At 45.4% G+C, this 69,292-nt stretch overlaps 1 protein-coding gene across 1 annotated transcript; it reads left to right on the forward strand.

Annotated features, from left to right (window-relative positions):
• Nucleotides 1-11,474: 11,474 nt before the first annotated feature.
• On the forward strand, nt 11,475-58,332 carry LOC144682604 (interleukin-5 receptor subunit alpha-like). Its single transcript, XM_078545092.1, has 11 exons — nt 11,475-11,651; nt 26,377-26,514; nt 27,932-28,074; nt 28,470-28,608; nt 31,834-31,954; nt 33,239-33,420; nt 36,076-36,215; nt 40,000-40,138; nt 42,118-42,214; nt 49,015-49,105; nt 57,648-58,332. Exons 2-11 carry the CDS (start codon nt 26,427-26,429, stop codon nt 57,720-57,722), a joined length of 1,215 nt encoding a protein of 404 aa, XP_078401218.1. The 5' UTR covers nt 11,475-11,651; nt 26,377-26,426; the 3' UTR covers nt 57,723-58,332.
• Nucleotides 58,333-69,292: the final 10,960 nt, after the last annotated feature.

Consider the following 69,292-nt stretch of genomic DNA (forward strand, 5'->3'; position numbering starts at 1 on the left):
CATGAGTGCAGTCAATTGCACCCTGCACCTGTGGGAATCCCAGGATCAGGGCGAACCCAATGGCCTTTGCATCCTGGCTGTCCCGGTCCCGGGCGAAATGCACAAAGTTGTGTGCCATGGAGAAGATGGCATCCATGACCTCATGGATGTATTTGTGGGTGGCAGATTGTGAAATCCCATAGAGGTCACCAGTGGAACCCTGAAAGGAGCCAAAGGCGTAGAAATTGAGCACCGCAGTTACTTTCACAGCCATTGGCAGTGGATGCCCTCCATGTCCCCTTGGTGCCAAGTCCTGGTGTGAGGTGTGAGCCACCAGGTCCCTAGACATATGCAGTCATCGGTGACATTGGTTCTCAGTCATCTGCAGGAATGGCAGGCAGCGTCTATAGACCCTGGGTGTCGCTAGGCACCGACCAGCCACGGCTCACTGTCACTCCTGGGTAGTGTGTGCGGGAGCCCCTGCTGCCCCTTCTTCCTGAGGTTGCTGCTCCTGCCTTTGTGCAGCCAGGTGCCTCAGTCGCTCTCTCCTCCGTCTTCTATGGTCTCTGTAGGCCATCAGGCATACAGCTGGGTCACCAGGATCCATGATCCTGACATGGTCCTCCTGCAGCATGAAAGAGAGAGAGATGTGGTTATCATGGCTGTACTTAGCACCTTTCCTGGCCCTGTGTGATCGCCCCTTAACACTTCCTGAAGAGTGCTGGTCACCCCTCAGATGGTCAGAGATGAGTGCGCTGCATGGCTATCCTGTCAACCTTGACACAGGGGCCACTGGTCCAAACCAGGATGCTGAGATTGCAAGGGGCTTTGAGCACCTCCAGCAGTGACTGCTACATGGCCAGTGTTGGTGAGGAGATTGTACAACATGTGCAGTCCAACTGCCCTGTGGTCCAATAAAGTGGTGGCAGACTTGAAGTCTGTGCCGGGATGGGTGGTGGTCCTTTGGTGCCTCCACGTTGTTTGCATGGGCAGGCAGGCTAGGAGCCCGACCCCAATCATATCCCTGTGGCTGTGCCTGATCTGTCTCAGTTGCAGAGGGATGGTCAGTTTATACAGGTGTCCCTACTGCGTGGCCACTGCCCTCACTTACCCTGACCCCCACCTCGATTGCCTGTGCGCAGGATGCAGCGCCAGGGCAGCACTTGACTCCCCACTCCGAACGACAACGGTCACCTCCGAGGCTGGCCAGCACTTGCCCCCTGACACCCCCCTCCTCAGCACTCGCCTCCGGGTCCAGGCATCAGTTGCCTCCATCCCCCTGGCACCCCTGAGGCCTGTAAACAATGGGCGAGCTGTGGAGAACGCTGCTGATCACTCACCTCGGTTCCCCCAAAGTGAAGGCCGCCAAGTGCACGTGGCCTGCGTGAAACACATTGGCGTGCTTTCCCGCTGACGTGGATGAATGATAAGGCAGGGTTCCAAGAGCCTAGCGGGATGGCCTTTTAATTATATACTGATGTATTACAATTAGCTCCCCGCCGACTGATGGCGGGAAACGCGGCCCTCCGTTAGCGGGCTGGGCGGACGATCACAACCTGCCTTGAAGCAGGTCGGGCCATATTTTTGGCTCACGCCACTTATCATGCGCACCACCAGCAGAAAATTCAGCCCAACAATTCAGGTCACTGACCTGTCATTAGACGTCATCAGAGGGTCACAGGCCCGAAAGGTCCCGAACCCACCATAGGGATGACATGCAGCTTGGGAACCCACAGCACGACCCCAGTGAGATTTTGGAGGAGGCATATAATTAAGTGGCAGCGTCTGGAAGCCTTGTCCAATAAAGGATGGCAAGCAGTCTCCCAGAGACAGGAGGACCAATAGGAGGCCCTCCAGCATTGAAAGATGGGCAGCCTGTCAGAGGTGAGAGCTATCAATGTAGACGGGAGAACAAGAGGATGCCTCAGACTGGCGGTCTTTCTCTGTATAAAAACGGCCACAGTTGCCAGACCACTAATCCCAGGATTGTGTCAAGTGAACCTTCTCTGAACTACTTCTAATGCAATTACAGTAAAATTTGTGTTACCAGCTGGAATTCTTTAGTAAATGGGGTTTCTGGACAGTTCAATTTATTTTAGGTCAACTGTTAAACTCATGAGTCAACTCACCCGCAAGTTAAAAGCCAGCATGCAGGAATTTGAATTACTTTTATATTCATTCATGGGCCAGCGTTTATTAGGAGGAATTTCCAGAATTCTGACCCAGCGACAGTGAAGGAACGGTGATATACTTCCAAGCCAGGACGGTGTGTGGCTTGGAGGGGAACTTCCAGATGGTAACGTTCCCAACAAAATTAGGATAAAATTTTATGTCAGCTCTCTGTAATGCCTGAAGGAAGAGAAAAGCAGTCCTGGCACTCCGATTCCAGAATCAGTATCCAGGGATATGTTCCGTGGGCACGTCCTGGAGTTTGAGATGCTCCAATTTCAACAGAAGAGCTGTTTCCCCACTCGGCCTGCAAGGATGGGGTTTCACGCGGTATCGCATGTTGTGAGCTCAACCAGGATTGGTTGAAAAGTGAATTCTTAGGTAGCCGGCATTTTCAGTTAACCAGCACCCAGGGCCAAGGGGAGAAATCATGGGCCCTGGTGTTTCTCCTATTTTCTAGGCCCCTTAATCCCACCCTCCCTTTAATACTCCACCTCACCTCTTTCGGGTGCCTAGCGGGATCGAACTGCTTATATAGGTTCAGCAAAACCTCTTGGCTTGTGTACTTTATACCTCTATTTATAAAGTCCATCAAAAGCTCAGGTTTCAATGTGATACACTTTACAACCATGTAAATTGTCAGACAATTACACAAAACTTAGTGGTTCATATTATGCATCCAGCTCTGCTTTTTTGAACCTAATGCTGTGCAATATCTGGACAGCAACAGGGTTTTGGGGAGTGAGGGGGGCGTTAGGGGTTGGGTGGTTGGAAGGTGCTTGTCCCTGCACCAAGCAGCTTATGGGTGTGTTTGTGCGTATGCATATGTGTGTGTGTGTGTGTGTTTGGCTCACTCCCAGTATCAGGTTCCCTCTCTCTCACACACTCACTCACTCATTGTCGCACTCACCCACTCTCACACTCACTCACTCTCACACAGCTGAAGCCACGGCCGGAATCAGACTATCGTCGAGGGACTAAGGAGATGTCGGGCAGGGCCGGGGGGGGGCCACAGATACCATCAACTCCAGGGAGGACTTGGAGGAGAGGTCAGGAAGCCAAGGACCTTGTGGGAGGGTAAACTAAACACAGAGGCACTAGGTACTTTACCTGACCTTGCGCTCCAGCAACCTCAGGCCAAGTCTGATGAAGAGTGGAGAAAGCATCTGACAATGCCCAAATAAAACAGTCCACGAGGTAAGGAAGGATTGGGGAATCCGGTGAAGACTACTCAGACAATGATTTCTATTGTTCAGAGCAACAACACCCATTGGCCGACTAGCCTGTGAAGTGGGATGGTCTATGTGCCAGATTAGCAATGTAGACCAATTTGGTACGTAGACCATCCTGACTGACCAGCTACTCGGCCAAGGAGCCCAAGCCTCCGTAGAGCACAGGCCCTGGTATTTTGTACCTTATGCACCACACGTTCCCCGCGGATGCTGGATACTAAAGATTTTACGGTATATCCTTTTTCAACAAGGAGGCCAAAAACTGTACACTGTATTCCAGATGTCGTCTCACCAATGCCCTGTACAGCTGCAATAAAATTTCCCCACTTTTATATTCCCTTCCCCTTGCAACAAACAACAACATTCCATTTACCTTCCTAATCACTTGCTGTACCTACATACTAACTTCTTGTGATTCCTGTACCAGGACACCCAGATCCCTCTGTACCTCAGAGTTCTGCAATCTCGCTCCATTTAAATAGTATACTGCTTTTCTATCCTCCCTGCCAAAGTGGACAAGTTCACATTTTCCCAGATTATAGTCCATCTGCTAAATTTTCCCAGATTATAGTCCATCTGCTAAATTTTCCCAGATTATAGTCCATCTGCTAAATTTTTGCCCACTCAGTTACTCTATCTTTCTCCTTTTGCAGACTCTCTACCTTCTTTTGATAACTTGCCTTCCTAACTATCTTGGTGGCATTGGCAAATTTAGCTACCATACTTCAGTCCCTTCATCCAAGTCATTGACATAAATTGTAAATAGTTGAGGTCCCAGCAGGGATTTGCATTGCATTCTACTCATTGCATCTTGCCAACCCGAGAAAGACCCATTTATTGCTACTCTCTGCTTCTGGTTAGTTAATCAATCCTTTATTTATCTACAGAGGGATATAGACAGGTTCAGTGAGTGGACAAAAACTTGGTAGATGGAAGACAATGTGGGAAAATGTGAAGTTATGCACTTTGGCAGGAAGAATAGAGGAGCTGAATATTACTTACATGGAAAAAAGACTGCAGAAAGCTGCAGCACAGAGGGATTTGGGAGTCCTTGTGCATGAATCAGAAAAAGATACCATACAAGTTCAACAGGTAATAGGTAAGGCAAATGGAAAGCCGGCCTTTTTTTCAAAGGGAATGGAGTGTAAAAATAGGGAGGTCTTGCTAAAACTATACAAGGCGCTAGTTAGACCACACCTAGAATACTGTGAACAGTTTTGGTCTCCTTATCTAAGGAAACATGTACTGGCATTGGAGGGAGTCCGGAAATGGTTCACTAGGTTGATTCCAGGTATGAGGGGAATTTTCTTATGAGGAGAGGTTGAGTAGGTTGGGCCTGTGCTCATTGGATTTTAGAGGAATGAGAGGCGACCTTATTGAAACATATAAGATTCTTAGGGGGCTTGACAGGGTAGATGCTGGGACGAAAACAAAAAATGCTGGGAAAACTCAGCAGGTCTGACAGCATCTGTGGAGAGAGAGACAGAGGTAACATTTTGAGTCTATATGACTCTTCTTCAGATCTTGGGTGCTGGGAGGCTGTTTCCCCTTATGGGAGAGTCTCAGACCAGAGGGCATAATCTCAGAGTAAGGGAGTGCCCATTTAAAACAGAGATGAGGAGGAATTTATTTTCTCAGAGGGTAGTCAATCTGTGGAATTCTTTACTGCAGAGGGCTATAGAGGTTGGGTCATTAAGTATATTCAAGGCTGAGATAGACAGATTTTTAATCAGTAAGGGAATCAAGGGTTATGGGGAAAAGGCACGGAAGTGGAGTTGAGGATTATGAGATCAGCCATGATCTCATTGAATGGTGAGGCAGACTTGATGGGCTGAATGGCCTACTTCTGCTCCTACGTCTTATGGTCTTATGGTTTATCTATGCGAACATGTTACTCCCTACACAAGGGGCACTTTTATATTAACCTTTGATGTGGCACCTTATCAAAAGCCTTTTGGTAATCCAAGTACACCACATCTATAGATTCCTCTTTATCCACCTTACTTGTTACTCCCCAAAAAACTCTAATAAATTAGTTAAACACAATTTCCCTTTCACAAAATCATGTTGACGCTACATGATTCCATTATGATTTTCTAAATATCCTGCTATAACCTCCTTAGTGATGGAATCTAGCAATGTCCCTATCATTAGACCGGGTATGGTCTAACTAGCGCCTTGTATTGTTTTAGCAAGACCTCCCTATACTCCAATTCCTTTGAAAAAAAGGCCAACATCCCATTTGCCTCACCTATGTTAGGCTAACTGACCTATAGTAAATTCCCCAGACTCACTCTCTAGAGGAGCAAACACTAGCTTTAGTTACTCTTTCCCTATTTCCTTGTAATATATGTTTTTATATTACTAGCTAGCTTTCTCTCAAACTCTATCTTTTGATGTTTGACAAATCTACTGGAGTTTTTTGAGGATGCAACTAGCAGAATAGATAAGGGAGAACCAGTGGATGTGGTGTATTTGGATTTTCAGAAAGCTTTTGATAAAGTCCCACATAAGAGGTTAGTGTGTAAAATTAAAGCACATGGGATTGGGGGTAACATATTGGCATGGATTGAGAAGTAGTTAGCAGACAGGAAACAGAGAGTAAGAACAAATGGGTCTTTTTCGGAGTGGCAGGCAGTGACTAGTGGGGTACCGCAGGGGTCAATGCTTGGGTCCAAGCTATTCACAATATATATCAATGATTTGTATGAGGGAACCAAATATAATATTTTTCAGGTTTGCTGATAACACAAAACTTGGTGGGAATGTGAGCAGTGAGGAGGTTGTTAAGAGGCTTCAAGGCAACTTAGACAAGTTGAGTGAGCGGGCAAATACATGGTAGATGCAGTATAACGTGGACAAGTGTGAAGTTATCCACTTTGGTAGGAAAACAGAATGGCAGAGTATTATTTAGATGCTGATAGATTGGAAAATGTTGAGGTACAAAGGGACCTGGGTGTCCTTGTACACCAATCACTGAAATTTAGCTCAAAGGGCTGAATGACTTGCTCCTATTTTCTATGTGTTTTTATATTATTAGCTAGCTTTCTCTTATTCATTCATTGGATGTGGGGATTGCTGGCTAGGCCAGTATTTATAGCCCATCCTTAATTGCCCTTTAGAGGGCATTTAAGAGTCAAATACATTGCTGTGGGTCTGGAGTCACATGTAGGCCAGGCAAGGACAGCATATTTCCTTGCATTAGTGAACCAAATGGGTTTTTACAACAATTGACTGTGGTTTCATGATCATCACTAGACTTTTAATTCCAAATTTTTATTGAATTCAGATGGTTTCTATCCTGCCATTCACAGCTCATCCAGTCACTTTTATTATTTCTTTGCTTGTCTCATTACCACTCTCTTTGGCCTTGCACCATGAAACCTTTTGTCATTTAATCTCTCCTGCCCTCCACCCCATCACAGGCATTCCCTTTTGTTCTTTGTCCACTCTACCCTACTTGAAACCTATTACATTTCTAACTTTTCTCAGTTCTGGTGAAAGGTCATTTGCCTGAAACGTTAACTCTGTTTCTCTCTCCAAAGATGCTGCCTGACCTGCTGACTATTTCCATTATTTTCTGTTTTCTTCATAGATTTCTCAAACCTTTCTGCTTCTGCTTTGGTTGTGTCAGTATCACAGGCTAACATCTGTATTTCACCAGCATCAATGGTTAGCGTTAGCTAAAACAGACATGACCCGCTGAAATATTCACTCTGATAATGAAAAATTTATAAAATGGCAATAACCTGAAGATGGGTCTTGAGGATTTCAAGTAATGGAGTTGTGATTATTGCTATGATCTCCAGCTGAGATTACCCCTGGACAAGCCTGATCCCAGAGTGGGACCTAGCTTGATTGATTCTAACTTTTATTTGTTTGTTTAGATATGTGGAGAGTAGCTACTGAACAGAGTCACAGGAGTCAGCTGATGAGCTTTTAATAAAATAATAAAACATTTCTTCAACAAGAAAAGATGAACTAGATTACACTACTCCTTCACCCACAACTTTACAGATATATACAGATTTGTAAGGATAACACAGGTAACAAAAACTACCTTATACTCTAATGTGCACAGTAAGTACACAGTCCATGAACCAATAAGTCCCTTGTGGTCAGGCACCACACTCTGAAACTAAGTGACAGATATCACCTGAACCAGATGCTATGGATCTCTCCTCACCTATCCCCAGATGCTTGTCACACAGTGAACCAACCGATCTCACTGCACTCTGCCTTTCACATGAGAGATTCCAATCTCCACTCTCCAAGACCTCACTTTGGAATCTTCTCCCAAACCGATGCTTTCTCTCAGATGTCTTCTTCAAGGGATCACCTCCAGGGTTTCAAAATCTCCTTCTGATGTTCTTCTCCCCTAGGTCACTACGTGCATTCAAGCTGTCTTCCATGCACTCTCTCTCACTGACTCAGCCATCAACAGTACTGTTGCTTCATATACCCATAGCAAAGAATTACAGGCCTTCAGTTGTCTCTTTGGACCTTCTTGCCTCTTGAAAGCTGTTCTCGCTTTAAATCTGCTTTTTGCAGCTTTTGTTTCTTTACATCTGATGCTTGGAGCCTTCCTCTCTGCCCCTCACTCTTAACTTCACTTAACAGGACTTTTTCCAGGTTCCTGTACTTCCTTTGACAAGAAGGTCTGCCTGGTACTTTCCCCTGTTTCCATCTCACTCCTTTGGCCTTGGGACCTTTTAGTTCTTTTGGGAAATCTGCAGCTCCCTCTCCCAGCACCCAGTCTCTCTGGGGTCCTGGCTTCAAACTGAAACTTGGAAAACTGCTGTTTTTTTATTTTTTTTCTGTGTGTTTGTGAGAGGGACCTGCCTCTCTGGCCCCTTGTTGCTAGGCAACAGCCCAGTTCTTCTACTCTTGTTTGTTTAATTTCTCTTTAGGAGTCGTAAAGCTCATTAGAAGTGCAGGCACCTTTTTAAAATGAAACTAAAACTCAATTTGTCCTTTCTTAACACACAGATACAGAAATACAAATCAAACTTAAACTTTAAAGCTAAAACTCATTCCTAACACCCACATATACAAATATAGCTTACTTAAACCATTTCTATTTCCCAACACTATTTACTTTGGCAGCTTGTTCCATTGCAGGATTTTCTTTGGGAAGAAAGATTGCTGATACAACTGGTCTTTGTAGTTTGTGTAGATGGCCACCTTGTTCATTGCCAGAGGGCAGCAAGTATTTGTTTCTATCCATTCCCCAGTCTATTCCATATTTCATAGAACATGATCAGTCTATTTTCCTCCCTCCTTTGCTGGGGTGGTTCCCATTCTAAATCTTTGATCAAGGATATGACACTGGTGTATTTCCCACACTGATTCATGCACTATCACCTGCAAGTTCCCCTCCAAGCCACTCACCATTCTGACTTGGAAATATATTTGTTCCTTCACCGTTTCTGGGTCAAAATCCTGGAACTCCCTCCCTAACAGCACCGTAGGTGTACCTACACCACATGGACTGCAGTAGTTCAAAAAGGCAGCTCACCACCACCTTCTCAAGGGCAACGAGGGATGGGCAATAAATGCTGGCCCAGCCAGCGATTCCCATGTCCCATGAACGAATAAAAAAAACCTTGGGCTGAACTATTGTTTTGTGTAGATTTAGCATAACCTCCTATTTTTTTGCATGTTATGCCTCTATTTACAAATCCCAAGATCCTGCCAGCTTTATTAAATGCACTGTTAAGCTGTCCTGCCACTGTCAAAGATTTGCTACCTCCCTGGTGCCAAGCTGCAGGACAGTTTGAGGAGGGAAGGGACACACCAGGAATCATGGTGCATGATCATCATTGATCCCAAAATATATCGCTGTTCCTTCACTGGGTCAAAATCTTGGAACTCCCCTCCTAACAGCACTGTGGGTGTACCTACACCACATGGACTACAGCAGTTCAAGAAGGCAGCTCACCACCACCACAAGGGCAATTAGGGATGGGCAATAAATGCTGGCCTAGCCAGTGACATCCATATCCTGTAAATGAATTAAAAATTAAAATTTTGCAGCATGTCTTTGGAGCACTTCAATCTTATTTGTGTTTCTCATTATATAAGGATTCCACATGCTCCAGGACTGGGCGAACAAATGATTGGTAAGCTATAACTCTGATATTTTTTTTCTGCAACACCAAAGATTCCTCCTCAGAAATCCCAGAACCCTATTTGCTTTTGATGTTATCCATTGATAACATCCATATGGATGATACATTTGCTATATTTAAATCCACATCTGCATGCAACAATGTCCTTGCATGTCTTAATAGACTCCATCCTGCACTCAAATTCACCTTTGAAATGGAGAAGTCATATGAACTCCCCTTCCCTGATGCACTAGCTGAGAAATCTGTCGGGGTTTTCTCCACCACAAGCCTACCTTCACTGGACCCCACACACGTTGGGGTTCTTACAGTTCCACACGCTATAACATTGGTCTTATTGGCAACCTTGTAAATAGGGCCTGAGCCATTTGCTCACCACGCAAGCTTGATGCCAAAATGGGATGCATCAAAGGTACCCCTGCAAGATAATGGCCACCCTGATCAGATCATTTCACGCTGTATATCACGCAAGCCCATGAACGGGCCTAAGGCCGTCACTTTTGGCCCTGAAAAGGGCCCAGTCTACCTCAGATTACCCTGGAAGGGCAAGGTATCGCAAAAATTTGAGCAACAAATTTGTTTCACGCTGCAACACGAGTGGCATTCGCCACTAACAGGATGCTGCCGTCAAGCCAAAAAGACGTTCTGCCTATCACACAAATGAGTAATGTGGTATATGAATTTCAGTGCCAGTGTGATTCTAGGTGTGTAGGCTGTACGTCCCAAAGACTGTCGGATCGTATCAAACAGCATGTCCCAGCCTCAGTTCATTGCGGGCAAGGTACAGATCGTACCCAACAAGCCCGAGCTAGATGTTATTTCGCGATTGGACGGTGTTTGCTAAATAATCCTCAGTGTGCTAAGAATTACGCTGATGACCAATTTAAGATTGTCATTCGGGCTCGCAGTGTGGTGCATTTGCATTTGCATGTACTGGAAGCTCCATATTTTAACACACAGGGCCCAGTTCTTTGCAGGCAGAAAGGACACGTACACACATTGTGCCTGTTTCAGCTGAACAAAATAAGTGACAGCCATTCGCTGACTTATTCTTCAGGGCAATGCTTTGACCAATAGGAGCCAAGCAGCCTGGTTAAAATTACAAACAATGCTTGACAGTTAACTGTCAGTCACCAACACTGTGCATTCTCCATCGCAATGCCACTACCAATCAGAGTCCACTTGCCAACCAATCAGCACTATCTTCACACACAGTATAAATTGTTGTTTTCCCCTTATATTGGTATTCTTGTGACGTGTCCTGATGAGTGCAAGACAAAAAGCTTCAACATGTCTCTTTTTTCAGCAATAATCTGGAATCTCCTCGGGACTCCTAACTATGTTAGCGGTGGAGTTTCTGCATGTGTTCACCACCCTCCTGAGACCACACCTTCAAAATTCCCAATTTTCCAAACTTATTCCAGAGATAATTGCTAACAGCGGCTTTACAGAATGTATAGCTTCCCCCCTCTTGCCCCCAGAGTGGGATTCCCTCCAAGCATCTGCCGCTACCTTGGTGGAAAAGTTGCCAAAAGCCAGCAAAAAGGGTTCCAAGGGTGCACACCCCTGTTGAGGTAGGGTCACAAGTAGCATTCCGGTAACATCCACCCGCGAGCCTTGAAGTTTGGTGCTGGCTGGCAATTCGACTATGGAAGCCATCACACCGTGCACTCTCACCCTTCATCCACAGCAGAAGGGGTGCCCTGTTTCCCCTCTCAGTCAGCCTAGGATACCCATCCCATTTACCCCAGGTGAGGGCCAGGTATGATCAGCACCCAAGCAGAAAGTGCACCCAGGGACGGGGAAGTACATTGCTGAGCTACACCATAGATTTGATTTGTTTTTTTGGAGCTGGGCGTGCGGCTAGGTGTGTTTGCCGTAACAGCAGCTGGAGTCTGTGGGACAAGCTTTACTGCTACCGTTTGCCTTGACAAGCAGTTGAGCTGATAACTTGGAAGGAGGGTTTAGACAGCGTCTGACTGAGTCACTGAAAAGGGAAATAGTTTTTGAGAGCGGGGTGGAGTCAAGAGATCCTAAAATGCCCCTTAAATAGGCTAACTCCCGCGGGGAGCAGGAGATTGGTTCAGGTCTGCGATCGGGGTAACCGGGAAGAGTTTACACATCTGTGCCTGAGATCTGCAGGGTGAGTACAGACACACCGCACTGGCAACTCTATCTGTGTCTTTCAATGATACCTTCCTTATCCCGTCTCCAATTCATACTGGAGGGTTTGCAAGTGGACTCGCTGTTCTGTTTGTTTCTGTGCTCCCGTATTTTCAATATGCTCATTTGTCATTCGGTCCTCCCTTGTTGACATTGTCACCTTTGAGTCAGAAGGGTTTCAGTTTCAGCCCCAGCTCCGGAGACTCAGGCACGCAAACCGAGGCTGGCACCACAGTGCAGGACCGAGGTGGGGGGTGCAGCGCTGTCGAAGGCGCTGTCTCTCATTAAAACCAGCCCCTCTCTGTACAACCTCTCTCCGATGGATGTAAAAGATGGGAGTGCAAGGCTCCTGGTACGTGTCCCTCAGCCCACTCCGGTTCAAAGGGACAATCCAGACATTAGTTAGGGGCGAGGGGCAAGCAAATGAATGGCCGCTTTGCTGGGAAGACGGGTATTCCCAGAGAAAGAGCCAGAGGAACTCGCATGGAAACAGCCTGAGGTCCGCTGGGTGAGTACAGACAGCATTGGTGGCCGGAGCAACTCTATCTCGCTGTGCCTTTGAATGATACCTTCCTTATCCCGTCTCCAATTCATAATAGAGCCAATGACCAGAGTAGCCCTTTTTAGCCAGAGCGGGTTGAGAGATGTAGACAAAAAGGAGCCTGCGCTTCCACAGCGAGTGCGCTCTCAATCGCCCCTGACCCCCCATCCCCAACCCGGCGGGGAGTGAAGGGTCCCGTGAAAGTGCTGCTCAACATTGAGTTCTCGGATTTTAACCCAGCCACGACGAAGAAACGGATCTCCAAGTCAGGATTTTTTTTTTTAATATTCATTCATGGGATGTGGGCTTCGTTGGCTGGGTCGGCATTTATTGCCCATCCTTAGTTGCCCCTTGAGAAGGTGGTGGTGAGCTGCCTTCTTGAACCACTGCAGTCTGTGTGGTATAGGTACACCCGCAGTGCTGTTAGGGAGGGAGTTCCAGGATTTTGACCCAGCAACAGTGAAGGAATGGTGATATATTTCCAAGCCAGAATGGTGAGTGACTTGGAGGGGAACTTCCAGGTGGTGGTGTTCCCATTTATCTGCTGCCCTTGTCCTTCTAGATGGTAGTAGTCGTGGGTTTGGAAGGTGCTGTCTAAGCAGCCTTGGTGAATTCCTGCAGTGCATCTTGTAGATGGTACACACTGCTGCTACTGTGCGTTGGTGGTGGAGGGAGTTAATGTTTGTGGATGTGGTGCCAATCAAGTGGGCTGCTTTGTCCTGGACAGTGTCCAGCTTATTCAGTGTTGTTGTAGCTGCACTCATCTCGGCAAGTGGGGAATATTCCATCACATTCCTGACTTGTGCCTTGTAGATGGTGGACAGGCTTTGAGGAGTCAGGAGGTGAGTTACTCATTGCACGATTCCTAGCCCCTGACCTACTCTTGTGGCCACAGTATTTATATGGCTAGTCCAGTTCAGTTTCTGGTCAACGGTGACCCTCAGGATGTTAATAATGGGAGGTTCAGTGATGGTAATGCTATTGAACATCAAGAGGCAATGGTTGGATTCTCTCTTGTTGGAGATGGTCATTGCCTAACACTTGTTTGGTGTGAATGTTACTTGCCACTTCTCAGCCCAAGCCTGGATATTGTCCAGGTCTTGCTGGATTTGGACATGGACTGCATCAGTATCTGAGGAGTCGCGAATGGTGCTGAACATTGTGCAATCATCAGCGAACATCCACACTTCTGACCTTATGATGGAAGGAAGGTCATTGATGAAGCAGCTGAAGATGGTTGGGCTGAGGACACTGCCCTGAGGAACTCCACCATTGATGTCCTGGAGCTGAGGTGACTGACCTCCAACAGCCACAACCATCTTCCTTTGTGTTAGGTATGACTCCAACCAGCGGAGAGTTTTCCCCCTGATTCCCATTGACTCCAGTTTTGCTCGGGCTCCTTGATGCCACACTGGGTCAAATACTGCCTTGATGTCAAGGGCAGTCACTCCCACCTCAGCTCTTTTGTCCATGTTTGAACCAAGGCTGTAATGAGGTCAGGAGCTGAGTGGCTCTGGTGGAACCCAAACTGGGCATCAGTGAGCAGGCTATTGCTAAGCAAGTGCTGCTTGATAGCACTGTTGATAACCCCTTCGATTACTTAACTGATGATGGAGAGCCGACTGATGGGGCGATAATTGGCCGGGTTGGATTTGTCCTGCTTTTTGTGTACAGGACATACCTGAGCAATATTCCATATAGCCGGGTAGATGCCAGTGTTGTGGCTGCACTGGAACCGCTTGGCTAGGGGTGTGGCAAATTTTGGAGCACAAGTCTTCAGTGCTATTGCCAGAATATTGTCAGGGCCCATAGCTTTTGCAGTATTCAGTGTCTTCAGCCGTTTCTTGATATCATGTGGAGTGAATCAAATTGGCTGAAGACTGGCATCTGTGATGCTGGGGACCTCCGGAGGAGGCTGAGATGGATCATCCACTCGGCACTTCTGGCTGAAGATTGTTGCGAATGCTTCAGCCTTACCTTTTGTAGTGCTGTGCTGGGCTCCTCCATCATTTTAGGATGGGGTTATTTGTGGAGCCTCCTCCTCCAGTCAGTTGTTTAATTGTTCACCACCGTTGACGACTGGATGTGGCAGGACTGCAGAGCTTAGATCTGATCCGTTGGTTGTGGGATCATTTAGCTCTGTCTATCACTTGCTGCTTATGCTGTTTGGCATGCAATTAATCTGGTTTCATAGCTTCACCAGGTTGACAACTCATATTTTTAGGTATGCCTGGTGCTGCTCCTGGCATGCCCTCCTGCACTCTTCATTGAATCTCGGTTGACCCCCCTGGCTTGATGGTAATGGTAGACTAGGGGATATGCCAGGCCATGAGGTTACAGATTGTGTTCGAGTACAATTCTGCTGATGGCCCACAGCACCTCATGGACGCCCAGTCTTGAGTTGCTAGATCTGTTCGAAATCCATCCCATTTAGCATGGTGGTAGTACCACACAACACGATGGAAGGTATTCTCAGTGTGAAGGCGGGACTTTGTCTCCATAATGGCTGTGCGATCGTCACTCTTACCGATATGTCATGGACAGATGCATCTGCGGCAGGCAGGTTGGTGAGGATGAGGCCAAGTATGTTTTTCCCTCTTGTTGGTTTCCTCACCACCTGCCGCAGACACAGTCTAGCAGCTAAGTCCTTTAGGACTCTGCCAGCTCGGTCAGTAGTGGTGCTACTGAGCCACTCTTGGTGATGGACATTGAAGTCCCCCACTTAGAGTACATTCTGCACCCTTGCCACCCTCAGTGCTTCCTCCACGTGATGTCCAACATGGAGGAACATTGATTCATCAGCTGAGGGAGGGCGGTATGTGGTAATCAGCAGGAGGTTTCCTTGCCCATGTTTGACCTGATAGCATGAGACTTCATGGGGTCCGGAGTCGATTTTGAGGACTCCCAGGGAAACTCCCTCCCAACCGTATACCACTATGCCGTCACCTCTGCTGGGTCTGTCTTGCTGGTGGGACAGGACATACCAGGGATGGCGATGGTGGTGTCCGGGACATTATCTGTAAGATATGATTCTGTAAGGATGACTATGTCAGGCTGTTACTTGACTAATCTGTGAGACAGCTCTCAAAATTTTGGCACTAGCCCCCAGATGTTAGTAAGCGGGACTTTGCAGGGTCGACAGGGCTGCGATTGTCGTTGTCATTGTTTCCGGTGCCTAGGTCGATGCCGGGTGGTCCGTCCAGTTTCATTCCTTTTTTGGTGTCTTTGTAGCAGTTTGTTACAACTGAGTAGCTTGCTAGGCCATTTACAGAGTCAACCACATTGCTGTGGGTCTGGAGTCACATGTAGGTCAGACCAGGTAAGGACATGTTTCCTTCCTGAAAGGACATTAGTGAACCAGATGGGTTTTTACAACAATCATCAATGGTTTCATAGTCATTGTTGGACTTTTAATTCCAGATTTTTATTGAATTCAGATTCCACCATCTGCCGTGGTGGGATTCAAACTCGTGTCCCCCAGAACATTACCCTGGGTCTCTGGATTACTAGTCCAGCGACAATACCACTATGCCAACGTCTCCCCGTGTGACTTTGGGGGTTTGGGGTGGTGGGGGTGGGGGGCGATATTGCTCAGCCGCAAGCTATGATTTTCCATCCACTAAAATAGATTTCATCTTCGGTGTTATTCATTAGGTTTAAAAAAAACCACATCCCTGACCCATGATAAGGCTGCTTTTGCTACCTGTACCGCCCCTTTATGGATCCTTAACATGCTTGGTGTCACTCCAGACATTAATTCAGTCAGCTAAATGCGTGCGCAAAAAGATTTAGCATTAGGTCATTAAGTGTCTACATGGGAACAGTGCTGGCTGGTACCCAGCTGTTACACTGTCACGTCTTTTGTGATGCATCAGCACAAAAATTAGCAGGAACTGTGAAGCATTTTAAAGTCATGAGGTACATCGTGTCCGTGCCATCAAGCTCCTATCTATTCTCATTCCATTTTCCAGCACTTGGCCCATAGCCCTGTATGCATTTCAAGTGCTCATCTAAATACTTCTGTCATCGTCATTCCTTCACTGTTGCTGGGTCGAAATCCTAGAACTCCCTCCCTGACAGCATCACCTTCTGAAGAGCGAATAGGGATGGGCAATAAATGCTGGCCTAGCCAGCGATGCCCATAAGCCCATGAATGAATTAAAAAAAAACTTAGAATGCAGCTGCATGTTCAGTATGCAAATTTGCACAGTTTTGTTTTAATCCCCTGAGGTGATTGAGTTATCTGTTGCAGAAGGCAGCTTTTTGCTTTGCTTGATGCTCAGAACTCACTCCTAATCCCATTCGCTGAGTCTGTTCTTATTGCTGTTGCTGGCAGCAGTTCATATCCAATGCTGCAGCTTCACACTGGGAGAAAGATCTGCTGTGGGCGGCTGATGGAGTTTTCCTTTCCCTTTAATGGTGGCCAGGACACCAAGAGTACAAGCCTGCTAGACTCCTCAGACCACCTGCGGAATCCTCTCACACACACCGCTCTCACCGCATTCACCCTAGAAGGCAGACGTGAGACTCAGGCTCAGCATCTCTATCTAAAAAAGCAGCACCTTTGGCAGTGTGACACCTCACCCAGCTCTGTGCCCAAGTGTTATTCCCAAGTGCGTGGAATGTGGCCTGTGGGCACAATCTTTACGAAGTGTGAGTGCCACCAGCGAGACACCACCCAGGGCATAAAGCGGAGCCTTTGGCGTTGTGACAAATCGGGGATTCCCACCCTCTGCATATAGGGCAACCTCGGGTTGTAACTCTACCTAGGATTGGCAGTGAGAAGGCCCATTCCCAGAATCTTGCCCACACTTACCCCCTACGCCAATGCTTCCCAAACTTTGCCCTGCTGTGACCCCATTTTAAAGTCTCAGACTTCGTGTGACCCCAGGGTGAAAATTCGGCAGGAGGGATTAGAGAGCTGTTGGGCTGGTGGGGAGGATTGAGAACTGTTCAAGCGGGGGAAGTGGGGCGTAGTGAAACTGCTGAGAAAAGCAGTCTTTACAGGCTGTGGCTGTAGCAGCAATCGGGCCTCAGGGAACGCATGATGAGGCTACACGGAAAACAAACAACACGTTTAAAAGGGGGCCTCGCAGCTGTTGGAACTCAGTCCGAGCTCCATGCCCACCATTGTTGCCTTGGAGCTCGTGACCCCAAAATATTGTCCGGGTCACGACCCACAGTTTGGGAATCTCTGCTCCGCACCTTGGTATACCTCAACATTGCTTTATTTTTCCTCCTGACACTTCCTAGTTCTACTTCCCATATAACTGTAAGCTGGATCCCAGCTCAACTTCATGTGTGTAATGGCCTCTTAAACAGGTAAGAGGTTAAATTACATATTTGAATGCACTTCTCATTGCAACCGAAGCCTTCATATTTACATGCATATGCAGGTCCAGAGTGGAATTCAAGGCCAAGAATATCACAGATGCTCATGCAATGATCTGTAATATAAATACAATTTGAAGAATTCAGTCTTAATGCATTAGTGAGCCTGATGATATACCTCAGTTGCATAGCATAAAACAACATACCCCTGATTGAAGGTGAGCAATGCCATGGGAGGTAGAAAAGCCAATGCATGAAAGTGATGTCAAGGTACTGTTCCACTTTGGGCTTTAAGGGGTAGTTATAAATAGCAGTAAATGGTACTGAAAATTGCCAGCTTGGAATTGCTCGCACATGTCCATTATACGCTACAGAAACTATATCAACTCTTTGTGAGATTAATTTTAATCGACAAAGCTGGATAGGGGGAAAAGTCCACAGTACAGGGCACAAACCAAGATTGATAAGACCATGAAATGAGAAGGATAGATTAAGAAGTAGATGATGTAAAGTTTGGGTTTAAAAGGCCTGTTGACTTTTGGTTTTATTTTTCCAAGGGATGGGAGTGTCACAGGTAAAGCAAACATTTATTGCCCATCCCTAATTGCCCATACCTAATGGTCCTTGAGAAGGTGGTGGTGAGCTGCCTTCTTGAACTGCTGCACTCCATGTGCTGCAGGTACACCCACAGTACTGTTAGGGAGGGAGTTCTAAGATTTTGACCCAGTGACAGTGAAGGAATGGTAATGCAGTCCAAGTCAGGATGGTGAGCTTGGGACTTGCAGGTGGTGGTGTTCCCATGTGTCTGCTGCCCTGTCCTTCTAGGTGGTAGAGATTGCTGATTTGGAAGGTGCTTTCGAAGGAGCCTTGCGAGTTGCTGCAGTGTATCTTATAGATGGTACACACTGCTGCTACTGTGGTGGACAGAGTAAATGTTTAAGTTGATGGATGGGGTGCCAATCAAACAGGCTGCTTTGTCCTGAGTGTGATTGAACTTCTTGAGTGTAGTTGGAGCCGTACTCATCTAGGGAAATGGAGAGTTTTCCATCACACTTCTGAATTGTGCCTTGTAGATGGTGGACAGGCTCAACAGAGCATGGGTGAAGATGCATAGGAATACTACCACTTGTGGGCATGGACTGTTCACAATCTGATGTGTCACAAATGGTACTGAACACTGCGCAAGCACCAATGAAGATCTCTACTTCTGATCTTATGTTAGAGGGAACATCATTGATGAAGATGGTTGGGCCTAGGACACCAACCTTAGGAACTCCTGCAGCAATTTCCTGGGGCTGTGATGATTGGTCTCCAACAACCACAACCTTCCTTTTTGCTAAGTATGGCTCCAACCATTGGAAAGTTTTCCTCTGATTCCCATTGACTTCAGTTTTACTAGGGCTCCTTGATGCCACATCTGGTCAATTGCTACCCTGATGTCAAGGGCGGTCACTCTCACCTCACCTCTGTGAGTTCAGCTCTTTTGTCCATCTGTAGACCAAGACTGGAGCTGAGTGGCCCTGGCATGAACCCAAACTGAGCAGCACTGAGCAGGTTATTGCTATTTAAGTGCCGCTTGATTAGCACTGTTGACGACACCTTCCGTCACTTTGTTAAAAATTGAGAGTAGACTGATGTGGCAGTAACTGGTCAGATCATGGACAGGACATACCTGGGCAATTTTCCACATGTCCGTGTAGATGCCAGTGTTGTACCTGTACTGGAACAGCTTTAGGGCGTGGAACACAAGTCTTCAGTACCACAGTCTTATCAGGGCCCATAGCCTTTGTAGTATTCAGCGCCTTCAGCTGTTTCTGGTTATCACATGGAGTGAATCCAGTTGGCTGAAGACTTGCCTCAGTGTCAGTGGAGCCCTTAGGAGGAGGCTGAGATGGATCATTCACATGGCACTTCTGGCTGAATATGATTGCAAATGCTTCAGGCTTGTCTTTTTGCATTGACATGTTGGGCTCCCCTATCATGGAGGATGGGGATGGTTGCCGGAGAAAAGAAAAAGCTACAACAACAACTTGCTTTTATATTGCACCCTTGGCAGTTTCACAGGAGCATTGCCACACATAAACGGACACCGGGACAAGGGAGGTGATTTCTGGACATGGCCACCAATGGTGGGGTGAAGGAAGTGGGGGAATGCACAAGAGGTCAGAGTTGAAGAAACGCAGAATTCTCAGAAAGTTGTTGGGCTGAAGGATTTTACAGGGGCAGGGATGGGCAAGGCCATGGAGAGATTTGAATGTGAGAGCTGAAGGAATAAAGAGCTTTGGAGGTCTGGGGTGCAGATGAGGTGGAAACAGAGTGAGAGTGCCAAATTTTATCTTCACCCAGTGTAGAAAAAGAAATTTGTAAGATGTCATGTTTGGAGCTCAGGAAGATAAAGATTAAGGAAACTGGTGGAATCCACACAAATAATGCAGCAGAAGCTGTTCGTTACAGTGAAAAGAAAATGTCAACAGTTGTAGCTTCAATGACTTTGTGCTTCTGGCACAGAGTGACACAGAACAATGACTCACATTGAAATTGTATCTACGAACAGGAACCCCTGACAGAAATAAAGCTCAGGGGTGCAGGTCAAGAAATGAAATCAATAGCGTTCGTGCTCCCAGTGATTGGCACTTCTTGTCAATCAATTTCAAAAGAAAGACTAGCATTTATATAGTGCCTTCCATGGTCTGTTGCAACATCCCAAAGTGCGTTATAGCTAATTAAGTATTGTACACGCTGTAAAGAGAGGTGTGCGAGCCAACAACAATAAAGCTGGTGCCAGATAATCTTTGTTTGGTAATGTTTTATGAAGGATATCAGCCAGCTCACCAGGAGAAATCCCATGCTCTGGAATAATGCCATGGGATCTTTTACCTCCAACCAGGAAGGAAGAAGGGAACCACAATTCAATGTTTCATCTGGAAGACAGCACTTCTAACAGTGCGGCACTCTCAGTCCTGCGCAGGAGGGTAAGCCTGGAGTGAGACTGGAAGCCAGGACCCAGGGTTCTTCCAACTGAGCCACTGCTGACAGACTTTATTTGGGATGGGAACAGGTACACCAGAATGGCAACTTGAATTGCAAAGAAAAGGAACTGAATATTTCTACGTGCAAAATCAGCACTCTTTAGTTGTACTGGATGAATTTTGATTTTTTTTTTTAAACTCAATTTACAGTTCTCAGTCAGGTGTAGAACGTGCAGTGGAGCAGAAAAGATATAGATCATTGAGGCGAATGCTGGAGAAAAGCTGTACAATGCAGAATGAGGAACGAGTCAATGCTGGACATAAAACAATTGCCTGTAACATCCTCCCCTCTATTTTAGGTGTCCTGCCATGGCTCAATTGGTAGGGCTCTTACTCTTACCTTTGAGACAAGAGTCTGTGCATTCAAGTCCACTCCAGAAGATTGAAGCTACCACTTGCAGTGCAGCATTGCCAGAGGTGCTGCCTTTAGGATGCGATGTCGAATCTGTTGTCTCTCTCGAGTGACCACAAAAGCTCCTCTGGTGCTACTTCAGAGAACACAGTGTGGACTTGATGGGCCAAATGGCTTTCTTCTGTACCGTAATAACTCTTTTGGTTCCATTTACCATGCGATTCAGGACAACTTTTTACAATTTATATAAATGACTTGGATGAAGGGACCTAAGGAATGGTGGCTAAATTTACTGATGACACAAAGATAGGAAGCAAAGTAAATTGTGAAGAGGACATAAAGAGGCTACAAAGGGACTACATAGGCTAAGTGAGTGGGTAAAGATCTGGCAAATGGAGTGTAATGTGGACAAATGTGACATTTTTCATTCTGGCAGGAAGAATATAAAAGCTTATTATCAAAATGGTGAGAGATTGCAGAGCTCTGAGATTCAGAGGGATCTGGGGTGTCCTAGTGCATGAATCACAAAAGGTTAGTATGCAGGTGCAGCAAGTAATTAGGAAAGCTAACAGAATGTTATCATTTATTGTGAGGGGGATTGATTACAAAAGTAGGGAGGTTATGCTTCAGTTGTACAGGGCACTGGTGAGACCACATCTGGAGTCATTGTGTACAGTACTGATCTTCTTATTTAAGAAAAGATGGAAATGCATTAGAAGCAGTTCAGAGATTTACTACACTAATACCAGGAATGGGCAGGTTGTCTTATGAGGAAAGGTTGGACAGGTTAGGCTTGTATCCACTGGGATTTAGAAGAGTAAGAGATGACTTAATTGAAACCTTTAAGATCCTGAGGGGTCTTGACAGGATGGATGTGGAGAGGATGTTTCCTCCTGTGGGAGAATCTCTAACTAGGGTTCACTGTTTAAAAATAAGGAGTCGTTCATTTAAGGCAGAGATGAGGAGAAATTTTTCCTTTCAGAGGGTCGTGAGTCTTTGGAACTTTCTTTCTTCATCAAAAGGCAGTGAAAGCAGAGTCTTTGAATATTTTTAAGGCAGAGGTGGATAGATTCTTGACTAACAAGGGGGCAAAAGGCTATCGGAGGTAGGCAGGAATGTGGGGTTGAGGTTACATTCAGATCAGCCATGATCTTATTGAATGGCAGAGCAGGCTCGAGGGGCCGAGTGGCCTACTCCTGCTCCCAATTAGCATGTTTTTATGTATGTTCGTATGACCCCCAATGTCAGGGCGAACATGGGGAGCCGTGACTGCACTTGCAGGCAGCAGGATTGGCTCAGTGATTTTACTGCAGGCGGCCTTCTGATTGGCTCCTCGTGGGCTCACCATCCAACTGAGGATGGCAGGTGGGCCCCTGATATTGGAGGCCCAGTCAGAGGGCCAGTGGCTTTGCAACCTCAGCAGCTCCACCAGGAGAGACGGGCACTGCCGAGGCAGCAGGGAAACATCGGGGATGCCTTAAAATGGAGGCGCCTTTGGACAAATATTTGAACAATAAAGCCTAGGGGTCAGAGGGTGGTAGACTCAACAGGTCAGGGGGGAATCATTGGGCCTACGGGGACTGCCTTTCCTACCCGCGACCCCCCTTTTCGGGCCATGGAGCCTACTGCTTCGATGGACCCCAAGCTATTGCAGGGAGGCTGAAGCTGGCAGCCTCCTCACGGGGCATGGGACACTGCCCCACCATCGGTAAAATGCTAGCGGCCCCATGATACGGTCCATAATTGGGTCCTCAATTTTGCAGGTTGACCGGTCCACCTTGTAGCCGCACTCCTGCCTGCCGCAGGGAAACTTAGTCCACTGCGGGACAAGAGATGGGAAGCTGTTCAGGCTTGGTTCCCCACTACTTTACTCGCACCCCGCCCCTTCACCCCACCCCCCCGCCACTCAGCTCCTGCTACCCAGGGGTAGGTAAAATACAGCCCAGTGCCTCTATAAAAGTTGAGAGCCCTGGCGAATGTTAACCATTAACACTGGTCATTATCTGGTTATTATCAAATTATTTGCTGCTGTATTGAAATTGGCTGCTGCATTTCCTTGCATTAAGACTAGGTTTGCCAACTGTAATTGAAAGTATTCCTGGAGGTTTCATCACATGGCTTGCCCCCACACACTTGCCATTGATCGACCCACACATCCACCCTTTTGACATACTGCCTTCCTCTGCTAATCGGAAAGCAATAAGATTCATTATCCAACTGGATGATGCTTGACCGTCAGCCAAACCAGCCTATTCTTTTCCCATTTTCAATATTCTTATACCTGGTAAAGAAAAATGTTCAAAGAAAATGATGAAAAAATGCAAATCTCTTTTAATGCCCCAATGATTTTTCTCCAGGGTTGTACACAGAAGTGTCCTGGAGATTGATCTGCAATTCCTGGGGACTCCAGGCCAATTCTGGAGCGTTGGCAACCCTAATTAAGACAGTGTCTATACTTCAAATAGTACTTCATTGGCTGTAAAGCAGTTTGGACGCCCTGAGGTTGTGAAAGGTACTCAACATCCTCATGCTATTGATATCAAAAATGACCTCTTTCTCGAGGAGTCAGTCTTTCCGTTTCTGCCTTTCGTCTTTTCATAGCCAAGCTAATGGTGGTGCTGCATCATTTCTACTTTCTCTTTCACTTCACCTTTTCTACATTTTTGTTCAACATTGGAAACCTTCTGCATTAGGAGCACTGGTACCTCTACTTCACTTTCTGTAGCACGAAAGAAAGCACACTTGCAGCTGGCCGTCTTAAACGATCTCTTCATAAAACATCGACAAGAAATATCTAAGTCTGGATTTTAACCCTTACTGGAAGTTGGCAGGTGGGCATGGAGATGAGGTGGGTAGGATTCCTCCCAGCAACCCGCAACTTGAGGCCTGGATTTTTTTTCCTTTCAAAAAAAAAACATACATTATTCTTAGAATTTGTGAAAGGACATTACAGAAAGTGCAAAACAGTTCCGTTTCTTTCAACGCAGTATCTGATATTTTGAGGTGCCTCAAAACACTTACACGGGCTGTATTTACAATATGCATTTACATTTCATGTCAAACATCCTCTAGTGCATGCAACCCTGTGGGGTTTTTGCACAGTTTCCAGCTCCTTGGTACATGACGACAGGAGGGCCTTAGACTGTGGCCTTTCCCCATTGAGCCTTTGCGGTAGCTACCCCAAGCTTCAGTGGATCCCTCAGCATGTATTCATGGACCTTGGAATGTGTCACTCTGCAGTCCTCAGTCATGGACAACTTTTTGCCCTGGAAGACCAGCAAGTTTTGGGTAGATCAAAGATCATCATTCACCAAGTTGATGGTCCCCCAGCAGCAGTTGCTGTTTACCTCACTGTACGTCACTGGAAACAGTAAGTAGAGCACAGAGTCCTCGCTGCTCGGGATGGACCTTGACAAGAACCATCTCTTTCTAGTCCTTCTCTGCAAAGGCACATTCCAGAATGTAATGGGTGAAGGTCTCTTCCCCACCACAGCTGCCTTGAAGGCAGTGAGCAGAGACAGTGAGACTCTAGGCATGCGGGAGGAATGTGACAGAGAGAGCCCTCCTCACTATCAGACAATCTACGTCTTGGTGCTTGTTTGAAAAATCTGATAACGTGGCAATCCGCCAGTTGACTATGGCAGTCTGCTCAGGCAACCATCCCACAGGGTCCACCACCTTCTTTGCCCTGCAGGGCCTTGAGGACATTGTGTGTGGACCACTGCCCGATGGACTTGTGGTCAAAGGTGGCCAGACTCATCCATTACAACACCAGGGACAGATAAAATCTCAGCCTGTTGTGAAACCTTGGTTTTGGCTGCATGGTATATTTTAACAACCGGGCCTCAACTGTATAGGCCGATCTCCTGCCTGTACCTGATTTTTCAGACCTTTTTCCTTCTGATAAATATGACCACCTGCACAGGGAGCATAGCAGTGAAGCAACTGAAAACTTTCAACTAAAATTCAAAGGAATAATTAAGGGGAATGGTGAGCGTATGGGGACAAAGGCTGAGAAGAAATGGCAACTCTTTAGCACTTGAGAAGGGGGAGTGGGGATCAGGAGGGTGTCGAAGTAGGTGACGGGCAAAATTGAATGGAAAGTACAAAATGCATGCATTATGTTTTAGGCAAGTGATAGAGCAATCCAGTGTCCACCCCTTTGTTAGATGACTGCTGAAGGGAGGTGGCATTGCAGAAGTTGGTTGCCCTCTATACTGTACATTGCAGCCTGTCTGAAGTATGTGGTACAAAATTTCAGGCATCACCTGCTGTTACAGGCACTGGACGTGCCCATCCTAGGTAGAGTTAGCAATGCTGGTAGGGCATATTCTTGAATATGTGAGCTTCTGCCTTCACCCTCCTTAGCCTCTCATTCTCCCTGTTGGTCACCCATCACGCCCATCCATCTTCATGCCCAGGACCCTCTGAAGACAGCCCCCTGCAGGTTATCCTGGGGAACACCGGGTTCACGCGGCAGGACTTGCAGAGATGGGCGACTTTAGCAAATGTTGCCAAAGAGGTTGGCTATTGATCACCCTGGCATGTCGGTTTTCTTGCCAGGCACATCTGATCCACTGGTATGCAAATACGAGACTTAGCTGGCAATCCATGCCTCTAAAGAATGAATGCCCCCTCGGAGCTGCTTTTGCTTCCTGAGAAACAGGGCCGCTGCCCCAATAAAACAAAATGCACTTTCCGAGGGCCTAGACCAGCAATAACCACCGAATGCTGCTATGACTCTCACCACCAAATGAAATGGGCACCCCAGGATAACCTTAAAAACAGAGCTAGTGCCTTCAGGACAGAAGTGAGGAAACACTTCTTCACACAATGCAGGGCAGGAGTGTGGAACACCCTCCCACAAATAATGGATGGTATCTCAGTTATTCATTTTAAATCTGAGTTCACCAGATTTTTGCCAGACAAGGATAGTAAGGGCTAGGAAACCAAGGTGGGTGAATATGGTTATAGATATAGATCAGCCATGATCCCATTGAATGGCGGCACAGGCTCAAGTGGCTGCACAGCCTACTCCCATTCCAGCACCCACAGTGGCTGAATGCCTTCCTTCCTCCATTCAGATGACAGAACATCCTCCATTTCCACGATGCCGCCTCGGAATTAGCAACAAAACTTCCCAGTGGGCCGATTCCAGCACTGAGTCCAGCACTTTTAGTTATTTACATGTTTTGAATAAATTAATGCCTCCATTAGGATAGCAGATGAGGCATTTCATAGAAGTGTGTTCAGTGGTCATGGGTCAACTTTAGTTTCGTAATCGTTCTCCTTTTGGAATTGCTTTTTTGTAAGAATTATTTAATGATTAGCAAATTCTTTTGCACATGAAAAAAATGGAAATAAAATAATAAAAGGCTGTACTCTAACTATAAGTCGTTAAGTATGAAATCCATCATTAAGCATTCTAATCTGTACATGCACCACTCCTTAGGTTGCATTGCGAATTCAGGTGATTCTCTATGTCCTCTGTGACCCGCCATCATGCCGCTTGCTCCAACTTTCCTGATAGTGGCCACTGTTTGGGTAACTACGGTAGACAGAGCTGCTCTCATGTCCACGGAAGAAATGAGTGAGTAATTTCGACATTTTAGTGTTTAACTAGCTTGAGGGAAATAATAATCCAGATGTAATACCCTGGGAGCTGTTGCCTGTGCTCAATTTTATAATCCCACCAGGTGTGTGTGCCAGCTGTGATTTCTGAAGCACTTCTTTCCCAGAGCAATAAATGCCAAGTAGACGGGGCATTCTGATCGACAAAAGGACTTTTGAGGACAAATGTTCAAATATTCAATAAGATAGTTGTGTTACTCTGGTTTCAGATTTGGCATAAATTCAATTTCTTTCATTTAACTGAGAGCCTAGCTTTTGAAATTAAATCTTTGGGGATAATTCTGCTCTGGATGTGGAATTAAGATCGGAAACTCTTCTGTTATCATGTTTACTTGTAGTTTACCTATCGTGTACCAATTTTAGTGTAAGCAATATTTTGATTCAGGCATCCCCAGTATCCTGCTGCCTGGAAATCAGCTTTATTATTTACTTTTCATGCAAACTAAGATCACCAGCAGATGTGCAATTTGACTATAGCACTGCGAATACATTGTTCTCGGTATGATGAACAAATATGCAGGACGTTCTGCTTCGTGAGAAGCAATGGATTTGGATTTCTGTATTCATTCAGGCAAAAGATGTGGGCGATACTGGCCCCTCATCAAACTGTCTAGAACAAAACTCATTTTATTCTTTTAAAACCAGCTTATGTTCTATCAGATAAAAGCAAAATACTGCGCTTGCTGGAAATCTGAAGTAAAAACAGAAAATGCTGGAAAACTCAGCAGATGTGACAGCATTTGTGGAGAGAGGAACAGTTAACGTTTCGAGTCAGTATGACTCTTCCGAGCTGCTCTGAAGAAGAGTCATGCAGACTCGAAACGTTAACTCTGTCCCTCTCTCCACAGAAGCTGTCAGACCTGCTGAGTTTTTCCAGCGTATTCTGTTTATATTTTATGTTCTATCAGAACTGCCAACTTGACATTGTACATGTGGTCCATGGGAGTCATTTTGACTTTCAGTTGCTTGGTGTATTGTTGCTTGAATATTGTTGAAAAGCTTCTCATTTTGCACTCATCAGGACAAATGCAAGAATGCCAAATTTCAAATGATTACAACAATTAATATTACAGGAGAGAAAGATGTTAATTGGTTGACAAACTGATTCTGATTGGTCAAGGAATTGCCACAGAGAAATAAATTGGGAGACTATAGGCTCCCCAGCTCTGGGGTAATTTTAACTTTCAAAATAAATGAGTGGGCGAAAGTGAATGAGATTCCCATTTTGAATCATGTCTGACATCCAATTTTAAAGCCAGGATATTTTCACCACTTTTTGGGAGTTCACCAGTAGATCAAGTTAAGAGGCATGAATATCTTCAGTTTACAAGCAATATACCTTCATTTATTAACTCTGCTTACATTATCTCTCAAAGTTAAGATGAATCCACCCACCGATATTAAGATCACCCCTGGGCGTTTAGGAGAGTACGTTGTCTCCTGGAGTGGAAACTGCACATGCACAGATGACGTCTACTACCACTTTGTCCACAGATACTTGGATTCAAAGGATGATGAGGTAGATCTATCTAATCTCCAAGTCTTTTAAATAAGGCTATTTTATTTTAGAATTTTCGGGATGGTCAAATGGATAGACTTTTTCAGTCCTTTTATTCCTGTCTTTCTCAGTTTGAAAGTTTAGTGAGCATATAGCTCATGATTTGCTTTATTCTCCACTTTTTAACTTGAAAAGTGGCCATTTTTGCATCGAGCCTAAGCACAGAATCAGGCCATTCAACCCAACTAGTAAATGCTGCCTTTCATGCTACACACAAGCCTCTTTCCATCTGTTTTTACCCTAACCCTATCACCTTATCCTTCTGTTCCTTCCTCTCTCGTGTGTTTATCAGTCATAAATTGAATCTTGACATTGGCATGAAGAAGTTTCAAGATGTTTTGCTTTTATCCATTTAGAGCCCGGAGATCATTCAAACTCATGAAACAAAGCTAGATGTGGAATACCACAGAGGGATACTTGTTCAGATTCAACTTTATCAAGACAATAAAGAGGAGATATCTGGCAATTGGACTAAAGAGACTTTTCGTCCACCACGTACGTTGTTACTTTAATGGTTCGTTGATTAGGATTTTTTACATACTGGTGGCGACTCTTTTGTTAGTAAAAAAGGTCAAAAACAAGCCTCTCATTTCGACCATGCAAACTATTGCCAATTGCCCTAGGCATCCAATTGCAGCCCGTAAATGCAGAAGGCCATAAGAACATAAGAAATAGGAACAGGAGTAGACCATTCAGCCCCTCAAGCCTGCTCTGCCATTCAATAAGATCATAGCTGATCTTGTATTTTGATTTCCATGTTCCCTTCTAACCCCGATAACCTTTGATTCCCTTGCCCAACAAGACTCTATCTACCTCTTTCTTAAAAATAATCAATGACCCCACCTCCACCACCTTCTGAGGCAGAGAATTCCAAAGTTGCACAGCCCTCAGAGAGAAAAGTTCTCCTAATCTCTGTCCTAAAAGGGCAACCTCTAATTTTACTACAGTGCCCCCTAGATCTGGAGGGAAGAGGAAACGTCCTTTCAATGTCTACTTTTTCAAGGCCGCTCAGGATCTTGTATACTTCAATCGAATCACCCCTCACTCTTCTAAATTCCAGTGGAAACAAGCCCAGTCTGTCCAACCTTTCCTCATAAGACAGCTCACTCATTCCAGGTGTCAATCTAGTAAACCTCCTTTGAACCGCCTCCAATCCATTTACATCCTTCCTCAAATAAGGAGACCAAAACTGCACACAGTATTCAAGGTGCGGACTCACCAAAGCCCGAAGCCAGAGAATGGACTCCACTCATGTGTCAGCTCAGGCAGCGCACAAAGTTTGTGCTGTCGAATCTTCTGTTGCTGGTAAATGGGATTAGGTAGGTAGGTCAGGTGTTTCTCACGTGTCGGTGCAGACGTGATGGGCCGAAGGGCCTCTTCTGCCCTGTGATTCTGTGAATCGTTATAACAACACAAGCATCAGTCGGCTTCTCTTAAACTAACACAGTGCCACGTGACCTAACATTAACAAGTACCAGCTGAGAAACTGGCAAAAAACAATAGATAATTTCAAAGACACAGTGGCCCCAGTGTACAGTGAAATAAAGAAAGACTTGCACTTATATAGCGCTTTTCATAACCACTGGACATCTCAAAGTGCTTTCCAGCCAATGAAGTAATTTTTGAAGTGCAGTCACTATTATAATGTAGGAAATACGGCCACCAATTTGTGCACAGGAAACCCTCACAAACTCAATATGATGGCCAGATAATCTTTTTTTATGATGTTGATTGAGGATTGAAAATTGGCTGGGACACCAGGGATATCTCCCCCAACTTGTCTTCAAAATAGTGCCATGAGATCATTTACATCCACCTGAAAGGGCAGCCCCCTCCCCACCCCAGCCCAACCCCTGGACTGAAAATCCAACATGTGGGCAGTCATTTTTAACGGTTGGGTTCATGGAGCCAGGAACTTCCCCGTCACTATGCACCCGACGCAAGAGCAAAAATTCAGGCCTGCACCTCCTACAGTGCAACGCACCCTCAGTATTGCACTAGAGTGTCAGCCTTGGATTCTGCGCTGAAGTCCTGAAGTTGCACTTAAAGCCTACAATCTCCTGACTCAGAGGTGAGAGTGCTACCAACTGAGCCCCATCTGACCAAACACCAGGTAGTTCTCCATCAGATGGCCCTACCACAGAGAGGCCCTGAGGACAGTCTTAGCTTTTGCTGGGGATACTCAGGCTGTGGTAGACTGGAGAGGGCTGTCTCTGCTGGAATTATTAGGCATTGCAATTAATTATAGCGTACTTATTAGGGCACCACTGGAGTTTAATTTCACTTTAAGCAAACAAGGTCCCAAGAGGTGAAACTAATCCATTGTGTGCCACCAATGACTCTCACTTATGTGTTCTGTATCACAAGAACCATGTGTTTTTATGCTGTACATTTAAAAGGGGTGTGTTTGATAAATTTAAGAGTTGATTTAATTTAGTTGTGCACAGCCTAATTACTGGAATCTCAGATCAAACCCTTTAAACTGTTTTGCTTGACAGAGATATAACCACCAGGCAATGACTCAGACACTGAATTTGCAAATAATGCCCCCAAACTTTGTTGAACAGCAGCAAAATAAAACAACAATACACTCATCAATTAACGAATAAAGGAAAAATAAGTGTACTTAACAATTAAACAAAGGAAGCTCCCTCTGTTCCTGAGGATTTTCTTCCTTCAAAGGGATGGCCAGTCCAGGAGAAGCAGAAAACAACCACAGCCCTTCACGCCACCGGGTATCTGCTTCTGTCTCTGAGGGAAACTGCACTCTCCGGGATCCACACTGACAGGAATTCTGCCTCTGTCCCAGGAACTGTAGCTACACTATCAATCCCTGCTCTGACAGGAAACTTCCTCTGTCCCCGTGGATCTGTTGATACAACTGGTTTCCCTTCACTCGGTGTACATAAACAAAATTGGCTCCTGAAACCCTCTTTCATACCTAATTCTGGCATCATTCCACCTTGGCCCATAGTTGTTGTTAATGGCTAATTGGGTGATAATGTCATAAAGGTTCTAAGTATTTGCGTACATTTCCTTAAACATAACACAATGGATTATTTCAAGATGTATTCTTTATCTTAATATCACACAAATGTTCCATTCATTAGACCAGTCAAGGTTGGTGTGTTCTTGATAGCGGCTAATACCATTTAGTTCTGGTTCCTTTCTCAGCTTCTGCTACATCACTTTTAAGTTTCAAACTTAAGTCCTAACGTAGGAATATTAGCAGGAAACACAGAAATAAATATAGTTCAACTCTTATTAACTATTTGATTGTTAATTACTTATCCTTCAATTACAGGGGAATTGAGGTCGTTTCTTCTAATACATTCACTTGTTGTTAGTCAATGACTACTTCAGAGTACTATATTAAGTTAGCTTGTTATAAAAAGATCACACCTTCGTACAAAATGGCGACTTGACCTAGTTGGTTTGTTGCAAAATACATGTTTGTAAAAAGCCTTCAAGACCAAATGGTGAAGATAAGCACAGAGAACCCTACTGAAGTAAAATCTAAAATCTAGGCCAGCTTACAATAATGTGATCTCTTTTGGATCAGCTAGAGTGATAGATGTGTGAACACTGGTGTTATGCCAACATGCTGGGCCATCTTTGACATCCCAAATTAACGTAGTGGACATTCATTGTGATCTTGCATAGAGATTTATCCCATAGAATTATTTTTATATTCAGCCTCTATTCATTTTGTTGACACAGGCGATTCCTTTGCCTCAGTAGACAATCTCACATGTGTTTTTTATGACGATCATTATATGAACTGCACTTGGACTATTAATGAAAATGCACCACAGGATGCAGAATACATTTTGTCTTACAGGTAAGTGTATCCTTCCATCTATTTATATAGCTTTTTTTGTCCATACATCTGCTATTTACGTGGGATTACTTATGCTCTCTGGCACAGAAACAGGCTATTCAGTCCAACCAGTTCATGTTGGTGTTTATACTCCACTCAAGCCTCCTGCCAACTTCCCTCATCTAAATCTACCATTGTAACCCTCTATTCCCTTCTCTCTCATTTACTTGTCCAGCTTCCCCTTAAATGCATCTATACTATTCACTTCACCCACTCCTGTTGGTAGTGAGTTCCATTCCTTGGATAAAGAAGTTTGTCCTGAATCCCTTATTGGATTTCTTGGTGACCATCTTATATTGATGGCCTCTAGTTATGCTCCTCCCCGCAAGAGTAAACATTCTCTCTGTATCCTATCAAAACTTTATCAAACTCTATCAAATTCTTTTATAATTTTTAATACCTGACCTATTTGATTTGATCCCGACCTATTATGTTTTTCTATTCGATGTAAATGTATCAAACTCACGACAAGGATTTGTGAAACAATGATGTGGGTTCTTTGTTTGAAGATAAGACTATATACAAATAATGTTAACCAGGAAACTAAGTATACATGTCGGACACCTACCAGGGAATAGATTCACTATCCGATCATGGATGGCCTATGGGAGGCCTTCCAGCACTCAGTCATCGGCAGTTTCACCGGCCAAGGTGGGAGCTGCTGATGCGAGGATGAAGACCGCGAGGAACAAGTGAATGAAGTTTAATTTTAGTTTTCAAGAGGTCACAGCCGCCTGGACATGATCCTGGAGTGGCAACTCCTCAGACTGTGGCCGAATGACCATTATGGGTCTAGGAGGGGTTGCCCCTTGCATAATCCATCATGAAGCCACTCACCCCCAATCTCTTTCCCATTCTGAACCCACCACGTTACCCAGACATGGTCAACGTGAGCTGCCCACTGTGCTGATAGCAAACTCCTGCCAGTGTGGGGAACGGGCCATAATAGGCCCTGTAATTAGCATTAATTGGTGTTAATTGGCTGTCCACCACTTCCAAGCTAGCAGCTGATCTGACCGTAAGCCACCCTACTTGAAAACGGCTTGGGGACAATGGCAGAGAACCAGCACACTGTCCGATGGTGCCAAACGGCATATCTGCCTCCAAACTGGGCCCTGAACTGCTTTTAAGATCAAGCCGCTAGTTTTGTCCATTCGTTTATCCTCTTGTCCATTTGTCTGTCAGCCTCTCCATCAATCAGTCATTGTTTGGAAGAATTTACTGTGCAAATATTCTTTTTTCAAGGACAGAAAATGTAAATGATACAAAAAACTGTACAAATTACCAGAAGGTTGAGCAGAGGAACGTTGCCTGCCATAGCCACAGATATGAAAAGCATTTAGTTTCAAAGGTTAACATTTGCGTCAGTGAATCAAGCAACAAGACAAAGTTACCATACTGCAGAAATATTATTCCAGCTGTCTATTGTAAGTCACAAAGCCTTTCTTTCCTTATTTCCATTCAGTACATTCAAAATGTTGTTTAACCCTGTCAATCGAGGTCTAAGTAATGTATTCCTATTTATTATCCACATATTCCCATTAAGCAAAGTCCATGGATATTGAGTAATATACAGCAGATTAGTCGATACCTGAGCAAACATCTTCAGCATTGTTCTGCAGCCATGTTAGAGAGATAAAGGGGTCAAATTCACTTGCCACCATCCCAGCAAGAGTCTGCCAAACAGATCTGGGAAGAAAAAGCCACTAGGAATGAGATTCCAGATCCCGACTTTAGTAGGGAATGCTTTATTAACTTATTAAGGGGCGTAGGCTCTGGCCACTCCTTACAGGGGCATGGGTGCAGGGCCTGGTCTAGATGATTCCCAAATCTGGGGCTTTCCAGCTTCCCTGTCCCATAAGAGACTAGGTGTTATACTGGGGGCACACCAGCTTCCACAAGGCTGGAAGTGGGCCCTAGCAGATGGTCCAGGCTAGGGAAGCAGTTTGGACCCTCAAAGATGGCAAGAAATTTTGAAGTATTTTATGGATCAGTTGCCTAACATAGTATGAGAGGGGTGCACGAGGGATAGGTATGTATGTGGTCTCTGGGGCTAAATTTGGTACTCAACCCTAAAGTTGGTCAGGTACTGGAATTTTCAGTAGCATGGTATAGGTGAGCACCTAAAATATGCCTGTAGAGATATGGGCACCTACTGACCCCCTGTAAATAAGATGCCCTCACATTAATCCCTCAAAGTACAGCAGGGCCAGCACTGAAGGGTGCATTGGGTGCAATCCTGGCCTAACATTTGCAACCAATATTGATGAGTTATCAGTGTTGCAAATGTTCCTTTTATGAGACTCATTGACTGGAGGCTGTATTGATAATGAACAGTTTAATATCAATTGTGATGATGAAAAGGTGCTCAAGTGTATCTTTGATATTGCTGTCAGCTGTGGTTTAGTTAGCAGCACTCTTACTGCTGAGCCACAAACTTGTGTGTTCAAGTCAGACGCTCAGCGACAGAAGTCAAGGCTGACATTCCACTGCAGTACTGAGGGAGTGCTGCACTGTTGGGGGTGCTGCTTCTCAGAAGAGATGTCAAATCAAGGCTCCACCTGCCTTCTCAGAAGGATGCTAAAAAAACACCCGGCACTGTTTGAAGAAGAGCAGGAAAGATATCCTTGGTGTTTTGCCTAATATTTATCCATCAATAAACATCACAAAGACAGATTATCTGGTCATTAGCACATTGCTCATTTTGGGAGCTTGCTGTGTGCAAATTGGCTGCTGCGTTTCCTACATTACAACAGTGACTACACTACAGAAAGTACCTCATTGGCTGTAAAGTGCTTGGGGTTATGTCTGATGATTGTGAAACGTGTCACATAAAAGCAAGTCTTTCTTTATTGATCTGAATTTGCTCCTGACAGTGGAGCTGGTATGATGTGAACAGTATCAGAGTTCTTCATTTGTACCGATAGAAGTGTTTACTAAAAGTTTGTACCTTTGCTTTGATAACATGCTTGTAACAGAGTGAGAGCAGATGGTAGTATCAGTGCATTCTAGTGCCAAAAGGAGGTGAATCTCTAAAGGTACCAAGGCCTAGGCCAGGGTTGCGAGTGCAAAGTCAGGACAGTTCCCGGCTCTGCGAACTCTACCCGGGAAAAAGTGTTCCTAATTCGGATTTTCAGTCCAGGGTTGAGGGGGTGGAGGTGGGAGGGGGAGGGGGAGGGGGAGGCGTGTGCAGTGGCAGGTGAAAACGGAGCTGTGGCGAGGACGACCAAAGGAAGAGTTTGGAGGCTTTTGGATGCAGAGGCGGGCTGGGCGAAAGGTTGGGCTGGGTGCTCTGGCACTTTGCTGAAGATATAAAAAAATGAATAAAACAAATAACAGCCCTTATAACTTATCCCTTATACCCCCTCATGCCCCATACACTCCCCATGCCCCATCCATGCCAACCTATGCCAACTTATGCCCTTGCCCATCCCCATGGACTTCTATAGCCCTTATGCCAGCAAAGTGCCAACTTATGCTCCACAAACACCCCCCTTATGCCCTTACACCATGTCAACTCACCCAGTATCTACCATGGGCAGATCTCAGGGGCCATGATGAGATTACATAAAGTTCTTAAGTGTCTTTTGAAGAATTCTCTCGCAATCATCAGCTCCCTCCTCACTTCTCCCAAAGGTGTGCCAAGAGCATATCTAAAAGGGTTCCCTACCTGTCTTAAATGGTGCCCGACCTCTCCAAATAATTCTGCTAACTTTAGACTTTCTCCTGCCAGGTCTAAATTGCACAACTGGAGTTTTGGACACCCCTTTAGCCAAATAAGAACAGCATGAAGGGAACTGCATTTTAACATGTGCAGTTGCCTCCATGAACCACGGTTGTGATAAGTGCAACCTGCCCTCATTCCGGTCCCCGGAGCAGGACTCCTAGATCTGGCCTTCCACAGCCGATTTTTCAAAGTCGGAGAGCCTCTCAGTCTGCACAGAAATTCAGCCCTAAACTCAAATGGGTCTCATAAGTCGCCATTCAGTCTCCGCCTACAACTTCAGAACTGAATACACTCCATTTCAACCATCTAAACCTCAACACATGTGCTGGTTTTAAAATGAATTCTATTGTTCCAGATAAAGTCTACACACCAATAAATGTTACAATAAATGAAAGCACTGATGAAGTAAAATGGGAACTTCCAAAAATGAATTATAAGGCCAGCTGTTATGTCTATCAAATAAATATCACAAACTGGAGTGACCGTGTCCATGAGGTAAGAAAATAACATGCATCTTATTAGCAGTTGTAATATGAAGGAACCCAACTATTATCTGTCCTTAGCTGAAAGCTAGCAATGACCTCCCAGTGTACTCATGAGGTGGGAGGTGTTTGTGTAGCGGTTGGGGGTCGGTTAGGTGTGGGATGGATGTTTATGTGGTGCTGTTGCTGGGTTGTTGAGATGTTCCCTAGCAGCATGTTGGCCCCACTAAAGCTCTGGAAAGGGATGCGAGAGTCTGGATGATAACCTGCCCAAAACACTCATTAAATGAATCGATGCAAACAGGCAATGTTGAGCTAAGCAGCAATAATTGTAGCCTTGAGACCCTGATGAATTTTCACGGAGATTCAGCCCAGTTACAGCAGTGATGCACAAGTAGGTTCTCTTACACTCTCAAACATTTCATAGGGTGCCTCCCTGCTTTTATATTACAATTATGGGGCTATATTTTTGTCTTGCCACTTCCCTGTTTTCCCGCATGAATGGGGCAGCAGTGTTTTAAAAAAAAACGCACAACTTTTACTCAGCGAGTGAGAATGGTCTGGATCTCCCTGTCTATGCAATTGGTGGAAGCGGAGATGGTGAATGATTCTGAAAAGAAATTAGATAAGCACTTGATGGAAATAAACTTATAGGGCAATGGGAATACAGTGGGGCAATGGGTCTGCTTAAATTGCTCTACAGAGAGCCTGAAGTGAATTATAATCCTCACCCCTTTTTTGGATTATTCTGGATCATGCATACTCCCCAGATGATCACTCTCACTTAAGGTAGAGAAAGACAGGCCTCACAGACACTTAAATGGGTCTGAAGAACTGATCTAATTCTTCCTGAAGGAAAGGAACCACCAGAGAATATTACCGTCCTCCAGATAGCCTTTTTAACGAGTTTTAGCCAGATTATAACAACCCGGATATTAGAAGGGTCTGGGCATCTCTCCCCAACAATGTACCTCACTACTGAAAAGTGTATGGAGGTGGGTTTGGAGCTTGGATACAGAAGACTACATGAGACAATATATTTTCTAAATTATAGAAAAGTTTATTAAAGAACTGAATATGAAATTCACATTTGATGGTAAATTGATCGCAACGTTGATAGTTCTAGGAAAATAAAGTATAACCTTGTTTCTATTAGGGAGTCCAGGTCTGGATGTTAAAAAGAGATATTTAAGATATCCATCAATATTTAAAGTATTATTAACCTTAAATCCCAAGTAGGAAGCCACTGAGTCTAGTGAGATATCTTAAACCCAATTAAGGGGAGAATTATCATCGCTACATTACAGCAACCATACCTTTATCTTGAGAGATGCTGGGGTGAATCCAATGAATCTAAAAATCCTACAGTGTGTCTCCAATATTTATACCATAGAAGAGCTGAAGCAGCAGGAAGCATGTTGAGCATTCATGCTGAGCAACATCCTTTGATTTACTCAACATCCTTCATTTCAGTCAACAGCCTTCAAGGGTACTGAGGGATGCAGATGATGTACACTACACTCAGTTTCCAGGATTCAGTTGACAAGTTAATTATGGGCATCCTTAAGGTTATATATTGTTAAGATCATACAAATGATCAATGCCTTGCTGAGGTAATGTAGAGGCCAGTCCCTGTTTTTCAGGAACTGCCTTGTGTTAGAGGTTATACCATATCCTATGCCAAAGGACGTTAGTGTCCTTTTGGACACAATTATGCCCAGGCATGTTTATAAACTTTTGTCCCTTTGTCCATCAGATGAACTCTGCTTTTAATTTTTAATCCTTATTTCATAGGAGAATCGCTCTTTTAAATCTTATAACTCCATATTTATGGTTAGATTCTCATAACTTCGTATTTATAGCTGCATTCCTTCGCAAGCCAGCATGGATTCAATGGGCCAAATGGCCTCCTTATTTGCTATTATGAATCTATGTCCTTTTGTCTGATGGAATGGCTATACATCCTGCAAGACATGGACATTCAGAGTAAATAAGGTTATAGCCTTGCCTTCAGCGGTGTTGTCACTGTTCATGATCCTTCCTCAACAGCCTTCCACAGGAAGGATTTGGAAATGGGATTATTCCTTTAAATTAAAATTAATAATGCTCAAATTAAAAGTGCAACTTCCTTCAGGCTCATCTGGTGCCAGGAGCCTGTGTCTGTCCAGGAAGCTAGGGTGGGTTGGGTTGAGGTGTCACCGGCACCAAGTGCCTTGCGACCCATTGCACATTCCCCCTCGGCGCCTTCCGTCAGTCAGCCTGATTGTCACTGTGCATCCCCTGACATGCATGTAACCCTCCCCAGGAGGCACACAACCCTATTGGCGTGCTGAACAGTTGGGTGTTGGACATCTTGGGGAGTTAAGAATTAATAACAAAACTGTCTGGGGCTTGGAGCAATAAACCTTCGAAAATGAACAGGATGGGCTTGAAGTAACGATGAGAAGTTAACTTGCCTTGCCTTCTGGCTTTACATATCTAACTGTTATCTACGGAAAGAACTTGCACAAAAAAATAGAAAGGCATCAACTGCAAATAATTAAAGTATGACTTTGGTGGCTAGTGTATTAGACACAGACAGCAGATCCTTTAACTATAGGATACAAAGATAACAAACTTCCTGTGCCTGGTGCCTCTTACCTCTTGCGCCTACATGCCGTTGTAGCAAGGTGCAACTGTGCAACCTGGAGCTCAGAAGTTCCGGTGATACCACAACAACTGGTGTATTTGAATCCATTTTACAGAACCACAGAATTGTTATAGCATAGAAGGAGGCCATTCAGCCCATCATGTCCGCACCAGCTCTCCAAATGAGCAATGCACCGAGTGCCATTCCCCTGCCTTCTCCCCGTAACCCTGCACATTCTCCCTTTTCAGATCATAATCCAATTCCCACTTGAATGCCTCAATTGAACCTGCCTCCACCTCGCTATCAGGCAGCATATTCCAGATCTTAACCCCTTGCTGCGTGAAATAGTTTCTCCTCATGTCTCTATTGCTCCTTTTGCCAATAACCTTAAGCCTGAGCCTGCTTGTTCTCTATCCTTCCACCAATGGGAACAGTTTTTCCCTATCTACTCTATTTAGACCCCTCATGATTTTGAAAACTTCGACCAAATTTCCTCTCAAACTTCTCCCCCCCTCCCAGGGTAGACAGCCCCAGCTTCTCCAATCTATCTATGCAACTGGAATTCCTCATTTCTGGAACCATTCTCCTGAATCTTTTCTGTACTCTCTCTAATGCCTACACATCCTTCCTAAAGCGTGGTGCCCAGAACTGGACGCAATACTCCAGTTGAGGCCTAACCGGTGCTTTATATTTGCGTACCTCAATTTTGCCATGGGGTTGCCTTGATCTGACCATTCTGCACCCGACAAGGTGGCTGCACCCAATGAGCGGCTTTTCCGGTCCCCAAGCCACTTGCTGGAATATATGGTGTCCCAAGCCTCTCCCCGCAGCACCCCCAACCTACTGTCCTCAGAAACAGTAAGATACAAAAGGCTATGATCTCCTGCACAATGTATGGTGCAAACTTATTTCTCAAACACCCAAGCCCACCATTAAGCGTAGCCCTTTATTTAAAATCGCCTCTGTAGAAAAGAGATCCTGAACTGTCCCAGTGCTCATTGTGTCGCAGTTTTATAAGTGTTGTTGCAAACACGAAGGCGGAGGCTGGAATTCCCTAAGTTAAAGTATCCCGATCAGTCTTGCTTCTTTAAAGTATAGTTAAGGTGATCTGTGTTGGCGTTAGGAATAACATGTGTTAATCTAAGCATTTGTAACCAAACTGTTTTAGGTTCTAAATGTGAACAGTACAAAATATGTCATCAATAGAAATCACGAGAAAAGATATTCAGTGCAAGTCAGGGGAACAATAAGCTCTGATTGCTATGAAAGCATTTTCTGGAGTGAGTGGAGCAAGCCTCTGAACATTGGTAAGAGCATTACTTTAAGTCAACCTTATTAAACAACAATAATGCATTGCATTTATCTGGTGCTTTCCACAGAGCCTGGAACTAACAATGGTACATGAGGGCTCCAGCAGCAGGTGGGCTGAGGCAGGATTGGGGTCAGGCCTTGTCCTAGATTTGGAAACATGCAGCCTTTGCTAATGTGGGGTTGGAAGCTCTGATCAGAATTGATTAGCAGGCAGAGGTTGCAAATTATTTGGTTTGCCCCGAAACAGTGGCTGGGTAGGGACGGCTGGAACTGATAATTTGGATATGCAGTTTGTGCTGTGTGATCCTGACTATCTGGGGTTTCCCATTTTCACCCTAGCTCTCCGCCTCTGGGCTCCTCCACTGATCTAAATGAAGACACGCAGTCTTTAGGGGCATTAACTCTCCCTTCCCTGTGGTACTCTGCTTCACTGGATCTCAAAAGTTGATTTGAGCTGCCTTCCCCATTTCTTTTCCCATTTCCCCCACCTGCCTTTTGTACAGGTATCCTTAAAGCGCGTTCCGACCGCATGTTTTCGTTTTAGCAGATGCCGCTGCCTCTATCTTCATTTTAGCACAGTTACAGTGTTGTAACTGCGTATTCTTCAGCATGATTCTTTAAGCGCGCCGCTTTGTTTGCCGTCTCTCCCGACCCCGTCCCGCTCACTGCTTCCCACCTCCCTTGTCACTTCCCTCTCTTGACCCACTCCCGCTTGCTGCTTCCTTCTCCCGACCCCACGCGCTCGCTCCCCTGCTAAGGGATGTGGTGCAAAGGCAGGTACGTGGAGTTAAAAACAGAAAACGTTGGAAAAACCTCAGCAGATCTGGCAACGTGTGTGGAGGGAGAGAGACAGAGTTAACGCTTTGAGCCTGTATGGCTCTTCCTTACAGCTGAAGAGATGTAGAAATCTGATGTATTTTACACTGAGATCAGCAATGATCTCATGGAATGGCTCAGGGGATGAAATGGCCTCCTCCAATTCCTATGTTCACCCAAAGGAGCAGTTGAGGCCTCAGTTTAATAATACATCCCCCTCAGTATTGCATGTTTAAGTTACTGTTCATACATTGACGAATGGATTAATCTGGAACCAGTCTTTTCCTTAACCTAGGTTTATTCACAAGACCAGGTTACAGGCACAGACTCCCTTGTTCCTCCCCTACACCCACTGTAAACCGGTTTTTATACACTCTGAATAATTGCCTAATCTTTCCCTCAATTGATGGCAGCTGCTCTCAATCGCAAACTAAAGCATGTACTCCACTGTGGCATGATTCCAACATTGACACTGCACTGCAGCATCAATCAAGAATTTGTTTTGAAGTCTGTGGAGTGAAACTTGAACTCATAAACTGGGCCAAAAGTGAGAGTGCCACCCACTGAGGCACACTCACTGACATACTGATCCTTAAAAGCATCTCCAATTTTCAGTCTATGTGGAAGGCAACTGGTGTGTTAATGAGGTAAGTCAAACCTCAGACCATGCTCATCACTGCACCACCAACTGGAAATCCCCCTCCAGGCCACTCACCACCCTGACTTGGAAATATATCGCCGTTCCTTCACTGTCGCTGGGTCAAAATCTTGGAACTCCCTTCCTAACAGCACTGTGGGTGTACCTACACCACAGGGACTGCAGCGGTTCAAGAAGGCTGCTCACCACTGCCTTCTCAAGGGCAATTAGGGAAGGGCAATAAATGCTGGCCCAGCCAGCGACGCCTACATTCTGTAAATGAATTTAAAAACATTCTCTCACGTTGATGCTCAACTTTACTTGTTCTGTTTAATTTTTGCTTGGTAAATATTTAGGCAATTGCTGTATTAATTTTGTACTCTTCTGATTATCCCTGTGTTCTTTTGAGTCCACGGGAACCAATTAAAGATAAAGTGGAAGACAAATGCAGAAGGATATGTGTTCTTGATACAGGGATTACACCAGAGACTAATCGAATATTGTTTTTTTCTTTGTTTTTAGAGCCTGACTCAATGAATTTCACCCTTTTGATAATTGTAACAGCCCTTGCAGTTAATTTTGTGGTGCTAGTATTGGTGCCGATTTTCGTCTGTACAAGGTAAGTCACTCATCCAGTTCTATTTATTAATCGTGGGTTAGTACAGCACAACATTCAAGGCTATGGGCCAAGTGCTGGTAAATGGGATTAGGTAGGTAGGTCAGGTGTTTCTCACGTGCAGGTGCAGACTCGATGGGCCGAAGGGCCTCTTCTGCACTGTGATTCTGTGATTCTGAGAAGGAGGCCATTCAGCCCATTGAGTCTGTGCTGACTCTTTCAAGGAGCAATCCAGTTCATCCCACTCCCCAGCTTTTTCCTCGTATCCTTGAAAGTCTTTCACTATCAAGTACTATTATGAATTTTTTTCCACCTGTGTGTCAGGCAGTGCCTTCCAAATCCTAACTACTCATTGCATAAAAAAGTCTTTCCACATGTCACCTCTGGTTCATTTACCATTCACCTTAAATCTTTGTAATCTGGTTATCGACTCTTCAAGATCAAGAACAACTTTGTATGGATACAACACCTTTAATGTAGTAAAATGTCCCAAGACGCTTCACAGACGCATTCGCAAACATAATTTAACACCGAAACACAGAAGCAGATATGAGGGCAGATGACCCAGAGCTTGAAGGTTTTAAGGAGCATCTTGAAGATGGATGAAGTGGTAGAGAAGCTGAAAAGTTTAGTGGGGGGTATTCCAGAGCTTAGGATCTCGGCACAGCCGACAATGTGGAGTGATTAAAATCGGGGATGCTGAATAAGTCAGAATTAGAGGAGTGTGGATATTTCGGAGGGTTGTAAAGCTGCAGGAGGTTACGTAGATAGGGAGGGTCGAGGCCATGGAGGGATTAGTTAAACAAAAGTGAGAACTATTAAAGTTAGGACCAGGAGCTCAAATGCTTAACTGCTTAAGCAGGAGCCAATGTAAGTAGGGAAGCACAGGATAATATTGGGTGAACAGGATTTGGCAGGAGTTAGGACATGGGCAGTGGAGTTTTGGATGATGTCAAGTTTACAGAGGGTGGAAGACGAACAATATTACGGAAGTGGAAATAGAGCTGTTAGTGATGGTGGAGATATGTGGTCAGAAGCTCATCTCAGGGTCAAATGCAACACCAAATTTGTGAACAGTCTGGTTCACTCTCAGACAGTTGCCAAGGAGAAGAATGGATTTGGTGGATAGGGAATTTGTGATGGGGGCCAAAGGCAACTGCTTCAGTCTTCCCAATATTAAATTGGAGGAAATTATTGCTCATCCAGTCAGGCATAGTGGACAATGTAGAGACAATGAAACAGTCATGAGAGTTGGTGGCGACGTCTTTTTGAATGAGGTTGCAGAGGAACAACATATAGATGAGAATAGAAAGGATAGAACATTGGGGAACACCAAAGGTAGGTGCAGGTAGGAGAAGAGAGATCATTGCAGTCTATGATTGTATAGACAAGAATAGAACCAGACCAGTGCAGCCTCACCTAGCTGGATACTAGTGGACAGGTGATGGAGGAGGTTTTCTGTGTCAAAGGCTGCAGCCAGGATGAGTACAACAAGGAGGGATATATTACTGTCACAATAATATAGACTGTCATTTATGACTCTGATAAAAGCCATCATGGTATTATAGCAGATGGAAATCCAACAATTCAAACATGGCGTGATGAGGAAGGTGGGTAGGGATTTGCAATGAGATTTGAGAACCACACTCAAAGAGTTTGGAGAGGAAAGGGAATTGGTGGTTTGCACGGACAGAGGGGTCAAGGGTTGAATTTTTGAGGAGAGAGGCGATGACAACAGGGCCAGGGAGAGAAATCATGAGCCCTGGTTCTTCTCCTGTTTCCAGGCCTTTTATTCCCTCCCCCATGTCCCTTAATCCTCCCCCTCAATCATGCATGATATATTTTCCCCTTTCAAGATTCACCAATCAATTCACCAAACTACCACAGAAATGTCCGAGTAAAATTATAACGCCCATTGGTGGCATCTGATTATAAATATCGTGTGATATTCATGCAGCATGGGTCATTAATATTAAGAGCAGCAACAATGTAATGCAGTTTGTGCGCACCCTATGGCTGATCTCACCGCAACTATTAAACAAACCAGAGAGTACAAATACTTAGGAAAAACAGCTTACCCTGATCTGCCAGTCAAGAGAATCTTCCAATAACAAAAGAAAAATAAAGGCAAACCATTGAATCACTCAAACATTATTTGTCAGTAATTGAAATTTCTAAGATCCAGAATAAGGTCTTGAACAAAATAAAAACATTTAAAATTACGTATTTCACGATAAAATAGTTAAATCTAGCCAGCTTTTAATACCTATAGGGTCAAACTACCACAGCTGGCAGCAGATTACCTTCCGGGTCAGTGGGTTGAATTCTCTGGTCGCCAAAGAGCGAACTGAAAATCTAAAAGACCCGCGGTGACATCGGGCGGGCGCCCCAAAGGCCTATTAAGGCCTGTTAAAAACTAATTTAAACAATTAAATGAGCTGCCCGTCTAACCTTAAGGTTGATGGGCAGGCGAAGAGCCTAGGCGTACTTTGCATTTTTCATGGTACTGGTAATAAAGCATTTTGTGAAGTTGTGAGGACTTGTTCTTTTTGAACGAAAATTATTTTGCATTTTTCATGGAACCTCATCCACGGGCGGGATGAGATTTCATGAAGTGTTTAAAAATTCAATAAATTTTTAAAAAAAAAATGATTGATATGTCCCAGATCATGTGACACTGTCACATGAGGGGACATGTTTTAAAAGTTTTCAAGTACTTTATTTAGACATTTTAAACTTAAACAAATCTCCCTGAGGCACCTCTGTGCAGGCACGAAACAGCGCACTCCCGACTCAGAGAATTCCCCCCAACCCCGCCCGCACAGGGAGCGCTCAGCGCTTCCGGGCGAGCGTCACGCTGGGTGGGCCTTAATTGGCCCGCCCACATAAAATGAGGGGCGCTGATCGGGTCCATGCTCTCTCCTGCCCACCCCCACACAACCCCGCCCCCCCCAGACAGGAGTCAAAATTCAGCCCAGTATGGATTTTAGCCTCACTTCAGTGTAACACCAAGCGATCAGCAATGCCATATTTTGGATGAGATGTTAAATGGGGACCCTCTCTGTCTGCTAGGGTGGAAGTAAAAGGTTCAACTATACAGTTTACAATGTGCTGTGGAATATTTCTCCCTCAACCTGCATTACGAAAAGCACATTTCTGATCAATCATTCATTTCCAATTTATACAATTTATAATTTATATTTATACATATATATGTGTCTGCCACTTTTTAAAATGTATTTATTCATGGGATGTGGGCAGCATTTATTGCCCATCCCTAATTGCCCTTGTTCAGAGGGCATTTAAGAGTCAACCACATTGCTGTGGGTCTGGAGTAACATGTAGCCCCGACCAGGTAAGGACGACAGATTTCCTTCCCTAAAGGACATTAGTGGGTTTTTAACAACAATCAGCAATGGTTTCATGTTGTCATCAGACTTTAAATTCCAGGTTTTTTTATTGAATTCAAATGTCACCGTCTGCCGTGGTGGGATTCAAACCCAGGTTCCCAGAGCATTGCCCTGGGTCTCTGGAATACTAGTCCCATGACTATTGTGCTACACCACTGCCTCCCCAATTTGTTCACCTAACAACAGTGACCATTTCAAAAGTAATTCGCTGGTAATAAAGCATTTTGCGAAGTCGTGAGGACTTGTTCTTTTTGAACGAAAATTATTTTTCATTTTCTGTCACTCTTCACTTGAAGGCCTCAGCCTCACCCAAAAGTCCCGGCCTTCACATTGCATTTTTTTGCCTAGAGTTGTAATTCTATTGGCTGAAGACAGATTCCACTGCCTGAGCAGCAGTGCTTGTAATTGCCCAGGCTAGCTCAATAGTACTTAGTAAGCTCAACAGTTGCTTCATATCTTTTTGATTATTTTCCAAATTATTTAAAGAAAATCTGGGCTGCAAATTACGAAAATTTTATTCGGGTAATGTCGGTATTAAGTTTATATGATTGTGTGTGAATGAATGGAATGGTGTATGAACATACAGATTAGGAGCAGGAGTAGGCCATTCAGCCCCTTTGAACCTACTGCGCTATTTAATAGGAGCATGGCTGATCTGACTGTGGCCTCAACTCTTGGCCCATCCCTTTGACTCCCATATTAGCCAAGAATGTATCTACCTCTGCCTTAAAAATATTCAATGACTCTGCCTCCATCGGGGATGAGAGTTCCAAAGACTCACAACCTCCTGAGAGCAAAAAAATTATCTTCATCTCCGTCTTAAATAGGTGACCCCCTTATTCTAAATCGTGCCCCCTAGTTTTAGACTCTCCAACAAGTGGAAATATCCTTGACAGACTGATCCATACTAGTTGTAGCTTTTGGTTGAGTTCAAATTATTAACAATCTATAAACCCAAGCTGAGAAGAATGCAGCACCTAGTTTTATCCCAATTCACCCCATAGGGACAGGCTTGGGTTCGATGTTCCATTGACACCCCCTGCCACGCTTACTCCTCAGTGAAGTTATTTACCTCTGTACTTGAACCTTCTCGACACCCAGGACCAGCTCGAAGCATTTATAAGGTATTATTTCAGGGCTGCTACTGACCTTCAGGCAGCTCCGTGGTTTTCCTGGAGGCCCTTTTAAAAACAACTGTCACGGAAACGGACCTGACGTTCCCGATTTTTTTTAAAGTCGGTCTTTTGAGTCTGAAACTCGGGCTGCTCAATCTGGAGAGCAACGAGAACTCCATCTATGACAACGAGCTCCCCTTCCACCCTCCCACCCCCCACCCCCCCACCCACACACAAAACCCCCAGGCTCCGGCGTTTTGCACCTCTCGTTTTGCACCCTGGGTGACAGGGGATTTGAAAGAGAGGGGGACAGCGCCCGAGCAACGAGAACCATTAACAATATTAACTAACATGGGGTCAGAGAGCCAAATTGGCAGCCAGCAGTTTGGTGGGGACAGGATTGAAGGAGCAGTATGTGGGTCTTATGGGCAAGATGAGCTCACTAAGGGCATGCGGAAGGTGCAAGTTCAGGGCTAGGGCAGGGCAGGCGGTGGGGGGGACCTTAGAGTAAATTTGACCCAGGCATTGATGGGGAGGGGGGGGGAAAGTGACAGGAGCAGCTGAATGGATGGTTTCAATCTTAATGACAAAGAAGCCCATGAGCTCCCCCCACTTGTTTTTGAAGGTGAGAGTGAAGGAGAAAGAGCAGAGAGGTTTAAGAAGACAGTTTGCACTAGAGAAAACATATGAACATACATAATTAGGAGCAGGAGTAGGCCGTTCGGCCCTTCGAGCCTTCTCCGCCATCCAATAAGATCATGGCTGACCTGATTATAACCACAAGCCCACATTCCTGCCTACCCCCGATAACCTTTCACCTCCTTGTTAATCATGAACCTATCTAGCTCTGCTTTAAAAATATTCAAAGACTCTGCTTCCACTGCCTTTTGAGGAAGAGAGTTCCAAAGACTCACGACCCTCTGAGAGAAAAATGTTCTCCTTATCTTTGTCTTAAATGAGCAACCCCCTAATTTTAAACAGTGACGCCTAGTCCTAGATTTTCCCACTAGAGGAAACATCCTCTCCATATCTACCCTGTCAAGATCTTAAAGGTTTCAATCAAGTAGAAGTGGGGGGGTTATCTTTGCATTCCAGAATGACCCTGGAATAGTGAGCAATTTTGGCAGATGAAAGCAGGACCTGATCATTTTTGATGTGGTCCAGTCAGACCTGGTGCTGACTGTTTAAAGCAGCTGTTTACCATACCCATTCAAGTTTGCACCTCCCGGAGATGAAGGCCAAACCAGTGGAAACAGCCCGGGTGAGAGAAAGTAATGGTTTTAATTGGAAACAGTTTCTCTTTATTTACTTTATCCAAACTCTGCATGATTTTAACCGTATGATCAAATCTCACGGCCTTCTCTGTTTTAAGAAGGACAAGCCCAGCTTTAGTTATCAAAGATAAGTATAATGGGCAATCAAAAAAAAAGCAGTACCACGTTGGCATAATTGCTTTATCCTTGCTGAATATCCCTTTAAATATTGAAAAAAAATACATAGACCAGGATTTTGCGGCTCCCTCTCGCCTGGTGGGATATTACAGCCCCGGCGAACTGAATGGAGGTTTAAATGGCTTGTCATCTCTGCCGGGAGGAACACTCGCTGTGGCAGGGCCATAAAATCCTGGCCATAAAAAAGGACGTAATAAGAAGTCATTCAGCATTTCCATATGGACTCTGTCCAACCTATTCACAATTTTAAAGACCTCCCATCACCTCATCTGTAAGTCTACTATTCTCGAATGGAGAAGAGCCCTAGCCTGTTCAATCTTTCACAGTAGCTGTAAACTTCCAATTCTGCTACCATCCTTGTAAATCTTACCTGCACTTTCTCCAGACTATCCTATTGTACAGAAATCAGAACTGTGTATAGTGCTCTAAGTTGGGCTTACTACTAATATAGATAGGCATACTGTTGCCATCTAAAAAAAAAGTTCCAAGTCCTCGAATGAAGATAGACAATGACTCCATTCCTCAAGCTACTAATTGCTGAGGCTGGGAGTGAATTCCAGATCCCCAGTGACGACCATCGCATTGAGTTATTAATATACAAAACTGTGTGTCTCACTAAATATCTTTGTAATCTAGGTACGTGCACCAACCTAATATGAGGCCCCAAGCATGTATTTTTGAGGAAAAATACAGAGCAGGGGTATCTGAGGACATGTATGTCTTCTGATAGATCCAATGCTCAATATCGAGATTGGACAAAGTAAATATTTTAACTGCACCAAAATATTCTGATAATAAGACAGCTTGATATTTTGTACTCTTACCAGGTTTGAGCTATGGTCAAAGGTCTGTCAACCAGTCCCTGATCCAAAGGAGAAGTTCAAGGGCCTCTTTGAAGATTATGATGGCGATTTTCAGGTAACAAGCCGCTATAATGATTGACAGCAAAATATACCACAGGACACGAGTGAATGTCCACTGTTAAAAAAAGAGTTTTTTTTAAAGTAAGTTTCAAGTTGACAGAGAATAAATATACGAGTGGCGCCATGTGAGATAATGATGTATTTTGGTGTAATTTGTGGCTCCCTTGCCTTTGAGTTAGAAAATTACGATTTCAAGTCTTATACCAGATTACAACGTTGAGTACTGAGGGAGTGCTGCACTGTTGGAGGTACTAACATTCAGATGAAAAGTTAAACCAAGGCTCTGCCTGCCCTCTCAAGTGGGTGTAAAAGATCCTAGGATGTTATTTTGATGAAGAGCAGAGGAGTTTTCTTTGGTGTCCTGGATCAGTCTCTGAAACAGTAATTATTATTCTGGTGTGCAAATTGGCTCTGTGTTTCCTACATTATAATGAAGACTCACTTTAAAAGTACTTCACTGACTGTAAACCGTGTTGGGACAATGCTGACGGTGCTATATAAATGCAAATTCTTCCTTTTTTATAACCCACCTCAGGCCAAGGAGACGTTTTCCTCACTGGCAACAAGAACAAAATATTATGGAAGGGAATGGGGTGGGGGGAATAAATTGGAGGAAAACATATAACAAAAGTGAAAAAAAAATTAAACTCTTGTTAACTGGCCACACCCCAATTCCGAAGTCAATGGCATTGACATGATACCCTGCAACAATGCTTGAGAAGGTTGCAACTCTGCCCTTGGCCATTGGGCTTGTAACTGCTGTGGGTGATTCAACTGAATGGAATAAAAATTGGGCGGGTTTTATAATGTGCAGGTGATTTGCTCTGGCAAATTACATAACTTAAGAGCAGGAGTAGACCATATGGCTCCTCGAGCTTTCTCCACCATTCAATATGACCATGGCTGATCTTCTGCCTCAGCTCCACTTTCCCAGTCACTCCCATATCTCTTGATTCACAGAGATCAAAAACCTGTCTGTCTCAGCCTCGAATATACTCAATGAAGGGTCATTCACAACCTTCCAGGGTAGAGAATCCCAAAAATTCACAATCCTCCAAGTGAACAATTTCTCCTCATCTCAATCCTAAATGGTCAACCTCTTATCCTGAGGGTGTGCCTCCATGTTCTAGATTCCCCAACCTAGGTTAAACAACCTCTCAGTCGATACCCTGTCAAACCCCTTCAGAATCTTGAATGCTTCACTGAGATCACTTCTCATTCTTCCAAACTCCTAGGGCATAGGCCCAATTTATTCAGCTTCTCATCACGGGACATCCATCACATTCCAGGAAATAATCTTTTGAACCTTCGCCCCAAAGGCAAGTAGCTCCTTCCAGACCAAACCTGCGCACAGCACTCCAGGTGTGGTCTCACCAGAGCCCTGTACAATTGTAGCAAGATTTCTTTATTCCAGTACTCCAACCACTTGCAATAAAGACCAACATGCCATTCGCCTTTTTTAATTGCTTGCTGTGTCTATATGCTAACTTTCTATGGTCCTTGTATGAGTATATCCAAAAACTCTCTCAGAAAATCAACGTTTAGAAGTATTTTGTCTCTTAACAATGTTCTGTTTTTCTATTTTTATTATCTTCAGTGAATAATCTCCCACTTCCTCTACATTATACTCCATCTTCCACCTTGCAGCATCTTTGTGACCTCCTCACAGTTTATATTACCACCTAGTTTTGTATTATCAGCAAGTTTGGATATTTTACTCTCAGTCTCCCTGTCTAAATTATTAATATAGATTACAAATACCTGAGGTCCCAGCAGTAACCCTTGCAGCATTCCACTAGTTACAGCCTGCCAATTTGAAAATGTTCTGTTTATTCCTACTTCTTTCTTGTAGTCAGTCAAACAATCCTCCATCCATACTAATATATCATCCTCAAATCCATGGGTCTTTATCTAGTGCAATAACCTTTCTTATGGTGTCTTATCTACTGCCTTTTGGAAATCTAAGCATACTACATCTACTTGCTCCCCTTTATCTACCCCACTGGCTACATCCTCAAAAAACTAATAAATTTGTCAACAAGATTTTCCTTTATGTAAGACCATGTACACTCTGTCTGATCATACTATGATTTTCTAAGTGCATTGCTAAGACTTCCTTAATAATATATTCCAGCAATTTCCTGATAAATGATGCCAGGCTAGGCGGCCAGTAGAACCCTGGGCAGAATTTTCTGGCTGGCGGGTGGGCGACGCGAGAGCGGGTGCAGACGGGCGCAGACCCGATTGCCGCCCACGATCGGGTCCGTACCGCTATTTTACGTGGGCGGGCCAATTAAGGCCCGCCCAGTGTGAATCATGACTCCCGAGTACAGCGGGAGTAGGCGGGCGGTGGTGGGACTCCAATGACCACCGGGTCCAATGGTGATCCGGCGGCCTGTTTTAAAAAGCTGCTGCAGCCTTGCAAAGGTTGACAAACATGGCGACTGGAAGGTCTCCCCAGAGCGCTGCTGGTGAGCAGGCCAGGCAGGAGGGTAGGGCAGCGGGGCACTGTGCCCCTCATTTCTCAGACGATTGTCTTGCTGCCCTCCTCGAGGAGGTGGCAGCACAGCAGGAGGCCCTTGTTCCCAGGGACAGGAGGAGGAGGCCCCCCCCCGACATGACCAAATGTGCCTGGGAGGAGGTGGTGGAGGTGGTGAGCTCCCGCGACACACCTGGATCCAGTGCCGCAAGCGTTTCAATGACCCATTGCGCTTGGGAAGGGTGAGGACAATGTTGGCATTGGTTACTTAACCCAGCAGGTAGGTTTTCATCCCTGGCACCATCCCCCACCCCCCAACCGCCTCCCCCCCCACAACTCTGAGTGCAGTTACTGTATTGAATCATTGACAGCATGTGTCCTTCGCTGGGTGGGCCAGCAGATATTGGCCATGCCGAGGTCACCCTGAGAGGGTGGTGATGAGATGGGTTCTGCACCCACAGCATGTGGTACACTGAGACCCACATGACTGTTTTGGGGGCAACCTGGAGGAGCTGCACCTAGGCGCAGTGCTGGAACTCCAGGACATGTCCAAGTCAGGGTGCTGACAGGCTGGGAGGGGAGCTTTCAGGTGGCGTTGGCACCAATTGATCTGCTGCCCTCTGTGCTCCCCGTGCTTGCGGCTCCTTGCTATGGAGGGTTAGACCGTGTGGTACCAAAATGTGATGTAGGCAGCATTTGGCCAAAGCGGGGTGTGGGGGTGTGGCGGTGGGACAGGCCTGGCATCTTTGTGTGAGTGTGCGGCAGCTGTGGGGTGAGGAGGCACTGGAGCCCTGCAATGTCTCACTCTGGTTGGGGTGGGACGGCCTTGAAGAGAATCCAGGTACAGGTTGCGCTAATCAATGCTCTTCTCTCCTTTTCAGGAGAAGAGTGCACATAATGCTGCCGAGCGGGTGAGGACTGGCGGAGGGCAGGCTCAGTTGGCGATGCTTAGCCAGTTCGAGCAGGTGGCCCTAGATCTGGAAACGGTGCCATGCCCAGGTCCGCCGGTATCGGTGAGGCTGGGGTGCCACGGGCAGGTATATTTGCCCAGCACTGAGGTCACCATTAGTGTCCCAGCAGCCATGGCACTGCTGAATGTTCAGTGATTGAAGTTTGCAACATGGCTTGACCATTGCTTATGGAAGGATGAGTGCATAATGATCCGGGGGACAGGGATGCTCATTGACATTGTCTCCACATTAACTACTCAAATGTCCTTGTTCTTCTTATCAGCATCAGTGGATCAGGGCCAGGAGGAGGAGGCACAGGGACCCCTCTCACACCTGAGGGCCCTAAAGTCTCTGACCCACCAATGTCACACCATCTCTGCCAGGCAGGCACCAGCGCAGATACTGGCACCTTGGTGGGAATAAGATCATCAGCTAGTGCCCCGGGGCACAGTGGTGAAGGCACTTCACAGTCGCTGGAGGAACTGGTGGAGACAGAGAGTGGCCATGGCGCCAGCAGTCGGAGGACTGCAGGGGACCAGGCACATGCTCAGTCAGTGGCTGATGATGAGCCTCTAGAGTTGTCCATGAGGCAGCAAACGCTGGAAGGGTGTGCTGGAGGATCTGGGGGAGATACATGAGGCTGTGCTTGGCTTTGTGTCCGTGGTGGAGGAGTCTACGTGGAGCATCGCTGATGCAATGAGCCTCATGGCCAAGTGCCATGTGTCCTCCCTGGAGACAGTGGCGCTTCTCGTGGAGAGACTCCTCCAGGAGACCAATCAGGGCTCCCTGGGGTTGTGCTCGGACGTGCGAGTCCTCACATCAGCAATGACCTCAGCTGGTCAGTGCCAGTGTGGGAGATGGTCTGGGCGCCAAGTTTCCCAGCTCGATGCCCATCCATCTATGGTGAGCAGGGAGGTCCGAAGCGACCTCACATCGGCGCAGCAGCTGCCTGTCGTCTCTGCCAGGGCACTCCGGATGAGGGCAGCAGCTCCTCCGCCCCTCTGCCAGTGACCATTGCATCTGATGAGGCTGCGATGACTGGGGAGATTCCAGCTGTGGAACTGGCCGCTCCCTCCCAGGCGGGGCCAGCACAGGCTCCACGGGCCAGAGGACGGCCGCCAAGGTCACCGGGGCCATCAGGACAGCAGAGTGAGCAGGCTGGCTCAGATGCCATTCCCAGTGAGGGGACAGCACCAAGACGTAGCACCCGAAAGCATAAACATAAGGCACCTTAGGCACGCCGCAAGTTTATCATTGGTGCTTTTGCGTTGGCCCGCAATGAGGTTTTTATGGGCAGCATTTTCCCCCTGTCTGGGGGGTTGTGCAGGTGTGGGCATGAGCAGGCGAGTTCCTGATCGGCACCCCCCCCCAGTCAAGGGCGCGCCGCCATTTTACGCAGGCGAGCCACTTAAGGCCCGCCCAGCGTGACATGCGCCAGGAAGCGCTATGCAGTCCCCGTGAGGGGGAGGCGGATTCCCTCAGCCGGGAGTGCGCTCTTTCGCACACGCGCATGAAGAACTCACACATCTCCCTGAGGCAAAGTGCTGCCTCAGGAAGATCAGGGTCACTTTTAAAAAGATAATAAAGGATGAGAAGAATTTTATTGACATGTCCCCTCACGTGACACTGGGACATGGGACACGTCAACTACTTTTATTAAAAATGTAACACAAATTTTAAACCCCTCATGAAACCTCCTCCCGCCCGTGGATGAGGTGTTTCCTGTTGTTTCTGAAGGCCACCTGGGCTCCCGGCCTGCCTGCCGACCTGAGGGTTGGACGGGCAGACCCATTAATCCTTTTAATTACTTTTAAATGGCCTTAATAGGCCGTTGACAGGTCGGCGGGCACGCAGCCGAGTTGGCTGCATGCCCGCTGAACTGACAATCTAAATGACGCGGGGTGATGTTGGGGCACACGCCCGATGTCTCCCCACGTTATTTTACGCATCGGCAAGCGGGCCCCGCCCCAACTCGCCAACCGGAAAATGCTGCCCTGTGAGTGGGTGTGATGTCGAACACCTTAGTAATTTTGTTCTCTTAAGTTCATTTTGTTATACCATTAAATTCAAACATGTCACTATGGCTGAGGGTGCTTTAATTCTTCTACATGTGGATGGTTACCAATAATGTTAGGAGTGATTTGTGGGACATTCAGCTTTATTGACCAGGCCCTTAGTTAATGTTTCTATCCAGGCAGATTTTGGTATCAGGCATGGAGCCTGCAGCCCAGACTTGTCCTGGAGGCCCACATGTGGTGTTCTAGCTGAAGGTTCACTGGATTAAAGCCTCCCGGGTGTCCCTGCCTCCCTGGAGTATGCCCGGGTTAGCGTCTACCCCCTCAGCATTTCCCTATGCGTGCTCATCCTCGGACTCACTGCTGGACTCATCGTGTGCAGCTGCAGCAACTGCGTCGACATCTTCATCGTCCACAGCGTCCCCCCTTTCCAGCGCCAGATTGTGGAGAGTGCAGCATGCACCCAGTATCAGTGACACATGATCTGGGAGATACTGAAGCGCACCCCCTGAACTGTCCAGGCATTGGAAGCGCATCTTGAGAAGACCAATGGCTCTCTCCACCACAGCTCTTGTGGTGCCGTGGCTCCTATTGTACCGCTGCTCAGCTTCTGTTCTTGGATGGCGGAGAGGGGTCATGATCCACCTTCTGAGGGGATAGCCCTTGTCATCCAGCAGCCATCCATCCAGCCGGGCTGGAGCACTGAAGAGCCCAGGCACCTGGGAGTGTCTGAGGATGTAGGTGTCGTGGGAGCTGCCTGGGTACCTTGCACAGACTTGTAGAATCTGCATCCTGTGATCACACACTATCTGCACGTTCATGGAGTGGAAGCCCTTCCTGTTGACAAAGGCACCGGGCTCACCTGCTGGTGCCTTGATGGCCACATGTGTACAGTCTATAGCACCCTGGACACGGGGGAAGCCAGCAATGGCCGCGAAGCCTCTGGCTCGCTGTGTCTGACTTGTCTGGTCCCAATGGGAGTGGATGAAGGTCAATGCCCGTCTGAACAGAGCGTCTGTAACCTGCTTCACACAAATGTGGACAGCTGATAGGGAGATGCTGCAAAGATCACCCACTGACCTCTGGATGGAGCCAGGGGCATAGAAGTGGAGGGCAACTGTGACCTTCAGAGCCACTGGCATGGGGTGTCCACCCACAGTTAGTGGAGATCTCAGGGCCAATCATCTGACAGATAGAGTTGACTGTCTTCCTTGAGAGACAGAGCCTCCTTCGGCACTGCACCTCAGACATATTGAGGTAGCTGCTTCGCTGCCTGTATACCCTGGCAGCAGGATGGTGGTGTCTTTTGCGGCCCCTTCCGCCTTGGACTACCTCTTGGCCCTGCGCCCCTTGTGGTTGCTCCTGCCCTCCCAAAGGTGGCTCCCCTGGAGGCTGAATGTGCACTCCTGGCCTCCTCCCCCTTCTAGCCCTCCCTTCCCCCTCAGGGGAGGTGCCTCCAGTGGAGAGTTCAGCCCCCGTTCCCAGGCTAAGGGAAGGCTCCCTGAAACCTGCAGGCCCAAAAACAAGCAGCTGGTATGCGTTTTGAAGTATTACAGCCCACAGAGCAAGTATCAGTAACCTTGCAAATTAAATATCTGACTGAGCACACTCACGAACTCACTGAGCCCTCTTATCCCACCTGTGGATGAGGTTTATACAAGTGTCTCCTGCCCGTTGCGCCCGTGCGATCCTCGGGTCGAAAAATCGTCGTCAATTGGCACCTCAAGGGCCTTAAGTGGCCCATTAATTAATGAATTAATCGGAAATCATCGCGCGCCCGCCGGACGAAATATCACGATGGCGCGCGGTGACGTCAGGACGCTCGCCCGACATCACCGCGCATCATTTTACACACCGGCGTGTGGATCCCGCCAACGGGAAAGTTCTTCCCCCTGTGTTCTTTCTTCCTCCTCTCTTGAATAAAGATGTTGCACTTTCCAACTTCCAATCCTTGGGAACATTCTAAAATCTCGAAAATTTTTAAAAACCGCAATCAGTGCAGTAAATATCCCTGCAGCCACCTCTTTGAGAAACCTAAGGTGTTGTCATCATGTTTTCATTTAAGTTTCCTGTTTTGGACTTGATTATGTCGCTCTCAAACAAATATGGAATCCAGTTGTATTACGATCACTTACCTCCCCATTTTTTTTAAATGCCGTATACCCTGGAATCTTTATTACCCAACATTGGTCACTTTGTCTCTGTAATGGTGATTTCATCAAACACATTTATCTATATTTTTGCTGCAAGTTCATCCATCTGGTTAAAAATCCTTCAAAGGTACCCAGGCAAGTACATATATGTATATATGAGCATTAATGTAGGCTTCTGGATTGTCAGTCCAGTGACACCACATTTCCCACCTTCTGAAGGCAAAGCAAAAAGAGGCTGGGCTATTGATGCTCACCACAGTTGAATAACAGTAACTGTGATGCTCAGTTGTGAAGGCCACTTTGTGCCAGGAAGAATCAAAAAAGAATGAGCTTGCATTTATGTAGCGCCTTGCACAACCTCAGGATGTCCCAAAATGCTTTACAGCCAATATTCAGCAGCATTGTCTCTGTTGCCGTATGGAAACATGGCAGCCAATTTGCACACAGCAAGCTCCAAGAAGCATCAATGATATAATGAGCAGATCATCTGAGTGATAAATATTGCCCTTCCTCAAGAAATTGCCTCAGGATCTATTGCATCTGCCTGAGGGTGGACCAGACCTTAGTTTAATATCTCATCTGAATGACAGTGATTTACGACAGTGCAGCACTCCCTCAGTGCTGCACTGGAGCATCAACCTAGACATTGCACTCATGTCTCTGAATTGGGATTGGAACCCTCGGCCTTCTGAGCCAGATGTGAGGGCGCTTAAGAGCGCCTCTGCACTGTGAGGCTGCCAACAGTGAATGGCAATCACTTGCACTGCATCCTGGGCAATAGTGGCAGGGGGTGGGAAGCGGTGGTGGGGGCAGGGCCCATTATTTCGTGTGGCTTGCTGCCTAGAAGCATGGGACTGCAGTCATCATTTTTGAGTGTCAACAATCAGGAAAAGAAGTGTGACTTGTGACAAAAATAACACCAATTGGTTTTCTCCAACAGAAATGGATTAATAAGAATCCATTAGTGATGACCAGAATGGAAGAATGCATTCCTGTTACTGTGAAAGAAGTCTAGGAGTCTATCTCTGAACACTGGTATCAAGTGCAGCTTTATTTCAGACTACTCCGATTGACTGGGAGGCTTTATCTTCGACTGGATCCTTGTCTCACTTTGGGAGGGGGGGCGGGGGAGGGGGGGGGGAGCGGGGGGAGATACATAAGAACAGAATAAAATAAAATGTTGCATCTATTGTCATTCATAACATTTCTACACACTTTTTCTATCAGCTCACTGTGGCATTTGTTTTTTTTTGTTGTTGTCGGATCTGCGTATCTTTTCACCCTCAACAGAATTTTGCAGCAACCCCATCGGAACAGCCCAGGGGGGTTTAGTAAAGCATCAAGGGACTGAGGAGAGGGAAGGAGAGGAAGAGAGCACAGTGAAGGCTGAGGGATTGAAGGAGAGGAAGAGGAGACATGGAAGAGAGTTGCGAGGGCGGGAAGTGTGGGGACGAGCATGGCGAGGAGGCAGGGGAAAATGGAAGCCTAAAGAGAGAAGATGGATAGGAGCAATGGAGGGAGGATAGCCTGGAGAGCGGCCTACATGAGGGCCGCTGGAAATGCGTGTTCAAACTTATTTAAATGAAAACAACGCTTTGTATTAAACCAGAAGTTTTCTTACCTTGGTCCGTTGTTCTAGTGTTTGAATTTAAAAAAAGCATTCATTGCCTGTGTAATCTATGCCTATTAGCGGCATCAGTGTCCTCATGTATGAGATTAATCAGGAGAGCTGTGCAAATACGACAGGCCTCAACATGAAACCTGATGCTATTCTCACCTGTCATTCCCCACACTGCATTTTCTAGTCGGTTTTATCATTGAGGATCCTGCGGATACCTATACACGCACAGGAACATACAAAATAGGAGCTGGAGGAGGCTATTTGGACACTTGAGCTTGCCCCACCATTTAATAGGATCATGGCTGATCTGATTGTGGCCTCAACTCTACTTTCCTGCCTACCCTCCAATGAACCAGTGCCAGCTGGTGGGCGTCGATGTCTAGGCCAGCATTTATTGCCCATTCTAATTGCCCTTGAGAAGGTGGTGATTAGCTGCCTTCTTGAACCGCTGCAGTCTGCATGTTGTAGGAACGCCCACAGTGCTGCAAAGGGAGAGAGTTCCAGGATATTTTGTTCCCAGGCACCTGCTGCCCTTGTCCTTCTATATGATAGAAAGTCACGATTTGGAAGGTGCTGCCAAAGGAACCTTGGTGAGTTGCTGCAAGTCAGGAGGTGGGTTACTCTCTGCAGAATTCCCAGTCTCTGACCTGCTCCTGTCCAAAAAGCTGCAAAAAAAGTCCAGGCAGCATAATCAATCACCTGAAAATAAAGCTGATAAAAATGCTGCCCACAGATATTTATTTTTATTTTATATCATAACGGAAATTTTATCGCGCCCTTGGATGAGGTTTGATGAAAAATGCAAAGGCCGCCTGGTCGATTCACCCGTCCGCCCGCTGTAAGGTTGGACGGGCCGCGAAAAATCAAGGACAGTTACGTCGTTAATGGGCTCAATTGCCCTCTTAATTGTCGGTGGGTGCGCTTCTGGCTTTTGTGCACGCCTGCCAAGTGAAATATTGCGTGAGTGCGCAAAGACGTTGGGGCACGCGCTCGCCTGCAGGATGTAAAATTGAGCCCAATGTATTTGTACATAGTAGCTCTGAAATATGCCTTGAAAATCTACAGGTCCTGCCCAGCATCAGCCACTGATCCAACTAAACTTGTGGCAGCAGTGAGGGAGCTGTGGGTAGGGGGGAGGGGATCCCTTCATCTACTTACATCAGAGCAGAAAGAAAAAATAATTATTAATAATTTCCCCAGCACCTTTCATGACTTCAGGGCTTCCCAGAGTGCCTTCCTGCTTTTTGAAGTGTGGTCACTGCTATAATGTGGAAAATGTGCCAGCCAGCCAATTTGCGCACAGCAAGCTCCCATAGACGGCAACATTGGATCTTTTACATCCACCTGAGAGGGTAGACATGGTCTCAGATTAACAGCTCACCTGAACACTGGCACCACAGACAGTGCAGCACTCTCTCAGGACTGTGCTGGGACTGTATGCCCACGTGCTCAACTCTCTGGAATGGCACTTGAACCCATAACCTACTGAACTCCAGAGAACAGAATGCTCCAACATGGTAGACACCCATGTCATCAAGTGTACATCTGGTCTATCTGCTATTGCAGCAGCTGTAGGCTGTGTTAGGAAACAGAGACAGTTTATGTAAGTTATATTGTTATTTGTAGGTGTTAGGAATGAGTCTTACCTTTAAAGTTCAAACTTGATTTGTACCTCTGTATTTGCATGTTAAGAAAGGTTAAGTGGAGTTTTAGTTTCACTTTAAAAAGGTGCTTGCATTTATAATGAGAGTTTATGATCTGTATTTGCATGTTAAGAAAGGTTAAGTGGAGTTTTAGTTTCACTTTAAAAAGGTGCTTGCATTTATAATGAGAGTTTATGACTTAATAAATTAAGCAAACACAAGGGTAGAAGAATTGGGCAGTTGCCTAGCAACAGGGGCCAGAGAGGCAAGTCCCTCTCACAGACACACACAAAAGCTAGAAACAGCAGTTTGATTTGGAAGCTGTTGGAGTTCAGCAGGTTTTGAAGATAGCTGCCAGGCAGGAGCAGCCTAGGAGGGTCAGATAACTAGTCCCAAGCTAAAGAAAGACCCCAAAATCCAGGGGAGTGGAAGAGGGGAAAGTCCAAAGAAGATCTTCTAGTCAAAGGAAGGAGAGGAACCTGGAAAAGGTCTTGTTAAGTGAAGTTAAGAGTGAGGGGCAGAGAGAAAGGCTCCAAACTTCAGATTTAAAGAGACAAAAGCTGCAGAAAGCAGATTTAAAGCGAGAACAGCTTGCAAGAGGCAAGAGGAAACAACTGAAGGTTTGTAACTCTTGGCCATGGGCATGTGAAGCAGTGGTACTACTATAAAACCAGAAGACATAGTAGCAGAAGTAGGCCATTCGGCCCATTGGGTCTGCTGCACTATTCAATGAGATCATGGCCAATCTAATAATCCTCAAATCCACCTTTCCCCCTAACCCATGATTCCCTTTCTGATCAAAAAGCTGTTTATCTCAGCTTTGAATGTACTTAACATCCCAGCCTCTACAGCCCTCTGTGGTAAAGAATTCCACAGACTTATTACCCCCTGAGAGAAGAAATTCCTCTTCATCTCTGTCTTAAATGGGCGACCCGTTACTCTGGGATTATGCTCACTGGTCCTAGACAAGAGGAAACAACCTCTCAGAATCTACCCTGTCAAGCCCCCTAAGAATCTTACATATTTCAATAAGGTCACCTCTCATTCTTCTAAACACCAATGATTACGAATCTACTCATCCCCTCCTCAGAAGAAAACCCCTCCATGCCTGGGATCAATCTAGTGAACCTCCTCTGGACTGTCTCTAATGCCAATATATCTTTCCTTAGATAAGGGGACCAAAACTGTTCACAGTATTCTCGGTGTGGTCTAACTAGTCCCTTGTATAGTCTTAGCAAGACTTCTCTATTTTTATACCCCATCCCCTTTGAAATAAAGGCCAAAATTGCATTTGCCCTCCCTATTACCTGCTGAACTTGTATGTTACCTTTTTGAGATTCATGCATGAGGAATCCTAAATCCCTTTGTGCTGTAGCTTTCTGTAGGTTTTCTCCATTTAAATAAGATTCAGCTCCTCTATTCTTCCTGCCAAAATGCATAACCTCACATTTTCCCACATTATATTCCATCTGCCAAGTTTTTGCCCACTCGTTTAACCTGTCCATTTTCCTCTGTAGACTCTTTGTGCCCTCCCACCTATTTTTGTGTCATCCGCAAACTTGGCGATAGTACATTCACTTCCCTCATCTAAGTCATTAATATATATTGTAAGTAATTGTGGCCCCAGAACTGATCCCTGTGGCACTCCACTAGTTACAGGTTGCCATCCTGAAAATGTCCCCCGGATCCCAAATCTCTGTCTTCTATTAGTAAGCCAATCCTCTATCCATGCTAATATACTATCCTCAACACCATAGGCTCTTATCTTATTAAGTAGCCTTATGTGTCATACTTTATCGACCACCTTTTGGAAATCCAAATATATTACATCTACTCATTCCCCTTTATCTATCCTGCTTGTTACCTCCTCAAAGAATTCTAATAAATTTGTCAGGCATGATTTCCCTTTCATGAAGCCATGCTCGCTCTGCTTGATTATATTATGTATTTCTAAATGCTCTGCTATTACATCCTTTATAATAGACTCTTAACATTTTACCAATGATGGCTGTTAAGCTAATTGGCCTATAGTTACCTGTTTTTTCCCTCCCTCTCTTTTTTGAATAAAGGTGTTACATTGGCAGTTTTCCAATGTCATGGGGCTTTTCCAGAATCTAAGGATTTTTGGAAGATTACTACCAGTGCATCCACTATTTGTGTATCTACTTCCTTTAATATCCTAGGATGCAACCCATCAGGCCCAAGGGACTTATCAGGCTTTAGCCCCATTAGTTCCTCTAGTACTTTTTCTCTAGTGATAGTTATTGTACTTATTTCCTCCGCCCCTTTTTCCCCTTGATTATTTAGCATTTTTGGGATGCTATTAGTGCCTTCTACCATGAAGACTGATGCAATGTATTCATTCAACTCCTCTGCCATTTCCTGGTTCTCCATTATTATTTCCCTAGATTCATTCTTTAAGGGGCCTATGTTCACTTTAGCCTCACTCTTCCTTTTTACATATTTAAAGAAGCTGTTAATGACCATTTTTATATTACCTGCTAGTTTACCCTGAAAGTTTATTTTCGCACTTTTTATTTTTTTTTGGTCATCTTTTGTTGGATTTAAAACTTTCCCAATCCTCTGGGTAACCCCATATCTTTGTCGCATTGTATGTTTTTTCTTTCAATTTGCTACTATCCTTAACTTCCTTGGTTAAACATGGTTGGTTTATTATCTTCCCAGGATTCTTCTTTCTCACTGGGATATATCTTTGTTGTGGGTCATGAACTATTTTCTTAAACGTCTGCCATTGTTCATCTACCATCTTTTCTGCTAAACTCCTTTCGCAGTCCACTCCAGCCAACTCTGCCCTCATTCCTTTGTAATTACCCTTATTTAAGTTTAGCACAGTTGTTTCCGACCCAAATTTCTCACTCGCAAACTGAATGCTAAGTTCAACCATGTTATGGTTACTGTTTGCTATGGGATATTATACTCTGTGATAATTTATTAAACCTGCCTCATTGCATATTCCCAGATCCAAAATAGCCTGATCCCTGGTTGGGTCCACAACGTATTGTTCTAGGAAACTGTCCCAAATGCATTATATGAATTCTTGCTTGTAGCTAACTCTGCCAATTTTCTTTTCCCAATCAACATGAAGATTAAAGTTACCCATGATTAATGTACTGGCTTTTTTACATGCTCTCATTATCTCCTGATTTATTCTCTGTCCTACAGTGTAGCTACTGTTAGAGGGCCTATAAACTACTGCCACTAGTGTCGTCTTCCCCTTATATTTTCTTATCTCCACCCATTTGTTTTCTACATCTCCTGATCCAAGATCATTTCTTGCTATCGTACTTATTCCGTCTCGTTCTAACAAAGCTATCCCGCCACCCTTTCCTTCCTGCCTGTCCTTTCGAAAAGTCACATACCCCTGAATATTTAGTTCCCAGCTTTGATCTCCGTGTAACCACACCTCTGTAATGGCTATAAGATCATACCCATTAACCTCTATTTGTGCTGTTAATTCATTTATTTTGTTCTGAATACTACATACGTTTAAGTAAAGATTCATTAATTTTGCCTTTTATCATTTTTTCCGCCTCTGACCCTATTTGCTGCTGTTTTTTTTATGTTTTTACACTTCCTGTCACACTCTGGGCATCGATACCTAAATAGCTGCCCTGCAATGCTGCCATACCCTTTTGCTTTGTAAGCCTACATATCCCCCCTCCAGAACTCTCCCCACCAACACCTCCCCCTGCCACCCCCACCCCTGCCATTTAGCTTAAAGCCCTCCCCACAGCCCTAGTTATTTAATTCGCCAGGACACTGGTCCCAGCACGGTTCAAGTGAAGACTGTCCCACCGGAACAGCTCCCTTCTACCCCAGTACTGATGCCATTGCCCCATGAACTGAAATCCATTCCTCCCACACCAATCTCTGAGCTGCGCATTTAATTCCTTGACTCTGTTTACTCAATGCCAGTTTGCCTCTGGCTCAGGTAGCAATCCCGAGATTATTACCTTGGAGGTTCTGCTTTTTAATTTAGCTCCTAACTGTTCAAATTCTTTCAGCAGAACCTCCTTTCTAGTCCTACCAGTGTCGTTGGTACCAACATGGACGGTGACAACTAGGTCCCTCCCCTCCTACTCCAAGTTCCTCTCCAGCCCTGAGGAGACGCCCTTAACCCTGGCACCGGGCAGGCAACACAGCCTTCGGGACTCACGCTCACGGCTGAAGAGAACAGTATCTATCCTCATAATTATACCGTCCGCTACCATTACTATATGCCTATTTCCTCCCCCCCACTTGAATGACTCCCTGTACCCCAGTGCCGAAGTCAGTTCGCTCATCCTGCGCTCCCTGCTCTCATCCACACAGCTTGCAAGAACCTCGTAACTGTTGGACAGCTGCAGGGGTCAAGGCTCTTTGAACGCTACCCCCGGGGCCCCTATACCTGCTTCACCTGCAGTTACACCCTCCTGTCCCTGATCACAGACCAAATTTGAATGACCTAATCTGAGGAGTGAGGCGGCGTCCTGGAGCAAAGTAACTTTCCCTCGCCTTGACGTGGCGCAATGTCTACATCTTGGACTCCAGCTCCTTAGCTCAGATCAGAAGGTCCTGAAGCTGCAAACACTACAGATGTGTTTGCTCTGGATCACCTTGGTGTCCAGCAGTGCCCACGTGCAGCAGCAGCAACACACCGTCCATCTTGCCATCGCTATCGCATTTTATTTAATTACTTAATTAATTACTCTATTATCCCTGCTCTTTACACTTGAAGAATCCCCCTGCTCTTTACACTATATTTATTTTTTTACACACCAGTATTGATCTTATGTTTAACAGGCTATTTTTAAGAAAAGAGGAAAAAAGAAAGAAAAAGACCAGAGATCTAAACACAAACTAAAGACATTACTTTTACTTTGAAGACTAGAAATACTCACCAATCCTACTCAATCAGCTGTGCTTCACATTCTTTAATTTTCTCTTGCCCCATCCCTCCATGCCCTTTAATGGTCTCTCACTCTTCTCGTACTCTCTCACTGTTAATGGCCCTGCTGCTCCTCTCGCTCTCTCTCACTGTTAATGGCCATGACTGAGCCAGCGAGAGAGAATGCGTGGAAGACAGCTTGAATGCACGTGGTGACCCAGCGAAGAGGAACACCGGAAGGAGACTTCAAAACCTTGGAGGTGAAGCCTTGTGAAAGGTGTTTGTGAGAAAGCAACAGTTTGGGAGAAGATTCCAAGATAGGTCTTGGAGAGGGTAGATTGGAAACCATCGTGTGAAAGACGGAGTGCAGTGAGACCGGTTGTTTCACGGTGTGACAAGTGTCTGGGGTGGGGGAGGTTGAGGAGAAATCCATAGCATTTGGTTGAGGTGGCATCTGTCACTTGGTTTCAGAGTGTGGTGTCTGACCACAGGGTACCTATTGGTATGTGGACTTTGTACATTAAAGTATAAAATAGATTTGTAATTTGTGTTATCCTTACAAATCTGTATATATCTGTAAAGGTATAGTTGTGGGTGAAGGAGTATTGTAATATAGTTCATCTTTTTACTGTTGAATAAATTTTTATTCTTTTGTTAAATTTTCCTCAGCTGAATCCTGTGACTCTGTTCAGTAGCTACACTCTAGGTATCTAAACAAACAAAAAGAAGTTAGGATCTATCAAGCTGGGTTCCACTTTGGGATCAGGGCTGTCCAGGGGCAACCACAGCTGGGATTATAACAACTGCCTGGCTGAGGTGGCGCAGCTAAGGCCAGTGGTCATGGTTGGGGGTGGGGGGGTGGGGGGAGCAAAGTGAGGGATGGGGGTGCTGCGGGCTGCAAACTAAGTGTGGTTGTTCCATTTTGTAAGGGAATCCTTTTTTTTAAAAACTGCTTCTAATTATGCAAGGATCTGGTCATATTCCACATCAGCTGCTGGGTTAGCTGGAACACCTCTAGTGACAAACCCGCAGTATCTGTATGCTGGGTCATAATGAAGGGCTGGGTCACGGGAAGTCTAATGTTGTTATGACACAGCAGTTTGGTAAGGTTATTTAAAACCCCAGAGGGAAACGTTAAACAGCTGTCATAACCTAAATTTTCAGTTGGTATGTTTGAGATGCAGCTCTAAATTCAGGAATAAGACCATCAGTTCTCGAGAAGATTTTATATCAAACTAAATGAGACACTTATTAATTTATAACGAATTAATACATAGACACATGGCTACAAATTACTACTATCATAACTTTTTAACAAATTCGCAAAGTAATCTCCACTAAGGCAACAACAACCCATAGGGCAGGTTTTTCCAGTCGGTGAGCAGGGTGCGGGGCCCACTCGCCGATGTGTCAAATGAAGCGGGGACACATCGGGCATGCATCCCGACGTCATCCCGCTGAACTATCAACGGCCTATTAAGGCCATTAAAAAACTAATTAACTTGACTGATGGACCTGCCCGTCCAACCTTAGGGTTGGTGGATAGGCCAGGAGCCCAGGTGGGCCTCGTAAAATGCATGAAACCTCATCAACGGGCGGGATGAGGTTTGACGAGGGCTTTTACATGTTTATCAGATGTTTAAATAAAAGTTAAGGACATGTCCCAACTCATGTGACAGAGGGCACATGTCAGGGAAATTGTCTTATTACTTTTCTGTCAACTTTTGGATCGGAGCCGATCTCCCTGAGGCAGCGCTTTGCCTCAGGGAGATCTGTACGGTCTTTCACATGCATGCGCAAAAGAGCGCACTCCCGGAAGCATAGCGCTTCCTGGCGGATGTCACAATTAAGGCCCGCCCATGTAAAATGGCGGCGCACAACCCCCCCGCCTAACCGGGGGCGCCAATCGGAAAGCTGGCCACCGACACCCACTCCCACACCTCCCCCCACCACAACAGGGGGAAAATGTTCCCCATAGACTTTAAGCAGATACCAGGCAAAGCATTTTCACCTTACCAATTCAAAATTAGGTTCCTTTCAATTTGGTTCCTTTGCACACAGTTGTAGGCTTACAGGCTTTGATGTTACATGCCTCTGCTTTACACGCACAAACTCCCTTCTGTCATACCCAGCACTCCCCTTTGAATGTAAATTCTCATTGTATCACCAGGCCCTTTGAACTCCTCTCATAGTACCAATTTTATTAGAAATATAAATATGGCTTGGTGTCTCCTAGCTAGGTGCAAGATTTCACTCCCTTTCTTAAATGCTCTATTCAACAAAATGCAAATGTACTCTTTACCCCTCTCTGTTTACGTCTCAGAACTGCTATACATCAAAGCACCCAGACCAGCTGGCTCTAACCCAATTAACACACACACAAACTAAACCTCTATCTAAAAAAAATTCCAATAACATTATATACACTAATAGCTTCATGACATCCCCTTTCCTATTGAAAAATGAGCTGTCATAATTCTAAAAGATGGCTTCACTTTTAATGATCCATCTCACATTATCTCCTATACTTGTTACACTATTACATTACCAGATGCATGCATTAACGTAACAATATAGATATACACAAGTCCTTGGTATCAACAGGAATCACTCCAGTTCAGTGTCCAGGGTTTTAGAAATGTTCAATTTTCCTTTAAGCTTCAAATTCCTGATAATGCAATCAGATTTTCTCTTCCAGCAATATGTATAATCCACAGATTAAATGGTTGTAATAATAAACTTCATCTGAAAAATCTTGCAATTTTGTCTCGAAATTTGTCCAGAAACTTTAAAGGTTGGATAGACTTGGGTTGTTTTCGTTGGAGCAGAGAAGACTGAGGGGCGACCTGATTGAGGTGTACAAGGTTATGAGGGGCATGGACAGGGTGGATAGGGAGCAGCTGCTCCCCTTAGTTGAAGGGTCAGTCACGAGGGGACATAAGTTCAAGGTGAGGGGCATGGGGATTAGGGGGGATGTGAGGAAAAAAATTTTTACCCAGAGGGTGGTGACGGTCTGGAATGCGCTGCCTGGGAGGGTGGTGGAGGCGGGTTGTATAAACAATTTGTTTCTGATGAATTGTTTGCAACATAAATTTCAAAATGTTGCAATGCTAACACCAAACCCGAACTCTCTTTTTCGATCATTGAATACTTTCTGTTGTTCATTCGGCTTCCGTGAAAAATACCCTACAGGTTTTTCAATTCCAGTGTCATCTTCTTGTAACAGTACAGCCCCAATGCCTATATTGATTGCATCAATGGCCAACTTGAATTGCTTGGCATAATTGGGTACTGCCAAAACTGGTGTCGTAGTTAATGCAGTTTTCAAGCTATCGAATGACTTCTGACACTCCAATCTCCATTGAAACTTCTTGTTCCTTTTTAATAATTCAGTCAGTGGAGCAACCACTCGGCTGAAATTTGGTACAAATTTCCAGTTAAACCCACTCATGCCCAGAAATCTCAAAACTTCTCATTTTGTTGTAGGCAATGGGAAATCCACGATAGCCTTGATTTTCGCATCTCTTGGAGCAACCTTACCATGTCCAATAGTATGGCCTAGATATGTAACTTGTGCTTTTGCAAATTCTCTTTTAGCCAACTTTGTCACCAAATTAGCTTCTTATATTTGAGTAAATAATTCTTACAGATGCTGTAAATGCTGTCCCCCACATCTGACTGAAAACAATTAGATCATCAACATAAACCGCACAATTGCTTAGACCTGCAATTACTTCATTTGTCAGGCTTTGAAATGTTGCAGGTGCATTCTTCATACCAAATGGCATGACTTTAAACTGATATCACAGATAATGTCCCAGACACCACCATCACCATCCCTGGGTATCACAGAATCACAGTGCAGAAGAGGCCCTTCGGCCCATTGAGTCTGCACCGACACATGAGAAACATTTGACCTACTTACCTAATCCCATTTACCAGCACTTGGCCCATAGCCTTGAATGTTATGATGTGCCAAATGCTCATCCAGATACTTTTTAAAGGATGTGAGGCAACCCGCCTCCACCACTCCCCCAGGCAGTGCATTCCAGACCGTCACCACCCTCTGGGTAAAAAAGTTTTTCCTCACATCCCCCCTAAACCTCCTGCCCCTCACATTGAACTTATGCCCCCTTGTGACTGACCGCTCAACTAAGGGGAACAGCTGCTCCCTCTCCACCTTGTCCATGCCCCTCATAATCTTGTTCACCTCGATCAGGTCGCCTCTCAGTCTTCTCTGCTCCAAGGAAAACAACCCAAGTCTATCCAACCTCTCTTCATAACTTAAATATTTCATCCCAGGCAACATCCTGGTGAATCTCCTCTGCACCCCCTCCAGTGTAATCACATCCTTCCTATAATGTGGTGACTAGAACTGCACACAGTACTCCAGCTGTGGCCTCACCAAGGTTCTATACAACTCCAACATGATC

Source organism: Cetorhinus maximus, chromosome 7, assembly GCF_964194155.1.
Source record: "Cetorhinus maximus chromosome 7, sCetMax3.hap1.1, whole genome shotgun sequence".
NCBI lineage: Eukaryota > Metazoa > Chordata > Chondrichthyes > Lamniformes > Cetorhinidae > Cetorhinus > Cetorhinus maximus.

Bases quoted from the DNA above. Each gene is read 5' to 3' on its own strand.
- LOC144682604 (XM_078545092.1), top strand. From the start codon at position 26,427: ATGCCGCTTGCTCCAACTTTCCTGATAGTGGCCACTGTTTGGGTAACT. The intron at 33,421-36,075 runs GTAAGTCACAAA...CTATTGTTCCAG, and splicing joins TATTATTCCAGCTGTCTATT to ATAAAGTCTACACACCAATA. The intron at 49,106-57,647 runs GTAACAAGCCGC...TTTCTCCAACAG, and splicing joins ATTATGATGGCGATTTTCAG to AAATGGATTAATAAGAATCC.